Below are 72,089 nucleotides of genomic sequence, written 5' to 3' on the forward strand. Positions count from 1 at the left end.
ACAGAGATGTTCCTGGAGAAGAGAAGACTATGCACTTGCTATTTCAAATTTATCTGACTGAGCCCCAAAGCAAAACTAGTAGAAGAGAGAAGGTCATGAGATGCCCTGTAATGTCCCTTCCAACTCTACATACTGGTTTGGGTTGGTTGCTGTCCTGTGTTCTCAAAGAGGACCAAAATGACATCACCATGATAAAGTCAAGTTTCAATGTGTCCAACTGTGGCTGATCAGACCAATGTGAGCTTGGGATGTTCTACCATAGATTGGGCACAGCTAGTCCGTGTGAACATTTGGGGTGGATACTCCAAATCTGCACATCTTGCATTTCCTTTATGCTGTCTCAATTCTGCTGTGCTCATAGCACAGCTCTAATAATCAGAAGTGTTCCCAACAAGGTTGCCTTTAGAGAGAAATTCCCTTTCACTGTAAGTATTCAAGTGGAGGTGGAGCCTACTCAATATCAGGTAAACTGTTGAGATTATGAAACTCAAGAGAGGTAAAAACATTTTAGAAAACTGGTTATTTTTTGCCTACCTTTTCCTTGGACTTTGATTTGAATGAATGAAGCAATAAAGAAAAAAGGCATTTATTAAACATTTACTATACAACAGGTACTGAACTAAACAGCATCAGGATAGATAGCAAAATGACCAGGCTAGGTGGCTACATAGGATGTGAAGCATGGTACAGAGCCAATTAGATATGGCAGGTCATGTGGATAGACTGCTGGATTTATATTTACCCTCTCACCAATCAAGACATCTTATTTTCAGGGTGGGAGCTCCAAAACTAAATGGATTATCATCCTCAGTGATTGGGCACATGTTTTTTGGAGGTTTGGTCGGTAGGGCAGTGCTCTTCCCATGTGGAGAAAGGCAAGATAACAGTAACACTGGTAACAAGGTGGCCAGGGTGGATAGATAGCTGATGGGATTACTGTTTGTATGGAAGAAATGCCAAATGAGTCCCTGAAGAAAAGAACTGTGTAAAATTTGAAAAGACTGAAATTTGAATGATTAAAACCCAGACTCCTTTTCTTTGCCTCCCAAGTCAGAAAATCTTAGAAATTAGACAGACATTCTCTATAGGCAGATTGTGTTCAAGGAAGGATTGCTTCTAATTTTCAATACAACTTTGCCTCTGTTGATCATTAATAGCCTCCACGAGCTTCAGTTAAAGTAAGCATGACAGTGGTAATGAAGCTACGAGAGAGCAGAAAGGCATTCAGCTTCGAGGGAGCATTTACTGAGACAACATCCAGAGCTCCAGGAAGACTGCATTATCCTCTGGGCCTTAATATGCATATTTAATGGTTTGCGTATTTCAAAGGCCATTGTAGCACCACTCTGTTGTAAACAGAAGATTTCAAATGCATGCCTGGATAACCCTTCTTGTTTCAGAGTTTCTCAAAATAAGGGGGATTGGATACAAAACAGCAGAGTGCTTGCTCTGACCCTGGCATTTGATGGCATCCACATCACTGCTTATGACCTGACACAAATATGTTGAGTTTGGCAAGTGTTTTATACTGCCATTTATGGCCTGCCATGATTCTGGTCTGCTCATTTTTAGTAGCACAAATTGAAAGGTCACAGGATTCAAAATGAAACTTTTAAGGGGAGGAAAGTCTTATTTTTTAGGAATAAGTATTAGTAAGGATCAAAAATTAGGATTACTTATCAATTAGTAGTAATCAATAAGTATTCAGCCAGTAGATAGGTAGCATGAAGTAGTGGGTAGAGCATTGGACTTGGAATCAGGAAGGCCTGGGTTAAAATTCTGCTCCTCAGATGTGCTAGCTGTATGACCATGGGAAAATCACTTAATGTGTCTGAGCCTTCAGGAGTTATCCAAGGCTATCTATCAGGCTAAAGATGGAATCAGCCTTGGTAGAAGCAATGAATTTAGTTAATAGCCAAATGTGGTGACCTCACTGAGCATAATTTGAGTGAGGCAGCTTGGTATAGTAGAATGCTGGTTTGGAATCAAAAAACTTGTGTTCAAATGCAGTCTTTATCACTTACTGTCTATGGCACTCTCTTGTCAATACCTTTCAATCTCTCAATGCCTTAGTTTCTTTATCCAAAAATGAAGGGGAGGGTCTTGGTGAGCTTTTCAAGTCCCTATCAGTTTTAAATCAGTGATCTAGTATTTATAATGTGTCATATGTTTTCATTCAGTTGAGCAAACTATCTTCTTTGGCAGAAAGCTGTTTGCCTACCTAGAAAAATCGCCCTTCATTTTCTGCATTTTTTATTTCATTTTTAAAGAGTAATCATGAAGTAGCATAAAGAACACTGGATTTGGAGTCTGTCAACTTGATTCAAACCCCAGTTTTGTCATTTCATCATATAATACTTCAGGAAAGATTTCTTTATTTGGACGTCTTCCTGATTATAAATGTCTTCCCAAAATAGAGTACAACTTTCTAGTATTCCAGTTGATCTACAGAGCAGCAGGGCAGCTAGGTAGAGCAGTGGATAGAGCGCCAGTGCAGAAGTCAGGAGGACCTGAGTTCAAATCTCACCTCAGACACTTGACACTCACTGGCTGTGTGACCTTGGACAAGTCACTTAACCCCAATTGCTTCATCCTGGGTCATCTCCAGTCATCCTGATGAATATCTGGTCACTGGATTTAGATGTCTCTGGAAGAGAAGTGAGGCTGGTGACCTGTACAGCCCTCCCTCACTCAAGACAAAGTCAAGTGCAAGTCATGTCATCATTTCTCTGATGGCTTGGTCTTCTTTGGCAACAAAGGACGAACACACACAGGACAGTAAGCCCTCAAATTAAGATGATGATGATGATGATGATTATAGCATTTAGGTGGGACTTTAACATTTGCAAAGCACTTTACAATTGGTATTTCATTTGGTCCTCAAAACATCCTTATGAGGTAGGTGCTATCACAAACCCTATTTGACAAATGAGGAAATTGAGGCTGAAAGGAAATATGTGATTTCCCTCCCTCCCCCATAATCATTCTCTATTTAATTTTGACCTTGTATATAATTTTTAGAGTTGTTCAGTCAGTCTTGTTTGACTCTTCATGGCCCCATTTGGAGTTTACTTGCAAAGTGATTGGAGTGATTTGAGGTTTCCTTCTCCCGATCATTTTATAGATGAGGAAACTGAGGTGAAACAGTGTCAGGTGACTCACCCAGGGTCACACACCTAGTAAGTATCTAAGGCCAGATTTGAACACAGGAAGATAGTCTTTCTGATTTAAGACCCAGCACTCTACTGTGCCACCAAGCTGCCCATTTTAAAGTTGTAGTTGTTAGTTTTAAAAAAGAGTATAGGGGGGGTGGAGCCAAGATGACAGACTAGAAAGACACACTTACTGTAGGGGTCCTCCCCACAGTGCATAAAATACCTGTAGAGAGGGACTCTCAACAAATTTTGGAGCAGCAGAAGTGGAAAACAACAGAGTGGAGGAGATTTCCAGCCCACAGTGACCTGAAAGGCCCACGGAAAAGTCGGTTGTGCTGGACACAGAGTGGAGCGTGGAGCTCAGCCCAGCCTTGGCCAAGCGGCAGTGTGGCACAACGAGACTCTGGGAGGAGGATACCTCGGGGGTAGAATCTCCAGTCCCAGCAGTGGGTGCTCAGATCCCGTGGCCCACAGGTGCCAAAGGTCAGTGACAGGGTTTTATCAGCAGGCCAGGAAGAGAGAAGTGCCTTCCCATAGCTCCAGCAACAGGCAATAGCCACAGAGCATGCACAGTAGCCTGTAAGGAAGCTCCATTGTTGGAGTTAAAAACTCCTGGGGGCACCGAAGAGCTGAGTCTTACCTCAGCCCTGGGTGGAGGCCCTGTGAGAGCTGGTCTTTGTCTCAAACTGAATGGTGGCCCTGCCCATCCAGCTTATCTGAATATTAGCCCCCAGTGCTGACTTGGGAACTGGAGGCCAAGTGGCTGTGGAGAGGTATCTGCTAAGATTCTGGGCACAAAAATCCCTCTGTGCATCCAGACCAGTACTCGCTTGATTGTGCCACCTTGGAGGAACTGAGATCTCACAGATTCTCAGAGTATACCCTACTCTTGACAAAGGACCCAAAAGTCAAGTAACTGGTTGGGAAAATGCCCAAAAAAGGGAAAAAAAATAAGACTACAGAAGGTTACTTTCTTGGTGAACAGATATCTCCTCTCATCCTTTCAGAGAAGGAAGAACAATACTTACCATCAGGGAAAGACACAGAAATCAAGGCTTCTGTATCCCAAACATCCAAAATAAATATTCAATGGGCTCAGGCCATGGAAGAGCTCAAAAAGGATTTTGAAAATCAAGTTAGAGAGGTGGAGGAAAAACTGGGAAGAGAAATGAGAGACATACAAGTAAAGCATGAAAAGCAGGTCAACACCTTGCTAAAGGAGACCCAAAAAAGTGCTGAAGAAAATAACACCTTGAAAAATAGGCTAACTCAATTGGCAAAAGAGGTTCAAAAAGCCAATGAGGAGAAGAATGCTTTCAAAAGCAGAATTAGTCAAATGGAAAAGGAGGTCCAAAAGCTCACTGAAGAAAATAGTTCTTTCAAATTAGAATGGAACAGATGGAGGCTAATGACTTTATGAGAAACCAAGAAATCACAAAACAAAACCAAAAGAATGAAGAAATGGAAGATAATGTGAAATATCTCATTGGAAAAACAACTGACCTGGAAAATAGATCCAGGAGAGACAATTTAAAAATTATGGGCCTACCTGAAAGCCATGATCAAAAAAAGAGCCTAGACATCATCTTTCATGAAATTACCAAGGAAAACTACCCTGATATTCTAGAACCAGAGGGCAAAATAAATATTGAAAGAATCCACCAATCATCTCCTGAAAGAGATCCCAAAAGAGAAACTCCTAGGAACATTGTGGCCAAATTCCAGAGTTCCCAGGTCAAGGAGAGAATATTGCAAGCAGCTAGAAAGAAACAATTCAAGTATTGTGGAAATACAATCAGGATAACGCAAGATCTAGCATCTTCTACATTAAGGGATTGCAGGGCATGGGATATGACATTCCAGAAGTCAAAGGAACTAGGACTAAAACCAAGAATCACCTACCCAGCAAAACTGAGTATAATATTTCAGGGGAAAAAATGGTCTTTCAATGAAATGGAGGACTTTCAAGCATTCTTGATGAAAAGACCAGAGCTGAAAAGAAAATTTGACTTTCAAACACAAGAATGAAGAGAAGCATGAAAAGGTAAACAGCAAAAAGAAGTCATAAAGGACTTACTAAAGTTGAACTGTTTACATTCCTACATGGAAAGACAATATTTGTAACTTTTGAAACTTTTCAGTATCTGGGTAGTTGGTGGGATTACACACATACACACACACACACACACAGAGCACAGAGTGAGTTGAATAGGATGGGATCATGGTTTAAAAAATGAAATTAAGCAGTGAGAGAGAAATATATTGGGAGGAGAAAGGGAGAAATGGAATGGGGCAAATTATCTCTCATAAAAGAGCAAGCAAAAGACTTTTCAGTGGAGGGAAAAAGAGGGGAGGTGAGACAAAAACATGAAACTTACTCTCATCACATTCGACTAAAGGAAGGAATAAAATGCACACTCATTTTGGTATGAAAACCTATCTTACAATACAGGAAAGTGGGGGAGAAGGGGATAGGAGGAGTGGGGGGATGATGGAGGGGAGGGCAGTGGGAGGAGGGAGCAATTTGAGGTCAACACTCTTGGGGAGAGACAGGGTCCAAAGAGAGAACAGAAGTAATGGGGGGCAGGATAGGATGGAGGGAAATATAGCTAGTCTTACACAACATGACGATTATGGAAGTCATTTGCAAAACTACAGAGATATGGCCTATATTGAATTGCTTCCTTCCCAAAGGGAATGGGTGAGGAGGGAGGGATGAAGAGAAGTTGGGAGTCAAAGTTTTGGGAATAACTGTCGAGTATTGTTCTTACTAGTAGGAAATAAGAAATGCAGGTAATGGGGTATAGAAAGTTATCTTGCCCTACAGGACAAAAGAGAAGAAGGGGACAAGGAAAGGGAGGGATGTTAGAAGAGAGGGCAGATTGGTGATAGGGGCAATTGGAATGCTTGGTGTTTTGGGGTGGGGGGAGGGAAGAGATGGGGAGAAAATTTGGAGCCCAAAATTTTGTGAAAATGGATGTTAAAAATTAAATAAATAAATTTTTAAAAAAGAACTCCTTCACACTTCAAAAAAAAATTATAAAAAAGAGTATACCTATACATATCTATCTATCTTATAAAACAAAGTCAGGAATCATTATATGCAGTACTCCATATGCCATATTCCTAAAAAGAAATGTGAATATATACATTAAATTTTACTATAATCTACTATATATAGTGTCATAAAATAAATTATATAGGAGATTGAAATTATATTTTACATAAGTATGTGTTTATAGAATACCTGTTTTGTTATTAATATAGGGACCTCCTATTGTGGAAACTCCTCCTGCTGATATAAGACAACAGCTCATCCATGAATAAAAACAGGAAAAGAAATAAATACAATAAATAATAATGAGATAATAAATACATACAAACATAAAAATAGAAAGACTGGAGTTCCAATTCTAACTTGACACGTATTATTTGTGTGATGCTGATCAAGTCACTTAACCTCAATGTTCCCAAACAGTTATAGACAAGTTGTTAATCTATATCAATAGGGATTTCTACACCAGAGAAGTTCTCTTGCCACTGAAATCAGAGATATGGACTAAGAAAATTAAATATAACAATTATGCAGAAAGAAAGAATATGCAATAAAATATTAATAATAACCTCATTTTTTTCCTGTTTTCTTCTAATTCTATTTCCATCTGGGGATTTAATTAAATTTTGTTGGCTTCATTTTTATTCTTTTAAAATCCCATCAAAGTCCATGCGTCCATTTTGGACAAAATTGAGCTCTTTCACTCTAGTTTATTTCAGTATCTATTTCTTTTTATTCTTTGCATTTATGAATCATAGACTTTAAAGAGTTCTGGACTGAGCCTCAGGAGACCTGAGTTATCATTCTATTTCCATTATAATCTATGATACAAGTTCCTACAGTTCTTTGAATGTCAGTTTTCCCCTCTATGAAACAAAGGTGTTTGAAATTATCTCCAGAGTCACTTCCAGCTCTAGAATTCAGTTATTCTTTGATTTCTAAAAACATTTTGATCTGTGAATCTACTCTTGAAAGCAATTTGGATGTGCCTGAAGTTACTAAACATCCCTTATAATCCATCAGTATCACCACTAGATCTGTACTCCAAAGAAATCAAAGAAAAAGAACTCATACGTAAAATAATATGTTCGGGTCCTCTTTCTGCAATAGCAAAGAACAGGAACCTAAGTGTGTACACACTTATGGTGAAATGGGAGATTATGGTATGTGAATGTAGTGGGATACTATTGTACCATAAGTAATGATGAAAGGGATGGTTTCAGAGAAACTTGGGAAGACTTGTATGAACTGTTGCAGAGCGAAGTAAGCAAAATAAGGAGGATTATACAAGAACGAAAACACTGTAAAAGCAACTTCAGAAGTTTTAAGAACTTGGATCAATGAAATGTTCAGCCATGATTTTATAGGAACTATGATGAAACTTGCTACTTGCTTCCTGATAGAGAGGTGATGGACTCAGGGTACAAAAATGAGTAAGACGTATATTTTTTGAACATGAAAAATTGAATATGCATATCTGTTATGAGAGTTTTGTTTTTCTTTTTTTTTCTTTTGTTTGTTTTCATCAGTGGGAAGAAGTGTTTTTTTACTAATGTTTTTTAAAATAAAGAAGCCCTAGAAAGGACAAATGAAGGGCTAGCCTCTTTGTTCTCAGCTTTTATGCCTGACATCTTATGAAATTCATCTTGACTTAGCCCTCATATATTGTCATTTTTTTCTTTCTATTCCTGATTTACAGATAGGAAGACATTTTTATTATTAAACTCATATCTGAAACCAGTAGTTATTGTGAAGAAAGGTTTTGTGCTTTCAAACCAGATGATTACTCTTGATTACTGTGGGAGACTGCTGCATTCTCTGTTTTCATGTCCTATAGGTTCTGCAGAATCTTGAATCTAATGATAGGAAATGTGGCCTCATCTATAAAATGAATTCTTATTACATTGTTCAAAGCACCAAGCCTGAAGTTATTTTAATAATTCTGTATCCCAGAGAGTCTTCTACAACAGTTATCCAATGATGTGAACATATAGAATTTTAAAGTCTATTTCTCAGAAAAGTAATGTCAAATAACAAAGGTAAGATAATCCATTGTGTGAATCTTGATGAACACTGACATGGCTCTTAAAGGGTATAAAACTTCTAAAACACTAATTTAGATAAAAACTATCCCACTGCGTATGGTTTTATGTGACCAAATCTGAAGAAAAACATCCTTTAAAAATATTTTTTGAGAAACTTTGTTTTCTTTTCTCTTAAAAAAAATTTCCAAACTTTAGCTGGAGCTGATGCCCCAGATATAATTTGTTCACAAAATGATTGGCATATGATTACCTCAATTACATTTGACATGTATACCATATTCTGAAAGTACAAAAATAAAATTTCTCTCTCTTTAGACTACTTATAAATAAACTTGAAAAAGAAACTCTCTATGTAATTGCTATTGAATGCTTGGCAGGCATCCATATTCTGAAAAATAACAACAAAAATCCTCCCTTTAATTTTCCCCTGGTGCCCACTTCAACAAATAATGCCTGTGGTTTGCAAAATGTTTTTGCTTATAGCCTCTGGATTTCTGATGTTCCTTGTACACAGCAGTCTCTGCATTTGTCCTTAACTAGCTGATGTTACAAAGAAAAGTATCAAGGAAAATATTCTGGGAAATTAATGGGATAGTTTATCCTACTAAAACTAATACTTCATTTTTTTTGTATTCTATCAGTGAGGATTGGGGTATACTAGAAAGAAAAGTCAATTTATCCCTGTAAACATGAGGTATTATGTAAATGAAATATCATTATGATCATAGTTTAATCCATGTGCATGTGGTGGCCATTCACTATGTAGGACCCAGCACCTTTCACAAAGATATATGGATCCTTATTCATTCCCTGAGCTTGTTCACTCACTCCAACCTGCCTTTACCCTGGCAGGTCTAAACTTGCCAGACATTACATTCAAATTATTTCAGGGTCTTAGGGGTAACCCTGTTTGTGGGAACATACTTCCCTACTCACCACTCTAGGTCTTGAGTTCCTATGAGTGGGTTTCCATTTACACAAATCAGCAATTCATAATAGTAATACTTTTAGATCTTAAACACAGTTTACTTAGCAATAGTTGAAAGGAAAAAAAATCACATCAGAGGTACGTAACACATTAGTGCAAATTAGAAATAACAAACACATTCTAATCCTAAACAAAAACCTAGGTCATGCTAGCTCATTAATGTGTTAGGAAGAGTGGGCACATACTTACAGGTACTGGGAAGTGAAGCACATGAGAGAGGAAAACTCATGTGGTTAAAATAACTCTCACCTCTGCCCTGCTGGGTTTGATTTCATTGGTCCACTCAGGAACATCTGTCTGCATCATACAGTGCTGCTTCTTTTTTAGCTGCTCTTCTGCTGACCATTGTCATTCTTCAGCTGGACAGATTCTCTTCTAGTCCTAAACCAATAAAGCATTTATAAACTCTTTCAACTTAAAGTCACCCTTAAAAGAATATTGGAAAAATGTTACATTATGAAATTGCCTAGTGAGTTCCTTTTTAAAAGAACTACAAAACTTGTCAGCTTGACTCTCTCTCAGTAAGAGAGAGCATTTCATTCACCATGGTTCTGCATTGTCAAGTCAGATTGTAGCAAACACAGTTTACAGGAGAACAGCTTAGATTGACATTCTGACCAAGGAAAACAAACCTGGGGAGAAGTGAGGTAAGAGAAGGGAAGGAAAAAGGCATGTATTAAATTACACTATGTGCTAGGTAATGTGTTAAGTGCTTTATAAATTATACCTCATTTGATTCTCACAACCCTATGAGAGAGGTACAATATAATTTTTAAATATTATTCTTTATCGTATAAGGGTTGAGGAAACAGAGACAGAGAGTAAGTGACTTACTTGCTCAGGGTCACACAGCCAGTAAGTGTCTGAGGCCAGATTTTAATTCAGGTCTCTGACTCCAGGTCCAGCATTCTATGGGGCCAAAGTAGGCTGAGGAGGAAAGAAGGCAGTAAAAAGCAGCAGATCCTTAAGCCTGTCACAGAACTAAAGCTATCTTCTGAAGAGCTTAAAGCTTTATTCAGTGAAACAGGGACTAGCAGCCAGAGCCTTCTTGTCATTGATTTTGGATCCCCCGTTAAACTTTCCTCCACCCCTCCAGGTGTTTCATTCTCTTTATTAAATGTACAGTCCCAATGGCTTAAATGAGAAACTCCTGATTTTCACCTTTCACTTATGCAGTGACAACTCACTAAATTTCTTCTATGAAATTCTTATTAATTTTTAAAGAGTTTGGATTTTCCCATTTTTTAAAAGTCTAAAACAGTTATAAGCAAATAAAGGACCATAACGTCTTAAAGTTTCAAACAGAAATTGGTTCTCAAACCGGTGTCCTTAAAACTGTTTTACTTTATATTCACATTACTGTCTTAAATAAAGAAGTTATCTGCTAGTTTAAAACATCAAGTCATTAATGTATAAATGAGGTGCTATCCTACATCCTTTAAAGGTGACTTGTGCTTTTATAGTTATGTTAATATTCATTTTCTGTCCGGAACTACTCAAATTCTATCTGAAAACTTTATCCTTATACATTTTCGCAGTTTTTATTAAACCAACGTCACTTTACTATTTCTTTCAGGTATCAAAATGTTCATCAATGAAAGAAGTAACGTATTAATCCTTTAACATTTGATCTTTTTTTCCTTATACCAAAGCTCTTTTATTTTCCCATTCATACTTCAAAACCACTCTGTCTCATCCTAGAACTTTTCTCAGAACCTGGAACATCCTACTACCCCAGTATTCTTCTCAACCTGGAAAATTCCTTTGTAATACCCTTCACCAGGCTGGCCTTCCCTTCTTAATCCTTTTCCTGGCTTCTCAACTTCAAAACCATGTCTTTTATTAGAATGTAAGATCTTGGAGGCCAGGATAACACTTAGCACAGTGCCTGGCAGCACTTAATAAATGACTGTTTCCAATCTTCCTTCATGCCTTGTTCCTTTCCTTCCTTCTTTCTTCTACTAAATTGCTTCATTAAAAGGGTCATATTAAAAAAAAAAACCTATATGTTACAGTAGAATCATAGATTTAGGGTTAAAGCAAGAAGAGAATTTTATAGGCTATGTAGTCCAATTCCTTAATTTTACAAATGAGGATATTAAGGCTCAGAGAGGTTAAGAAACTTGCTCATGGTCATACAGGTAGCAAGCATCAGAACTGAGACTTGAGCCCAAGTCTTGCTGACTCCAGATCCAGTACTCTCTCCACGTTTGCTACTTAATGTTATCCTGTCTATACCTTCAAACAGACGGAGGTTTCGGCCAATAAAAAAGCAACTGAAACATCAAATAACTTTCCAGCTGGTCCTAGCATTTCTGGAGACTATCCAAAGTACTATTTCTACTCATGCCATATATCCAGAAACGGAAACATTTGTCTGGTTTGATTTTTCTTCATTTGGGTACTACATAAATATAAAGTCCTATTCTTAGTTATAAAAAAAAAATCAATGGCAAAAGTATGGAATGAAGGGCATGTGACTTGACAAGTGTTCACATAAAAAGGATCTGAGGATTTTGATGGATAAAAAACTCAACATTGGTCAATAGTATGGAAGAATCTCCAGAAAAGCTAAAATGAATTAAATGAATTAAAATGAATTAAAATTAAAGCCCTGCATAAATACTATCTAGAACAAGGATGGTGATAAGCTCCCTTGGTTAGATCACATCTACCATATCATAGAGACTTTTAAGTTACCACTTGTATGCCCATTAGGCAGATCATCGACAAAGTAGTATGATTTCTCAGAAGAGGGAACAGGCAAAGGAAGGACTGGAGACCTTGCCTCATAAAGGTAGATTATAACTGGAGATGTTCAGCATAGAGAAAAGAAGTCTCAAAGGACAAAGTATCTGCCCTCCAGGATCTGGCAAGTTATCATATGTGAGATTCTAGATTTGTCTGCTTGTTCCAGAGGTCAGAAGTAGAACAAAAAGTAGATGTAATAGAGAGGAAAATTTAGGTTCAGCGTAAGGCAAAAGTGCTTTTCAAAGTACGGGGTGTCCCCAATGGCTGTTAAAACTGCCCTGAGATTTTTGGTACAGACTTTAAGTGGATTGTAGATAATCTTTTGTCAAGAATGTTATAGAAGGAGTATGATCAGATATGGGTTTGATTAGAAGGTCTCTGAAAATTTGATTTTTCAACACTAAGGCTCTGTGAAGATTAGCCTGTCTTCTGTGGAGAAAATCATTGTGTAAGTGAGTTCAATCATTTGAGTTTATGAGTAGACAGCTTAAGTAGGCCAGTTGTTTTTGGTTTTTTTTAAGTCAATTAAAGAGGGTGATAATGCTGACTTTTCTACATAAGAGAAAATGTCTCCAACAACTGCCTACCATTATTCAGTTATATAATGCACACATTGATTTTCCCTAAGTCACTTCTGGTTCACTTTCCTGGAGGCTTATGTATTAGAAACACAACATAGGAACAGGAGGTAGTAAGTATTTGAAAATGGTAAAATATTTGGCAATATTTCCTTTAAAAATGTATTTTATGTTACCATGTAATTATGCTTGTATTACCATAAATATTTATATTTTCAAGGTATTTTTACACCCAAACAATGTTTTCAAGCACTCATAACGACAGAATCAAATTCTGTAAGTATTATTTGGGTTTTTTTCTGCATAAAAGCAGTTTGTGTCATCAAATTTAAGATTTGGGGATCTAGAGTTGGAAAAGGTCATCAATGCCCTCATGTTACAGAAGGAAAAACTGAGGCCCAGGAAGAGAGAATGACTTGCACTAAGTCCAACACAGTATTCATGTAGCAGAGAACAAATTCAAACCCAGATATTCAATTCCTAATTCAATGCTCTTTCTACTATTTCAAATGAGACAATAGTTGTAAAGCACTTAGTACAGTGCCTGGAACATAATAGGTGCCTAATGCTTATTCCTCCCCCAACACACACACACACACACACACACACACACACACACACACACACACACACACACACACACCCTGTCTAATTTTTTCATTTATTTAGAGTCATCTACATCTAATAACTCCAAACATGGGATTCTGAGACATGGGTTACAGGGTAGGTTTTGCCCAGAACAAACCCTGGGTCTCATTTTCATCAGCTATAAAGTAAGGGTCCCAAACTAAGATGTTTTTGAACATTCCTGCTAACTGATGGTTCTAAAAGAACTAGGAAGACCTTTCTCATTATCATTCCTAAATAAAAATTAATTAAAAAAGCAGGTTTTTCTTAAAGTCTACCTTCTATTTTACATTATTTCTGCTTTTTTTCTTTTCTCTTTCTAAGAGGTTTGTGTCTCACAACAGTGCCAACACATACAATGTAGATACTATACTTCAAGGATATACCAGAAAATAAAATTTATTTGCTTGTTGGTGTTTTATGAGATAAACTTGATGCTAATTCTTTTAAAATACTTTAAAATGGAGGGGGGGGCAGAGCCAAGATGGCAGAGTAGAAAGACACACATATGCTAGCTCTGAACCCATAGCCCATAAAATATCTGTAAAAAAGAACTCCCAACAAATTCTGGAGCAGCAGAAGCCACAGAACAATGGAGCAGACGAGATTTCTGTTCCAGAGAGCCCTGGAAACCTGACGCAAAAGGTCTGTTGCCCTGCGGACCCGAGCCAAGCCCAGCCCTGCCTTGGCCACAGGGCAGCAAGAGGAACAGATCTGAATGGGCTTCAGGGATGGAATCTCCAGTGGCCACACAGGTCCCTCCACCCATGGGCCCCAAATGTTGGTGAGAGGGTCTTCTCAGCTTGCCAGGAGGGGAGTAGGGTGCCCCCATAACTCAGGCCCCCTTGGGAGGCAGCAGCAGAGGCAGGAGCAGACTGGGGCTTGCCAAGCAGGTGGGAGCTGGGATCCATTGTTGAAGGTCTCTGCATAAACCCCCTGAGGGAACTGAGTGCTGTGTGGCAGCCCTGCCCCCACCTGAGCACCTGAACTTAATCTCACACTGAATAGCAGCCCTGCCCGCACCAAAAGCCCTGAGGTTGGGAAGCAGCATTTGAATCTCAGACCCCAAACACTGGCTGGGCTGATCTGGAGGCAAGGTGGGTGTAGAAAGAAAACTGAGAAGTCAAGTCACTGGCTGGGAAAATGCCCAGAAAAGGGAAAAAAAATAAGACTATAGAAGGTTATTTTCTTGGTGAACAGGTATTTCCTCCCTTCCTTTCTGATGAGGAAGAACAATGCTTACCATCAGGGAAAGACACAGCAGTCAAGGCTTCTGTATCCCAGCCCACCCAATGGGCTCAGGCCATGGAAGAGCTCAAAAAGGATTTTGAAAATCAGGTTAGAGAGGTGGAGGAAAAACTGGGAAGAGAAATGAGAGACATGCAGGTAAAGCATGAAAAGCAGGTAAACACCCTGCTAAAGGAGACCCAAAAAAATGCTGAGGAAAATAACACCTTGAAAAATAGGCTAACTCAATTGGCAAAAGAGGTTCAAAAAGCCAATGAGGAGACGAATGCTTTCAAAAGCAGAATTAGCCAAATGGAAAAGGAGGTTCAAAATCTCAATGAAGAAAATAGTTCTTTCAAAATTAGAATGGAACAGATGGAGGCCAACGACTTTATGAGAAATCAAGAAATCACAAAACAAAACCAAAAGAATGAAAAAATGGAAGATAATGTGAAATATCTCATTGGAAAAACAACTGACCTGGAAAATAGATCCAGGACAGACAATTTAAAAATTATGGGCCTACCTGAAAGCCATGATCAAAAAAAGAGCCTAGACATCATCTTTCATGAAATCATCAAACTGCCTTGAGATTCTAGAACCAGAGGGCAAAATAAGTATGCAAGGAATCCACAGATCACTGCCTGAAAGAGATCCAAAAAGAGAAACTCCTAGGAACAATGTGGCCAAATTCCAGAGTTCCCAGGTCAAGGAGAAAATATTGCAAGCAGCTAGAAAGAAACAATTCAAGTATTGTGGATATACAATCAGGATAATGCAAGATCTGGCAGCTTCTACATTAAGGGATTGAAGGGAGTGGAATATCATATTCCAGAAGTCAAAGGAACTAGGACTAAAACCAAGAATCACCTACCCAGCAAAACTGAGTATAATACTTCAGGGGAAAAATTTGTCTTTCAATGAAATAGAGGACTTTCAAGCATTCTTGATGAAAAGACCAGAGCTGAAGAGAAAATTTGACTTTCAAACGCAAGAATGAAGAGAAGCATGAAAAGGTAAACAGCAAAGAGAAGTCATAAGGGACTTACTAAAGTTGAACTGTTACCTTCCCACATGGAAAGACAATATTTTTAACTCTTGAAACTTTTCATTATCTGGGTACTGGGTGGGATTACACACATATGCATGTACATGCACACACATACACGCATAGAGACAGTACACAGAGTGAATTGAAGAGGATGGGATCATATCTTAAAAAAATGAAATCAAGCAGTGAGAGAGAAATATATTGGGAGGACAAAGGGAGAAATGGAATGGGGCAAATTATCTCTCATAAAAGAGGCAAGCAAAAGACTTATTAGTGGGGGGGAAAAGAGCGGAGGTGAGAGAAAAACATGAAGTTTACTCTCATCACATTCCACTAAAGGGAGGAATAAAATGCTCACTCATTTTGGTATGAAAACCTATCTTGCAATACAGGAAAGTGGGGGATAAGGGGATAAGCAGGGTGGGTGGGGGATGATGGAAGGGAGGGCATGGGGAGGAGGGAGCAATTTGAGGTCAATACTCATGGGGAGGGACAGGATCAAAAGAGAGAATAGAAGTAATGGGGAACAGGATAGGATGGAGGGAAATATAGTTAGTCATACAACAGGACTATTATGGAAGTCATTTGCAAAACTACACAGATATGGCCTATATTGAGTTGCTTGCCTTCCAAAGGGAAGAGGTGGGGAGGGAAGGAGGAAGAGAAGTTGGAACTCAAAGTTTTAAGAACAACTGTAGAGTACTGTTCTTGCTACTAGGAAATAAGAAATACAGGTAAAGGGGTATAGAAAATTATTTGGCCCTACAGGACAAAAGAGAAGATGGAGACAAGGGCAGAGAGGGATGATAGAAAAGAGAGCAGATTGGTGATAGGGGCAATTAGAATGCTCAGTGTTTTGGGGTGGGGGGAGGGAAGAGATGGGGAGAAAATTTGGAGCCCAAAATTTTGTGAAAATGAACGTTCAAAGTTAAAATATATATATATATATATATATATATATATATAAAACATATGTGTGAGATTTTGAACTGTTCCTTCAGTAAGAATCATTGGAACCCCACCTTTAAAATAAAAACCATCCTTTTGAATAGAGCATCTTCTTAAATGAAGGGAGAGGAGTTCCAGTAAAATTGTTTGCTTGTTTGTTTGTACTATGCTTTCATTTCCAAGATACTAGAGGTTTGAGAAGATTCCAAGTGTTAGTGTCTGTTTCATGTTGGCCTCTACTACTAAATATGAGATTGACTTCAGAAGGCATTTAATTCAATGTAGCAAGGAATTATTAAATGCCATGTATGTGAAAGGTGTTGGGGCTGCAAACACAAAAATAGGAGAAATAGTTATTACTCATTCTATTTTGAGGTACACTAGTGTAAGTAAATAAGTAAAAACAAGATAAAATTTGAGGAAGTCAAGAGCACAAGAGTGGAATCAAGAAAAGAATTAACACTATTATTGGTCCCTAAACTATTGATCTCTTACTCTGTAGTTTTGTGTACACTCAGATCATTGTTCACATATTCATTCAATCAACATTTGCTAATGTTGCCTTAGGCACTGTGCTAAGTTGTTGTACATCCTTCATTTTGGAAGAGGACAAATGATGTTATGGGGTGACATCTTGACTTGCTCATGGATTGCTTTTTGGTCATCAATCTCACTCTTCCAAAGTCATCAAAGTCCAGTGATAAGCAAAAAGTTAGGATGACTGGTGATAGCCTAGGATTCATTGAATGACCTTGGTGTCTTCAATGTTTGACTAAATTTTAAAATGTTCCACATTGTGTCAATTGTTAGGAATGCAAAATAGGTATGGTCTACCATCTGTGGCTACTATATTTCCTCTTGATAAAATTTAAATTCCTCAGTTTGATATTTGAATCCTTTAAGAATCTGTCTCTAGTCTCCCCATCCAAACTTATTTTATATTATTTCCCTTCATCTACCTTACCTTCCAGTAAAACTTGCCTCAGTACAGGCTATGCCCCATGCCTAGAAAGGATGCCCATTTTCCCTCTGTCAAATCCTTAGCTTTTTTCAGGGATTAATTCAGGTTACACCTCCTACAGGGAGCTTTTCCTTTTCACCATACTTGTTTATTCTCTTTCCTTCCTCAAAACATCTTCCTGTTTAACATGGGAAGACTTGCATGAACTGATGCAAAGTGAAATGGACAGAACCAGGAGAACAATTTATATAGTAACAACAATATTGTAAAGATAAATAACTTCACCAGACTTAGGAACTCTGATCAATAAAATGATCAGTCACAAATCTGAAGGACTCATGATGAAACATGAGGAATTTTCATGCTGATTTCCCAATAATGATGGAGTCATAAGTCCAGAACAGCAACAAAAATGCAGTAACACAGATTAATGAACTGTTAGGGTGCCAAATGAAATAAAATTTTGAAAGGCATTGAAAATGTCCATTACTTTACCTAATAGTTAACAGTGAGTCTATGTTTCCTTAATAATCTGTTCTTCTATCAATGAATGATTAGCCAGTGAAAACTTCATCCATCATAATTCTAGGCATTTGAAATCTTAGACTAGAAAGGTTTGTTTTTCCTATATTTGACAAAAATTGGCTTGATCTTAGGAGTGTAGGAATGCAACACCCCCCAAAAAGGAGGAGTGTTTTTAAATGCTTTGTTTATATGATACTAACTTCCCAAAGACATTGCATTCTAAATAAAAGTTTTGTAGGCAATTCTCACAGAGAGCCTAGATTTAGAGAAAAATAGCCATGATTGCTTTATTACATACTGAAAACTGGGCTGGTTTATATGTAACTTTTAAAAAAATCTCTTGTTAAGGACTTTCAGTACACTTAAGTGGACAGAGAAGTTGCACAGATTTTGAAAAGCCCTATAAAGTCTTATCAGTTCTTTCCTTCCTCTTTACTCCCCTTCCTAATGAAAACATCTACCATATAGATGTATACGCTAAAGCTTTTAGGAGAGTTTACATTGAATTGGGGAATGTGATCTCTATAATCATTTCATTGTTATACTTGCATGACAGATTACGAGGATATTCATAGTCCAAATGAACTTTCAAAATACTTTTAATGCTGAATGTCCCGGTTGCATTTGGCTGGTAAGACATGAGACCAATACACCAAGATTATAAAGCTATAAATAATAATCACCACCAGTTTTCAAAGAACTTTGTAGCATTTCGAATTAAGGGGTATTCCATCCTTTGAAAGCTTTCATTTGAACATTGTCCAAGAAGTTATGGAAAATAAATATGGAAGAAAGAGTTGGAAGAGTCTTTGGAGATAATCCAGTCCAGACCTAGAGAGGAAATGATTTGCCCAAATATATACCAGTAGCAGAGTCAGTATTTGAACTCAAGTCCTTGGATTGTAGACAACAACCATGTTCAATCCATTGAACATGGATTTATCTTCATTTCAAGGATGAAGACAAAGAGGCCACTCCACAGTGATTTGTTCAGAGTCATACAATTCAGAGGATGAACATAGGATGGAATCCCTAGCACTTCTATTCTAATGCTTCATACTGAAGCATAATGAATACATGTATATATTTTGGTTGAAATTACTCATATAAGTGTAGATGCATAAGGAAGGAGGAGTGAAGCTTGGGTCCAGGTCACTGAACTGATACCCTACAAAATGTGGAAGTCACTGACGTTCTTTTTAGTCCTTTGGTGAGAGGGAGTAAGTTCCTTTTCTGCCCTCTCCTGCTTCTTCTTCCCAATCCAATAAAGTTAGTAAGTGCCTACTAGACATCAAAGTACTGAGGGTACAATTAAAGACAGTCCCTGCTTTCAAAGAGCTTACAATCTAAACGGGGAGATAACACACATAAAAAGGAAGGAATGGGGGTGGTGGAGACCAGGGGGTACCTGAAGTAGGGTAGCTTGTTCTGTGAAGTTGAAACCAGGTGGAAGTGGAAGAAACTGAGAGAGGTCCATTTCTGTCCTCTATAAAGGAAGGCATTTGAGAAGGGTTTGATTCTCCTCTCTCTAGACCTCAAATCAAAGGGAAAAGGAGGTTGAGGGAGGTCATGTCAATCAAGGCTTGAGTTGGCAGCATGGTGGTGAGTTTAGAAGTGATCTTAACCCCAGCAGCATCCCTCTGCAGTGTCCTTCTCAGTGGTCTTGAGTATTTGTCTCTGCTTGATACTCTATCCTTTAATTGAGAGTCCCATTTCTGACACTTGTCTGAGGTACTTTGATGGTAACTGCACAGAGAGCAAAAAATCCTAGTTATGACGGAGCTGTACCTGGCCTTTTATTATTGCAAGGTGGGGAGGCATGGGACTTTCTAAGTAACTAGATACTTTCCCTTGCTGCACCACCCCCACCTCCAAATTTTAAACCTGGGGTATTATTTAAAACATTTTTTATTGTTGTTTTCATTTTTCCTCCATTTTCATACATTTCAAAAGATTTCATTTGAAGTCTAAGGAAGTATGCATTAGGACAGAATGAGAAATCTGAGGAGATTAGGGAAGCATTTCAAATAACATGTAGCAAAACTCCTATGAATGTTTCACTGGTAGAATGTAATATATCAGCTCATTAAAAATAAGAAAAAACACAAGCCCTTCAGCTTAGAGAATTTGAATTAACCAGAACAGATCCTCATGGAGTTTTTTATTTAAGTGTCAAAAAGTGATAACTTCAGCTGAATCAGTTGAGGTGAACTTAGTACTTAGACCCTGGCAGGGTTCAGACTCACATACAAGCAAAGAGCAGCCTCTGCTTCTGTGACAACCATTTATCTGGAGAATGTGGGGAGGTGCTTTTTTATTCATGGGATTACAAGAGAATCAATTTGTCATTTGTAGAGTAGAGGCCGTTTCAGTTTGAATAAGGAGGTTCCCAAGAGGAGGAAAAATGGAGATTTTGTGTAAACACCCCTGGGATAGAGTAAACAGAGGTGATGATGTTTTATATCCCAAAGACACCAGGGAAGAACTTAGGGCTTTGATGTTTTCTGAAGAAAAAGGCTCAAGCACGTTGCTGCTGCTAGTCTGTAGTGTGAACTCAGAGGGTGTTTTCAAGGTCTTACTAATATATTTGATTATCGGATACATATGTATAAATAGCCAGGGCCAAAAGGTACTTAAAGTTACTGTCCAGAAATTTTGCCTGCCTTCCACATTACGTTCACTTGCATTCTTTTCACTTGCCTGCACTTTCATTCGTAGGAGACTTTGCAAAGAGGAAAAGAAAGATCATTTTTTCATTGGTCACAAAACCTTTAGGTTGTTTGGGAAGGCTGGTTGACTGGGCATTCACAAGGCCAGATTCATGGCCCACAGGAGCATTACTCCTACCAGGGAATACAGTGCCAGCCGGAAGCAGTAATAATTTGTCTGTTGACAAGTACCTCATCATTTAAGGTAATTGGTTTGCCCTTTAGCCAACTGGCTTATGATTTGAGTTTGCTCTTTCATTTGCAGGCAGCACTTTTAATGAGAAATAACTTTCTCCACTTATATTTTCCAGGGTGAGGGAACCTTTCGTTTGCCTGAGTGTAGATATTGTTACAGTTTTCTCTCTTAGCCTCTGCCTCCCAGTCAGGACTTTGATCATCTCACATCTGGAATATTTCAAGTTTAGTGGTTTTGGAATTCATGCCTCTGGAGGGTCAGTCCAACAGCCTGCTGTCAACATAGTGTTCTCTTGTTACTTTGGTCCACTGACATATGTTCTTATATTTAAAGGTTCTTATTACTGTCATCTTTTTCTTCCCTGGATGTATGGTCTAAATATGAGATCCTTGTGAATATAGAGTGTTCCATTCTTTGTATTTGTATCTCCAGGGCTTGGGGCTATCTCCAGTCAGCCTGATGTATATCTTGCTGCAGAACTCAGAAGGCTCTGGAGGAGAAAGGGAGACTGGCGACTGCACAGACCTCCCTCACTTAAATTCAATTCACTTGCAAGTCATGGCATCACCTTCCTGATGTCATGGTCCTCTTCAAGAACAAAGGACAAACATCTGCAGGGTTTAGCCTTAGAAGGTGCTTAATAAATTTTTGTTGACTGATTGATCTAATAATTGCCTTTATCTCTATTTTGAAAGAAAAGCTAAAGTAAAAAGATACAAAAGTATCCAACAAATTCATAATCTTAAAGTCATTCTGTACCTAGCAAAGTGACTTTGACTTCAATCATTGGTACATCTCAGGGTTCTGTCCTAGATCCTCTTCTGTTCTTTCTCTACACTCTGTCTTAGTTATCTTATTAGCAGATATGCAGCAGCATTGGCTCAATGGTTTCTGAGCCAATCAGGAGTCATATCAGTGTAATGGGACTGTCCAGCAGGAAAACTATCCCAAGCTTGAGTTGAAATGAAGTTATCATTATAAATTTTCATCTTTTGCTCACAGGGTGGTCACACTCTTTTTGGACCTGACTTCGGCTTCCTGGGTTCCTACTACTACTTTCGGATTTCTGTGGTGTATGTGATAGCAGTGGAAAGTTGCAGAATCTCTGGGATGGTCTGAGCAATATAGTCTTCCCTCTCCCCGGATCATCCTCGTGCAGAACATTGTGATCTTCAGAGTGCTGCAGCTTTGCGGTATCCCTGGAGCATGCCAGTCAAAATGTTTCTGTCTCTCAGCCCTGCTTCCATAGTAATAGGGCTGCAGATTTCCAAACCTCTTCACCCTTCTCCATCAGAACACTGTGTCTTTCCAGATCCCTGGGAACAAAACACTACAAGCTTCAGGTATCCCTCAAATTTCTCTGGTAAAAGTGCTGGTAGGCTTCTGATCTGTTTACCTAAACTTCTACTGGGTTCCTTGGTAAGACCCCTCTCAGTGCTGGCAGGCTCTTGGATATTTTGAGGGGGCCAAGTCTGAACTAGATGAAGAAGATTACTTTGGATTTCTTGATTATCATTCAATCTGAAATCCTTTTGAGATCTTTGCTGGAGTTTTTAAGGAGAGCTTGACTCCTTTAAAATCTTTCATGTCATCATCTTAAATGGCAGTCCCCTTTCATTTTAAAAATAAAAGCACATAGGCTCATGGGGGTCTAGTGATTTGACTAAGGTCTCATAGCTCTTAAATGGCAGAGCAGGACTTCAGAGTCATATCATGTGACTCTACCATCCTGTGTTTTTTTTTTCTACTGTACTACATTTATTAATTACTGCCATTAACAACCCAAAACCCAAACCATTATTCATATTAGGAGGGGATCAATGGCAAGAGGAAGCCAGCCAGAATAATATAGAGTGGGGACTCTGTGTGTCCAGAAACCCATGTGGGAGCTATGAAGACTTAGAAAGAACCTTGAATCACTGGCCAGTAAGTCTTGTGATACAATGATTAGGTTAGTCTTCCAACTATGGTGATGAAATTCCTCTTATGAATTTAAGCAAAAGACAGAGCAGCAAAGGGCTGAAGACTGGCCCTGCCCGAAATTGTCATAATGATCAGCTTGGCATGAAGGACAACATAGTAAGTGGTTCTTCTTTGGGCTGTGTTACCACTAAAAGGCAAGATACATCGGGACAAATCAGAAATACCAATCTCATCCCTGCTAGAAGAATTTTATTCCAGATGGCATTGACTTTTGAAATAGACAAACCTACTTAAGTGTACATAAATGGATGGAAAACATAATCACTTTAGTTTTGATTTGAAGTGAAGAAGAAATCTTTTCACTGACCACTGAGCAGGAAAACCTCATATCTCAGTGGATCTTTAAAGGGAATGATCTGCTTTAGGTTATTCTCTTTTGTTTTCCTGAGGTCCCTGAGAGGGAGAAAAGCAAGCCAGAGGATGAGAAATGGGAGCCTAATTCCTCTATAGAGCCCAGGGTCATTTTCTCCCAGGCTCCAGTTAACTGCACATACCTGGGTTGAGTGCATAGAGAATCCTTAGTAAAAAAAGGGATCAGCACTGCTGGCTGTGAAGCACTTTTCTGGTGCTTGAGGGGCTAATTTCAATGAAACTCTAATGCTAATTCCTCCTCAGAGACCTAAACATATTCTGGACTCACCTGAATTTGTATTCTTTCTATGTGAAATTGTCCTGTTGTTGAGAGAGTTTTGACTTTCTTTCAGATTTCCCAGTGCATTGGCAGGTATCTGTGGGGAAAAAATGGGTTACTCTACATTTTGGAGGAAATATTTATCAGAATCTCTCCCTTGATGGTCCTTTGAATTGTCAGAGAATTCGTTGTAAAAAAAAAAAATGGGTGCCCTATGTACTGAAGGGACTAGAAGAATTTGTAGTTGAACAGTTTCATTTCTCATCTGATGGTAAGGAGATGATTTCTAGTCAACCTCATGTGCCTAATTCCTATGAGGAGAGTCTCACCTGTTCAAGGAACTCATTTGATTCTAGTTTCCCTCTGTGGGAAAGTTTGGCTTTTCTTTTCTTTCCATTTATTCTCTATTTCTCTCGTTTTTAGCTTTTTGTTTTTCTAATTTCCATTTTTCCCTATTTGTTCTAGTTGTGAAATAGGCACTTAATTAGTATGAGGAAAGCAATAATCTCTGATCAATTTTATGAAGTGTCCATTGTTTAATTTGCATTGCTCTGTATTTGGAATGATTGTGATCTTGAGGCCCATCAACTATGATAGATCTGGGCCCTTACTAAGGACTGTTAAGTTTGAGATTACATAAGGACTATACTGAATAGATTTCTTGGACTCTTTACATAATATTTTGGAAAATATTAAGGACTGTGTCTTAGGTCAAAAGCCTTTGAGACTTGTTAGTGCAAGGTTTTAGGGAAGAGAGGAGGAATTTCAGGGGTAGGAGGTTATTACTTGAAATACCAATATTTGAACCCATACCAGGGCCCCACAGGGCCCCTTCCCAGAATTAAAAATATAAGTAATTGTGTTAAAAGTACTCTAGATGATTTGCTGAGGACAACAGATATTTAACCAGAGGAGGAAAATAAGCATGAATAGGGCATGCTGATTCCAGTCAACAGTGGGTATGAGGTTAGTCCTTGAATTTTTGGGAATGGCAAAGACCTAGGCTGTTTCTGGTCATGTGTGAGTCAGGGCTGATGGATTTTTGTGCTTTGAGAAGATGAAGCCATCTTTTCAATAGTTGTTAAGCAAAAAGAGTCTATGATTCAGAGAGTCATTAAAAGGAATGATCCAACCTCACTTGCTCTCTTTACCTCTTATCTGCATGTGAGTACCATTCATACCTCTTGCTGGAGGAATGGGATTGGAGCTGGAATCCTTTTCATCTTGTGACTGCTTCCATATGGCGGACAGAGAAAGGTGACTCAGCTATGAACTTGAGCCTGGGCCCCTACTTTTTCCACTTGATATTTCCTTTCCCAAGTAGGTGACCAAAACACAATCTTAAAATGGATTTATCTAGGACTGGAAATAACTAAGAGACCCAAAAGTCCTCAGAAAGGTAGGTAGTAATAATGGGGTTTACTGATAGCATGGCATGTTATCATATTGGAGAAGATGAGCGCTGACCAGACAAAGAAGTGCAGGTTCTGGCCTGGCTGAACTGTAGACAACAGCTTTGAGGGGATGATACTGAGCCAAGGCAGTATGGAACAATACCTATTCTGCAGGCCCACAAATTACTTTATGTTCTAATGCTATTTAAATATCAGCTTCTTAGGAGAGAAAAATTGTAGTTATAAGTTAAATTACTGACTCCTATTTTCAATCTTTCTGTCAATACAGTGGGGGAGAGGGAAGAAAAAAGGAAAATTTCCATGATGATTTTATTATATATTTAAAAGGAATAGTAAGTAGTACATAATAGATTTGCAGTTTCATGTTCAATCATCTTTTTTTATTATACTATGTTATGGAAATGCTTGTTTTATTTCATAAAGTAAATATAAAATACTTGGTAATGTTTTCTATTCAGCATTTCTTTGGTATTTAAAAAAACTCATGCCTCATGACTGAGTTATATTGCATACTGAGTAAGTACTTTTTTACTCCCCTCTTTAGGGACTCTCTAGACATGAGCCAAATGTCTAGCCTTAAACAATGTCTTCTCTGGACCACCAGGGTATGAGACAAAATGAGTCAATGGGAAAAGGGAGCTGATAGAGGCAACCTCCCCCCACCCCAGCCCAGGGCTGAACATAATCTAACCACATGTGTGAGCACAATAAGAAAGGCCCCGAAGTAGAGGAAAGAGAGGGGTGAGTGCCTCCAGTCCTTTGGACTCAGCATTAGTTAGTCATACTGCAGATATTCTAAATTCACTTAATCAGAAATTGAAAAACCAAAGTCAAAGGTTAAGGTGCCAGGAGGACTCAAGCAGCACAAAGAATAAAATAAACAATTTAACATCAATCAAAAGCTTGACTGGAGAGGCTGGAGAGGTCAAGAATTCAAAAGCAATAGAAAATCTTTGTGATGAAAAATGTAGAAAATGTTTTGTTTTCTACATAGTCACAAGAAATCTGACTCAGCAAAAATATAAGCTGTATCAAATAGGAGATAGAAAGCATTTAAACTTTTAAAAGAATAAATGAAAGAAGAATTAGGTCAAAGGAAGGACTCTGCATAACTGGAAAGTGATGGGGATAGATAAGACCCATAATTATAAAATTGATCAGAATGGTTCATAAGTAGCTAGCAAAGTATTTTACAAACTTCCTGACCCCAACAGGAAAAAGACTGATACTAGTTTTTCTTCTTTATTTCTTTTTAAAATAAATCTTTTTTAACCAATCAATAAATGATCAAAGGATATGAATACAAAGTTTTCTAAGGAAGAAAAAACTGAGCAACCAGTAGCTATTTGAAAACATATTCCAAATCACTAACAGGTTAAAGAAATATACATTAAAGAATCTCTGAAATTCTACCTCATACCCATAAAATTGATAAAGTTGACAAAAAACAAAAATTATAAATGTTGAAGAATAAGTTGTTGGGGAAAAGTAAATAAGTAGGAAAGCAAGTACATTAATGCAATGTTGAGGGAGCTGTGAATTGGTTCAGCCATTCGGGAAAACAATGGCATGTATCCTTTGAGCCAGTGATACCACTACTAGATCTATACTCCATAGTGATCAAAGGAAGAGGAAAAGGATCCAAATGTACAAAAATTGTTTTTAGTAGTGCAAAAAAGAGAAACCAGCCAGGAAATTGATGAGATATTTTTCAAATTAAGGAATGACTAAACAAATTTTGGTATAAGTGTGATAAAACATTATAAGAGATATTATAAAAATTATGAAAGTGATAGTTTCAGAGAAGTCTTGGAAGACTTGTATGAATTGATGCAGAATGAAGTGAGAAGAGTAAAGAAAATGATTTATAGGGTAGCAACAAAATTGTAAAGATAAACAACTTTGAGAAAATTAATAATTCTGAACAACACAATGACCAATCACTATTCCAGAAGACCCATGAAAAACTATGCTACTCACATTCTGATAGAAAGGTGGTGGAATCAGAGTACAAATTGAGGCTTATTTCTTGGACTTAACCAATGAGGATTTGTTGTGGTTGACTCTGCATATCTGTTGCAACAGTTTTCCTGTCTTTTTTTCTTCAGTGAGTGGGAGGAAGTAGGAAGGAAAGCAATTAGATTTTTGTTAATTGAATGAATGTATCACCCACATTTCTCAATATATTCTTCCCTCTCCAAGAATGCTATTCCTTCAAACAAACATGCTAAAAAAGTCTCATATAATATTTAGTGTTCCACACCCATAGTTCCTCTCCTCTAAAGAGAAGCAATCTTCTAATTTGTCTTCTTTGAGGCTAAACTTGGTCATTATAGTTTTGCAGTATTAAGTCTTTTTTTTGTTAAATGTATTCAGGTATCTATTTTTAATTGTCAACAGTCACTTTTATAAGATTTTGAGTTCTAAATTTTCCCAGTTCCTCTCCTCCCTCTTCCCTAAGACAGCATGCAGTCTGATATAGGCTATAAATACACAATCATATTAAACGTACTTCCACTTTAATCATGTTATAAAAGAAGAATCAGAACAAAGGGGGAAACCCATGAGAAAGAAAAGAAAAAGAGAAAATAGCATGCTTCAATCTTCATTCAGACTTCATAGTTCTTTCTCTGGATGTGGATAGCTTTTTCCATCATGAGTCTTAGAATTGTTTTAGATCATGGCATTGCTGAGAAGAGCTAAGTCTATCAAAGTTGGTCATCATCCAGTGTTGCAGCATTCAATCTTAATTGTTTTATTGTTCTTTTAATTTACTGTAGTCATTATAGACACACACACACGAGTAGAGAAAAATATATGTATACATGTATGTATTTATATATGTCTATATGTGTGTATATATATCTAATTTCTTGGTTCTACTTTTCATTATTTCATGTCTTTCAGTATGTTTTTGCTATTCATTACATTTTTACAGTAATATTTCATTTACTTTAAAGTAAATCAACTTATTTATCCTTTCCTCAAATATCTGGGCATCTATTTTATTAGCAATTCAATGCTTCTACAAAAAGTCCTTCTATAAAAATTTTGGAGAATATGGAACCTTTTTTTGCCATTCATCGCCTTGGGATACATACCTAAACAGTGGACTCTGAGTCAAGAGTTGTTGCCTTTTTAGTCACTCTCCTTATATAATCCTAAATTACTTTCTAGAATGATGAGACCAATGATTCACAGCTCCACCAATAATGCACTAGTGTGCTTGTCTTCCCTAAAACCCTTCACTATTAAGTATCACGATATTTTGTCATTTTTTCCAATTTGCTGGGAGTTAAGTGAAACCTCAGAATTGTTTTGATTTATACTTCTGCTACAGTTGATTTGGAACATTCTTATAGTGTGATTCAGCTTTTGAAAAGTGTTTATTCATTTTTTTATTATATTGATCTTTTTTTGGGGAGGGAGAGGGGGGAGGCTTTTGATTGCAAATTTCTGTTAGCTGCCTGTGCAATTTGGATGTCAGACTTTTATCAAATATATTTGATATAAAATTTGTGAATCAACTTTCTCTCCTAATCCTGGTTGCTTTGATTTTGTTCATGCAAAAGCTTTTAAATTGCATGTAATCAGAAGTATCTATGGTAGTTTTTAAATTACAAATATACCTTGTTAGGTTAAGAGTTCACCTCAATTGTGAAAGGTACCGGGCCTGGTTCTCTCCTAATTTTTTTTTTTAGGGTATGAATAAATAAACGAAAGAAAAACATTTATCATTATGCATCAAGTACTTTTCTAAGACTGGGGATATGGATACAAAAAAATCCCCCAACAAAACAAAAACACCCTTGCCCTCAAGAAACAACTTCTAATTGGCAAAAGTAAAATTATAGGAAAGAAAGTTATAATCTCAGAAGTCAAAGCTAATGACTGGAACAATAGGGTGATCACCCTAAGACAAGTCTAGAAAGATGAACACTTACTCAACTTAAAGGAGAAAGAGGACAGCTAAACCCTCTTAGGGCACATGATACATGTCATAGTATTCCAAATATAATTTTGGAATAAACAGATGTCACTTCACTGAATAATAATCAAGCCTGATAACTAGTACACTAAATTTGTCTAATTAAAAAAAGTGGTTTTACTCCTAGATGGATCCCACAAAACAGTTACCATATATGGATGAAATAAAAAAGCTCTCCATGGACAGCATCTGCAGGAACTAAGTTTATGATATGTCAAAAAAAATAAACATCAAATAAATGGCTGGGTCGTGTGGTTTTGTTTGTGCAAATTGATTTATGATGTTGACTAAGATCAAGGTCATTGTTGCCAGAAACTATAGAAGGCTTTAAAGGTTCCTGAAGTTAGTGTTCTATTAGATTATGCAAGGAAATAGTAAAAAGCAATGCCACATATCACTGTATATTACAAAAAATTAATACTTATTAAATACATAGCAAGTTCTTGCCTTGTATCTAGAATTATACATCAAGAACACACTTTGCCATCTTCCCCCAGACTGACAAGTGACAAGTAACCATACTGCAAATATAGTTCTCAAAATATTTTGGGGAAAAAAGAATAAATTGTGTAGAACTAGAGACTGGACTATTTTCTACAATAGCCTGGATATAACATTGATACATAAAAACTTAATAATAATATTTTTAACAGATGTTGGCATACCAAATACTTATAATATCTAAATTATTTGGAATTTAAAATGCTTTCAAAATATAGAGAACAGAGTAGATGAAAAGTATGTGGAAAGAGGATGAGGTACAAATCATTCATCTTATACCATCTGTTATTGGATTTATAATCAGGATACTTGACAGACAAGAGGCATAATGTGGATAGTGCTGGACTTGGAGTCAGGAAGATCTGAATTTAATACTAGTGTCAGACATTTGCCAACTGTGTGACCCTGGGCAAGTAAGTCACTTAACCTCAGTTGCCTCAGCTTCCTTATCTATAAAAATGAGCTAGAGAAGGAAATGGCAAACCACTTCAATATCTTTGCCAAGAAAATCCCCAAATGGGTCATGAAGAGTCAGACATGACTAAAAGAAAACACAACTAAACAAAAAATGAGGATGTTTGTTCTAAGACTATAGCAGATGAGTTTACACCAACACTTTTATTTAGTTACGAAAAACAATTTCATCCATCTGTGTAGGAGTCCATAGAATATTATATATAAAGGAATCATGGCAGGATAAAGACTTGTCCCAGGACTATACTAATCTTATTGATAAAGGTGAAAATATCCTTGAGAATTCAACAAATAAACTCTACTAGAACTGGAGTATTATAACATAACCACGAGACATAACATGGATGCATAAAAATGATTTGAATAGATGTCATCATACTAAGTACCATGCTGTGGCACCTAGGTCAGCAAGGTTTGAGTTTGAATGTTACCTTACACACTTTCTAACTGTGTGACAGCAGTCATGTGACTTAATCTCTTTTTGTCTTAGTGTCCTCACTGTAAAATGAGAATAACACTTCTCACAGGGTCGTTGTGATTATCAAATGAGATATCAAATGAGATATCAAATGATATCAAATGAGATAATATCTACAAAGCATGTTGTAACCTTAAAAGTGCTTTGTAAATGTTATGACTATTATTATTAGCTAAACCAAATGGAAGGCTTTCCAAATATCTAGAGACCTAATGAAAGAAATCACAGAAAATAACTTTTTCCAAAATCTTCATTTCAAAAGGTCTCCCACGCCAGCCATTTCTTCATTTCTCTCTAGTCTGTAGTTCTTGGACTGGACTGAGCATGCCCCATACCTTCTCCCCCCAATCCCCTTTTGTGTGTTGACCTTCTTCCATTAGATTATAAGGTCCTTGAGGTCAGGGAATGTCTTTTTATTTCTTACTTGTATCCCCAGTGCTTAGCAAGATTTGACACAAAGCAGGCTTCTAATAAATGTTTGTTGACTGACTTACTGATTGACTATCATGAATAAATTGATGAATGAAAAAATGGATAAAAATAATATTTAAATGCTAATTATGCTAAGAACTATGGATATGAAGAAAACTGAGGTAGTCCCTGATCTCAGGGAAGATACATTATAATATATATTATTGTATGTATATATACATACATACATGGTCACTTGGAAAGGATGTGATCAAAGCAACAGGGTTATTGATTGACGTACCCTTACCAAAAGCAATGGCAGCATTATATATGTGTGTATATGTATATATATATATATATACATATATACACATATATAATTTTATTACAGTCGTTAAAGCAAAAGGTAGAAGGGAAATGTGTTCACATGGAGAATTGCCCAGGATTACCCACATAGTAAGTGTCAGTGCCCAAATGTGAAGCTAGATCTCTTTGACTTTTTTTTATTATACCCCACTGTCTCTCACCATGCACCCTCTTGAAGATATAAAGGATATAAAAAAGTCTGTTCTTAAATATTTTTAGTGCACATACTTCAGCAAACCAGCAAATTATATGTTCTAAATTTTCCCCTTTGGGTTCCAAGGGTCATAAAACAGATGCAAGAAAAACTTACCTCTATGTCCCTGGTTGAGTCTTTTCTCAAATTAGGACCAAGCTAATTTTGAGTTCAGAAAACCAAATAATAATAAAGAAAACCCAGATAAATTTAAACTGGAGACCTGAGTAGAGTAATATGATATTACAGGACATGCTTTTGATCCTAGAATTATATTTTTGATGATTTCTTCTCTCCTTTCTTTCTGTCCCCCAAACTGGAACTACAGATAACTAATAGAATATTTTCCCCCATTTGTCACTTTCCTACTTACCCCCTTACCCTACTAACAGAGGCACTGGCTGCTAGAAATGCTGTCATTTAATGCCAACAGTACTTAAATCAGGGTTTTCTGAAGTAATGTTCAGTCACTGTGTGATATGCTCAGGAAAAGCCTTTCGCCAAGAGGTTATGATGAAATTGGACCATCTTTTTATGAAGCAATAAATGTGGATGTCATCAGCAGAGCCAGAGTCATATAAATCAGACATTGTCAAATTCACATTGTACTTTGCTGAGAGAAAAAAATAGAATGTAGTTATTTGAGTGCCAAAGTAAGCCACATCTAAGTTACTTTAATGGGGACAGTGCCATTTTTTCCCCTGATTACTTATAATGCTATGAAATCATAAGATCATAAGATCATACATTTATAGCTGAAAGGGACCTTTGAGGTCCAATCCTAGGTCCCAGATATTATTCTTTCTTTTAACTTTATCTATGAGCTCTGTGATCTAGGAAGCAGAACTATAAAGAAGAAAAGGACTTGAATTTGGAATCAGATAAAGCCTGGGTTTGTATCCTAGTTCTGACATTTACTCATCACTTGACCTCTCAAATTCTCAGTTTACTCTAGTAATAATAATACCTACCTCATGGAGTTTTGGGAAGGTAATTCCTTGGCAAAAAAGAAGAAAGAAAGGAAACAAACATTTATTAGCCGCCTACTATGTGGTATGCAATATGTTAAGCACTTTATAAATATCTCATCTCAACCTCACACCTTGGTAAGGTAGGTGCCATTTTATTCCCATTTTACAGTTGAGGAAACTGAGTCACACAGAGCTTCATTGATTTGCCCAGATTTACACAGCAAGTCAATATCTGAAGTCAAATTTGAACAAAGATCTTCTTGGCTCTAAAACACTTTCTTAAAAATGTGAGTTATTACAATTTTTAACTGTGTGACTGTACTCTGTATATTTTACCTCTCTCAGTCATATTGAGATACATTGGAAGCTTTCCCAACAAATACATTTAGTAAAGGAAGGATGCCTACTTTCTCCACTCTTATTTGAAATGGATCTAGAAACGCTAGCAAGAGCAATAAGAAGACAGAGAATTAAATGTATAAAGTAGACAAAGAGTAGATGAAAACTTCTAGAGATCACACTATCTACTTGAAAGGATATATGAATTTAAGTTATTGTTGCTATACAATTTAGTCTCAACATTAACATCTAGATACTCAAGAGTGCAAACATGGAGTCATTCGTAATTCCATAGAGGAACTTTCCTAATTCTTCTGGTTGGTAGCAGTCCATTGATCTTCAAATTAACTAGAAATTATTGTATTGATTGTTGTCCATGCTCTAAGAGGACCAAAATGACATCACTATGTTGGGGTCAGGGTACAGTGTGTCAGAACTGTGGCTGATCAGAACAATACAAGCTCAGGATGCTCCACCATAGGTTGGGATAGAAATAATCCATATGACTTTGTAGACAGTAAGTTTCTTGAGGGCACCACAATGTTTTTGTTTTGACCCTTAATCTATCCAATGCCTGATAAATAATAGAAGCTTAACTGCTTATTGAATTGTTGAATTAAATGGAAATTAATTAAACTGAACTGGCAACTAAGTGGATGGGAGAAAGCAAGAGAAAGGGAAAAAGTCAAAGACTGCTCTGAGGTTGTAAGCCTGGGAGACTGGAGAGCAGAAGTGTCCTCAATAGAAAAAGGGAATCTTATAGAAGGAGAAGTCTTGAAAAGAAGATGATGAGCTCTGTTTTGGACACACTGAATTTGAGACTCTACTAGATCTCAAAGGTCCCATCAAAGCTCTAAACTCAATGATCCTAAGCATGAGGAATTCATTAATCTATAGAAGATCAGTCATGCGCTGAGCTTCTTGCTTCCATCAGCCATTGCCCTTTCCCTGAGGAACGTTCACTGAGCAAACAGCTTCTCATAGTCTTACCTGAAAGTTCAACTAACCAACTGTGTAAACAAAGATGATTTTATACTTGCTCTGGCAATTTTTCAGGGCCCTAAGACTAACTTACCTTAGTGATTTCACAGGTATTCCCCAAAGAACAATGGAAAGAAATTCTCTGACTGAAGTGCATTCCTTTCAAAAAGACCCTGTTTCAAAAGTACAATTCTTCCAATACCTATGAAGGGCAATTTAGCCTTTGAGAGCTCAGAGGCTGCACCCTGATTTGTGCTCAGGAGGGAATGGCCATTTGGAAGCTAGCAGCAGCAATATATTCTCAAACAGTCTTTTTCCAATTACTTATTTGATGTGCAACTATTTCACAGACTTCACTTTCATTGTTTTTTTTTTTCTCCTTGGCTTGCCATTTCCTAATACCTAAGAGCCAATCCTTTACTACCCTTGCAATATTCCTAAAGCTCCAGTTTTCATTTCTTTCTCCCTTTCTTCAATAACCCATGACCTCAAACCACAGCATTTAACTCAACAAACATTTCTTGAGCTCTTACAATTTTCTAGGCACTGACACTCGAATGAGCAAAGAAGCCTCGGACACCATTGGCATGTTCTCCAGAGCCTTGCATGTGAAGTCCACTCTTAAGAGTCAATTCAATTCACTTATTGAGAGCCCACTATATGCCAGTCACTTTTCTAGGTAGTAGTGATATAAAGACAAAACCCAAAATTGTTCCTGCCCTTGAGAACCTTTTATTAAATGCATGAATGAAAATGCATTTGTCATTATGTGTCAAACATTGGGTCATGGTGAGACATTCTTGGCAATCAAAGAATTTGCATCTTAATAGGGAAAACAATAAATAGCAGGGGTGTGCTGGCTGGAGATAGAGTTCTGTTCTGAAGAAACAGGGATTAGGAGAACAGAACCACAGAGAAGTCAAATACATTAAACTTCCTGAAATATGAGATGGAAAGGGTCATGGGGGAGGGGAGAGAGACTACTGTATGGTACGGTAGAGAGCACACTGGCTCTAGTAGATCAAATCCTGTCTTTGAGACTACCTGAAGGACCTTAGACAAGTAACTTAATCTCTCTGGGAATCAATTTCCTCATATGTAACATGAGGAGATGAGACTAGATGGATTCTGAAGTACCTTCCAAAGCTCTATGAGCCTATAATCTTAAGTGTGTGTGTCATAAACACATAAAGACTCTCTATATACATGCATATGTGTGTGTGTATATATTATATATGTTTTATATATATGATACTGTAGGGAAGCAGCATATGCACAAATAATCATGTATGCAATATGTAAAGAGTAAATTTAAAGTAACTTCATTGAGGGCAGTTCCTTATGGATTAGGTAAATACAGGAAAGTCTCCTGTAGGATGTTGTATCTGAGCTGTGTTGCCACAGGACAGAAAGAAGGATAGAGAATACATTTCCAGTTTGAGCAAAAGGCCCAAAGGGAGAGAAGTAGTAAAGGGTACATTGAGTGCAAAGAAGAAGGAGGCAAACCCTGACTGATTTCTCCCTTCTTGGAGAAAGGAAATAGCTAAGTGACTCAGGGTATAGAGCATGGGACATGGAGTCTTGAGTTCAAATCTGGATTAGATACGTACTAGCTGTATGACCATGGGCAAGTCACTTAACCTCTGCTTGTCTCAGTTTCCTCATCTGTAAAATGGGGATAATAATAGCACCTCCCTCACAGAGTTGTTGTGAGAATCAGATGAGATAATATTTGTAACGAACTTTGTAAAATGTAAAGCCCTATGTAAATGCTAGCTATTATTATTGGAATTCCTGTAGGACATAGGACATCATAAATCTGAGCACTAGAAGAAGCCGTAGAGATCATTTAGCCATCTATGCAACCCCTGGATTATTGTAAAGTCTGAAGGAAATGTCTGAAAATTATTTGATAAATTTTAAAGGGCTACATACATGCCTGTTCTAATCCAATGAGCATCTATTAAATGTAAATAACTGCTCTTGTGGCTATAGATACAAAAATAATAAGTAGTCTGTCTTAAAAGACTTTATATTCTATTGGGGAGATAATATATTAGCAAAAATGTGTATACATGCATATACATAACTTTTAAAATTATTTTTATTTTTTACTATTTGGAGTGACTTGTGCCCAGACAGAAGTGATAGACCTAAGGTCAAATAGCTATTAACAGAGCTCAGTCTTGAACCCAGGTCTTTTGACTCTAAATCACATACTCTTTCAATCAGACCATACTTCTTCTCTTACTACCCCATGATTTAGAAAATTATTCATTTTTATGAGTAATATTTTGTCTCCTTAGCAAGACTGCAAACTGTGAAGGTCGAGGTTGTATAATATACTACTTTTTAATCCCCTTCAGTGACATGAGCTTTACTTATTAAAACAAAAACCACTTACATCATTACTAATGTAGTTTTGCTTAGCAGCTTCTTGCCACCTTTTCTATTGGATTTTATAGTGGCTTACAAGATCCTTACTCTTTCAGTGGTAATCTCAAGACAGTTTTTGCTGGGTATGGTCATTCTTAGTTACCTGTGATAAATCACTGTATACTTCCAAGGGTTACTCATAGACTCTGTAGAGGAGCTGCTAGATGGTACAGTGGATAGAGTGATGGACCTAGAGTCAAAAAGATCTGAGTTCAAATGTGGCCTCAGATACTTACTAGCTATGTGACTCTGGGCAAGTCACTTAAGTCCTCTTGTCTCAATTTCTTCATTTAAAAAATGAGATGGAGAAGGAAATGGCAAACCACTCTAGTCATCTTTACAAAGAAAACCCAAATGGGGTCACAAAGAGTCAGAAATGATTGAAACAGCTGAACAACAATAACTTACTCAGTGATAAAGAATCTTGGGATGTGAAGATGATGGAGTAGAAGGATGGTCCTGTAGAAGCTCCCCCCCCCCATAGACCATAAAATATCTGTAAAAAATGAATCTAACAAAATTCTAGAGCAGCATAAGCCACAAAACAAAAGAGCAAAAGAGATTTCTAGCCTGAGACAGCCTGGAAGGACAACAGGAAAGGTCTATTGCACCAGACATGGAGTGGAGCACAGCCTAGCTTTCGCCATGCAGTGCAGCACATACAGGACCATTGCAGGCTGGGGCATGGAATCCCAGGTAGCAGCTGCAGTTCCCAGATTGCTCAACCCACAAATGCTAAAGACAGCTTCAAAGGTCAGTGAGAAAGCTCTTTCAACTGGAGGAGAAGGGAAGGTGGTCCAGCCCTGCCCACAGAAGCAACTGCAGTGGCATCATCCATTTTTGGAGCCCTTGGCTTAAAGACCCTGGGGGAATTGAGCCTCTGATCTGGATATCAGCCTTGAGTGGTGGCCCTGGGGTGAGGAGTGCTGGCTGGCATGGTGGAGCTGGTGGAGGCTCTGAAGAGGGAATTCTGCTCACAGGTTCTGGGCAGAAAAGTTTGCAGAACTCCTAGACCAGTGCTGAGGCCAGAAGAAGAGTAAACTCCTCTCTGTTGATTGTGCTACCTTGGAGGAACTGAGAACTTACAGGTCCCCAGAGTGTACTCTCCTCTTGACAAAGGACTCAAAAGTCAAGTAACAGGCTGGGAAAATGCCCCCAAAAAGGGAAAAAAAATAAGACTATAGAAGGTTACTTTCTTAGTGAACAGGCATTTTCTTCCATCCTTTTGGATGAGGAAAAACAATGTATACCATCAGAGGAAGAAAGTCAAGGCTTCTGCATCCAAAACCTCCAAAATAAATATGCAATGGTCTCAGGCCATGAAAGAGCTCAAAAAAGATTTTCAAAATCAAGTAAGAGAGGTGGAAGAACAATTGGGAAGAGAAATGAGAACAATGCAAGAAAATCATGAAAAGCAAGTCAATGGCTTGCTAAAGGAGACGCAAAAAATGCTGAAGAAAATAACATCTTTAAAAATAGGCTAACTCAATTGGCAAAAGAGGTCCAAAGAGCCAATGAGGAGAAGAATCCTTTAAAAAGAAGAATTAGCCAAATGGAAAAGGTGGTTCAAAAGCTCACTGAAGAAAACAGTTCTTTAAAAATTAGAATGGAGCATATGGAAGCTAATGACTTTATGAAATACCAAGAAATTAAAAACAAAACCAAAAGAATGAAAAAATACAAAATAATGTGAAATATCTCACTGGAAAAACAACTGACCTGGAAAATAGATTCAGGAGAGACAATTTAAAAATTATGGGACCACTTGAAAACCATGATGAAAAATAAAGAGCCTAGACATTGTCTTTCATGAAATTATCAAGGAAAACTGCCCTGATATTCTAGAACCAGAGGGAAAAATAAATATTGTAAGAATCCACTGATCACCTCCTGAAGGAGATCTGAAAATAGAAACTTCTCAGAATATTATAGCCAAATTCCAGAGTTCCCAGGTCAAAGAGAAAATACTGCAAGCAGCTAAAAAGAAACGATTCGAGTATTGTGGAAATACAATCAGGAAAACACAAGACTTAGCAGCTTCTACATTAAGGGATTGAAGGACTTGGAATATGATATTCCAGAAGTCAAAGGAACTAGGATTCAAACTGAGAATCACCTACCCAGAAACACTGAGTGTAATACTTCAAGGGAAAAAAATGGTCATTCAATGAAATAGAGGACTCTCAAACATTCTTGATGAAAAGACCAGAGCTGACCAGAAAATTTGACTTTCATACACAAGAATCGAGATGCATGAAAATGTAAATAGGAAAAAAAATCATAAAGGACTTAACTAAAGTTGAACTGTTTACATTTCTACATGGAAAGATAATATTTGTAACTCTTGAAACTTTTCTCAATATTTGGGTAGTTGGAGAAATTATACACACACACACACATACACACACATAGATGTATAGACAGAGGGCACTGGGTGAGTTGAATAGGAAGGGATGATATCTAAAAAAATAAAATTAAGGAGTGAGAGAGGAAGATATTAGGAGGAGAAATGGAGAAATGGAATGGGGCCAATTATCTCTTATAAAAGAGGCAAGAAAAAACTTTTTCAATGGAGGGGAAAAGGGGGGAAATGAGAGTGAAAAAGTGAAGCTTACTCTCACCATATTTGGCTTAAGGAGGGAATAATATGCACGCTCAATTTGATATGAAAATCTATCTTACACTACAGTAAAGTAGGGGAGAAAGGGATAAGTGTGGTGTGCTGGGGATGGCTGAAGGGAGGGCAAATGGGAAGAGGGAGTAATTAGAAGTAAACACTTTTGGAGAGGGACAAGGTCAAAGGAGAGAATAGAATAAATGGGGGACAGCATGGGATGAAGGGAAATATAATCTTTCACAACATGACTATTATGGAAGTCTTTTGCATAATTACACATGTATGGCCTATATTGAATTGTTTCCCTTCTCAGTGGGGATGGGTGGGGAGGGAGGAAGAGAGAGAAGTTGGAGTTCAAAGTTTTAGGAACAAATGTTGAGAATTGTTTTTGCATGCAACTAGGAAACAAGAAATACAGGTAGTGGGGTATAGAGATCTATCTTGCAGTACAAGAAAAGAGAGAAAATGGGGATAAGGGAAAGGAGGAGTATGATAGAAGGGAAGGCAGACTGGGGGAGGAGGTAATCAGAATCCACAGTATTCTTTGGGGGTGAGAGGAGAGATGGGGAGAAAATTTGGAACTCAAAATTTTGTGGAAATGAATGTTGAAAACTAAAAATAAATAAATAAACATAAAAAAAGAATCTTGGGATGCACTGACTCACAAGTCAAGGTTTCAAATTCTGTTTCTGAAAATTCTTGCCTATGTGATCTTAATCAAGCAAGTCATTTAAACTCCTTGAACTCAGCTTCCTCAACTTTAAAATGAGGGAGTTTCAAATCTCAGTGAAAACACTGCTCTCTGCAAGAAAACTTTTCTGGTGGTCCCCTTTTAGGATTTTAGTACCTTCTAAGATTGTCTCCAATCTATCCTGTATATATCTTATACATTATTGTTTGCATGTTGTCTCTTTCATTAGATTGAGCTACTTAAGGGCAGAAGCTTTTCACATTTCTTTGTATTCTCAGCCTAGTGCCTGATAGATATAGCAGGCCCTACTAAATGCTTGTTGGCTTGACTTGTCATGGCCTGTCCCTTTTGGCTCTGCATCTATGACCTTATACCTCTACTTATCCATTGTGATTTCAAATAAAACCTGGCAATAAAAGAGGCAGAAAGGCATAGAAGATAGAAAATTCAGTTGGCCTCAGAGACATAAAGATGTAATTCTGGAAAATACCGGTAGTGTTGACCTCAGACAAGTCACTTAACTTCTAAATGATCCAAGGAAATGTAAGAATATAAATTGTAGAATGGATGCAAAATTGCATTTGTACAGGGAATTTCATCACTAAGCATTTCCTGTACTAATAAAGTAATAGATCAGCTTCAGAGAGACAGATAGACAGTCAGACAGAGAGAGGTGAGAAGAGGGAGAGAGAGACAGAGAGACACAGGAGAGGGGTGTAGGGGAAGACACAAAAATAGAAACACTGACACAGAAAATAATGTTTGAATCACTGAATAGGATGAGTTCCTTCAGCTTAATCAGTGTGGAGAGATAGTACTTCAAATTCAGGATAACAGGCACTAGGTGGCACTGCTGAGTTACTAGCATGGGCTTCTTCAGAAATGACAAAATGAGCCTCAGGTCTTAAAAAAAAACTAAAACAAATTGCCTTTACTTTCTATTTTGGGGGATAGGAGGAGGGAGGAAAAGGGGGGAAGAGGTTGGGGGTCCCAAGGAGAGGAGAGGTGTGATACCCTTCCAGTGTGATTTCTTTTTTGTTTCTTTTGGTTTTGGGGTTTTTTTTAGATTAAAGGAGACATCCCTTGACTCACTTCTTAAACAAGATTAACCACTGAAAGGTCATTGCCTCACTCGTCAAGACTTTAGCTTAACAAAGCCAAGTCTTCCCCTGCCTCTTGGGCCATCTCCAGTTGTCCTGATGTGTGTCTGGCCTCTGAGCCCACGTAGCTCTGGAGGAGAAAGTGAGGCTGGTGACCTTTACCCTCCCTCACTTAAACCCAATTCAATTGCAAATCATGTCATCATTTTCCTTTTCCAGAACAAAGGACAAGCTATACAACCACAACCACAACCATTTTTATGCTTTACCAGATCCTTGACCCTTACTGGGGAATGATAGACTTGTCAAGCTTCAGATTTGCCTTAGAACATATAGGATGGTGGGTTTTCTAGGTGAACAGCCAAGGCCAGTTAATCAACAAGCATTACTATAAAATGAGATACAGCACTGTGTTGAGGCTTGGCTTAAGGATACAAGAAAAAGAGGTAAAAGCTATCTCTGTTCAGGAGGAATTTGCATTCTAATGGAGAATACTCTAGCTTCTAGGGGAAATGGGGTGGGACCAGAAAAGGTCTCCTGCTGAAGATGATTTTTGAACTGAATCTCAAAGGAAGCCAGGTATTCTAAAAGGTGGAGACAAAAGGAAAGAACATTCCAGGCATAGGAACAACTATTGCAAAGGCATTGGTTACCCCTTCTACCAGTGTGATTGCCCCAGCTAAGGATGACTGTCCTAGGGACCCATGCTATCCTTCTTCACTGGGCATGTCCATTCATTAAATTCCTACTGCTCACAGAAAGAAAACCTTGGTTTCCTCCACTCAGCTCTTAGCGACTCGTTTCAATAACCAAGGGACTTTTCTTTCAAAGGATCTGGTGTCTTGTGGTCCTACCCTATCACCACTGTATTGCCACCAGATACCAGAATTCCTGGAGAAGAATATGGCACACCACTCCAGTATTTTTGCCAAAAGAACCCCTTAGACAGTGCATGAGATGGTCATTGGATCACAAAGAGTTGGGCACAACTGAATACATGAACAATAACAAAACCAGAATTCCAATTCATAGCTCTGCTTCATCTTTTGTCCTTAGCCTTAAAGGTAGGGGTCCTTGGCACTCTTCTCTTCCATTTCTATGTTCTTTCCTTTGGCCCCATCCACTCTATGAATTTAATTATCACAAATATGTATTTCTAGCTTTAATGGATTCCCCAGTCTCGATTTCTACATTTACAACTGCTTGCTATGTATTTTCAGCTTAATATCTTTCTGGTACTACAAAATTTACCAAAACTAAAAATAAAGGCATTATCTTATTCTTAAGCCTCCTCAAGAAATTTTTCCTTTCCTCCAACTTTTCTGCCTGGGTCTTTAGTACTACCACCCTCCAAGTCACATAGGTTCAAAATCTTATAATCATCTTTAAGTCTTACAGAGGTAGCATGATAGGAGGGAGGTAAAGCACATTGAATTTAAAATCTGAGAGCGTAAAACAAATCTTTCTCTAACTCCTCAGGCTTCTATCTCTTCACTTAAATGAGAGGTGTGGACTAAATGGCCTTTCAGATCCTTTCCAGCCCTATATGTATAATTCTTTCCTTTATTCTCTACATATAATCAGTTGCTAATTTTAGTCAATTCTATCTCCATCATTCTCACCTAGAGTATTGTAAATAACCTTTCAAGTGGTCTCCTTAGCTCCAATTTAACTTCTCTCCAACCTATTCTGATGAAATTACATATTCTCATGTAAATATATCACATGAGATCAGAGATACTTGAAGTAAACACACTCATACACACATTTCTTTTATCAAAATTCATTTAATTCACTTATGTGAAAGGCATTATAAAATCACTTTTTTTGTCGTTAGAATTAAGAAGTCATCTCTTCTAGCAATAGCTAAGTGTAGTGATACCAGTCTAAGAATCTATAATTCACTATATATTTTAAATAGATTAAACACAATTCTGTCCCAAAGCCTACTAATAGAGATATAACCCTTTGGAGTTGTTGAAAAATACTTTTGTTCTGAAGAGGAAAAAGAACAAGCTCCAGAGACATTTAGAAATCACCTTGTTGTCTACAAAAGAAGGTCAGCATAGTACAGTGAAAAAACCATTTGATTTATAGTCAGAGGAGTCGATTTCAAATCCTGCCCCCGTGACTTGGCACCTCTGTGATCCTGGGCAAGTCACTTAATTTCTCTTGGGTCATATTTCTTCACCTATCAAATGAAGTAGTTGGATGAAATGGCCTTGAAGTTTCCTTTCAATTCTAAATCTCTGGTCTTATTAAAATAGTTTTGTTTTCAATCAAGCAACATTTGTTTAGGTGGCTACTATGTGCAAGGTACTGTGCCAACACAGTTACTAAGAAAAATAAAATTAATAACCATGTTCATTACAAAACAAAATATTTTCTACCTGATAAATACAGTATGACTATGTTTTCACATGAGAAGAAGAAATGTAGTGGTATAATGGAAATTAGTTTCATGGTTTGTTAGCCCACTAAAAAAGCCCCTCCTGATAGTATCAATTGCTGCATTTCTGAAATATAGCAGGGTTAGTTCCAAATTTGAATTCATCTGACCAGGGAATTATAATATTAATTCATTTCAACCAATTTCTTAATGACTTGATTGGTGATAGTGGTGTGTGTGTGTTTGTTTTTTACACTGAATTTGAAAACTCTTCTAATTTGAGGATGAGATTTTCAGCTTTTGCCTGCCCTGGGGGATGTGAAGTTATATCAGATGCTCAAGTTTTATGGGCTGCAGTTTTTCAAGGTAGTCCCTAGATGTCAGTAAATGCCACAAGTAACTAAGAAGCGAAATGATGCTTCCACCAGTTCTGTCCTTTACATAAATGAATTTTATCTTTTTTTCCGGGGAGAAGAGGATCTAAGAAAGCTTATTTGGAGAGTACAGGTTACAACTTGAATCAGAATTTACATTTTTATATCTCTTGAGATAAGAAATGCATTGTTCCATTCATTTACAATAGAAAACAGAACTGTGCATCTGGGAAGGCATTTTAATAAGTAGGATTGCCCAAGTGGCAATAACAATGGCAGGATGTCTGACATTCTATCTGAGTTATGCTTTTTTAAATAGAATATTTAAGAAGGAAAGTCATAACCAAATGTCCACAAAGAAACGCTTTAAATATCCTAATATTTCTAACTGTGTGTTGCAATGACAGAGAATATTCTTAGAGCTGAAGGGCTCTCTTCAGTTCAAACCCCTTTGGGGAAGCTGAGTGGCTGGCTCATCTCCATAGCTAGCAAGGGGTAACATTGGGGTTCGAACTAGGATCCTCTGAGACAAAATCTAGCGCTCATTCTACACACTATCACCTTGCTTCTCAGGTTATCCTGGCGTGGAATGAAACAAATGAAAGTGAAAGGAAATCATGCTAATGGCTATCAAGATACAAAAGGAAATTGATGCCTCCTCTGTGGGGGCAGTGAGCGATGGGAGTTTGCTTTAATTGTGTTCAGTGGCACTCAAGGCACTCAAGGACAGAAATGCTGATTGCTTATTTCTGAAGGCTGTTGCAAAAGCAGTGCAGCATAGGACAAATTTGCTTTTATTCAGGGTAAGAGAGAGGTAATTTTTTTCCTGCAAATGACCAGCACCCTAAGGCACCCCCTTTTAATTTATTAATATCTTTGTTTTTGGCATGGGGTCCCCAAATGTTTAGAAACTTCTGATGGAGAAATTTCCTCCTTCGATGGATAGTGATTATAGTTCAGAATCCTAGAGAGTTGCCTAGAGACACAGAGAATTAAATAGTTTGATCATGGTCACATAAACCAGTATATGTCAGTTAGGACTTGAAGTCAGGTGTTTTTCTTTTTAACTCTCGTCAGTGGATTAGTTAGGGTGCTGGGCCTGGAGTCAGGAAGACTCATCTTCTGAGTTCCAAACTGACTTCAGATATTTACTAGCTATGTGACCCAGGGCAAGCCACTTTAACCCTGTTTGCCTCAGTTTCTTCATCTATAAAATGAGCTGGAGAAGGAAATGTCAAATCACTCCAGCAGTTCTGCCAAAAAAAACCCAAATGGGGTCAACGAGAGTTGGAGATGACTGAACAACAAACAGTTGTTTACTCTATACAGAGCTGCTTCTCTTGGAATTCTTATCCAATCTAAAAGGTCCAACTCAAACGCCGTCTTCTTCAGGAAATCTTTACTAACCCCTCCTCCCACCCCTAGTATGCTTGCACCCAGAATTTTGCTTGCTTGTTGCTTCGTTATTATTTTTGACAACTTAGCTTCACACTTTTCTAATGCGCTGATCTCAGGGCTATGTGTATTCTAACAATGCTTGTTTTTACCCGGCTTCTAGAGACCGAGCTCCCTGAGGGCGGGGGCTAATATTTTGTATTTTCATCAACATTAAATGTTTTGCATGCACTAGGTATTTAAAGAGCTTTCATTGACTGATACAATAGAAATTTTTTTTGACCTCTTTCTGCTTGCCTGATCATATTAAAAACTAGTTGACCCAGAAGCAAAATACACTTAAAAGTCATGAGGAGTAATATGTAAGGTTTAGGAACAGGAACAGATTTCTTTTGTGAAGGGTGAGGGGAAGGGTAGTTGTAGTAGGATCTGAAAAACCAGGCTGGGGTAGCTGTTGGCTGCTAACTGAGGTTCGCATTCAAGAAATTTGCATATAAATGTAGCTTCAGGATCATTGCAGCTCTTTGGAAACTATTTCTTTGGAAATATTGTTAACTGGACCCAAGTCCATCTGTCTCATTAGGTCTGAGGTAACAGTGAGACTAAAACTTCTGGTAGAGCAATTCCACTGACATTGAGAATAAACCTTATTTGCAGCTCAGGGTTAGGGTCAGCCCTGGGACCTGTGGTCATAGGGGTTGCTGGCTGGGGTAGGAACCAATTACAGTGTATGACCATTCTCAGGGGTTCCCACCTCCAAGTCTCTACATCATTATCCTGGCTTTATGGATGCTCGGAACTGTGAGACCCACAATTCAAAATTAGGCCAACACCTCCATTAAAATCCCAAGTCCCTGAAGGGGAGGGTCTTACGCAGAATTGCTTGAAAGAAATCTGACTAAAGGAATTCATTAGAGAATAGCTTTGGAAGGAACCTTATGTCCCAGTGCCTAATCCCTTAATTTTACCAATAAGGAAAATGAGTGCGAGGTAGGGATCATACAATCACAGCTCAACCTTAAAAGGATTTAGTCCAGCTTCTTCCATGAGGAGACATGTAAAACAAAGAGAAGTTGCAGAGTCAGAAGACTTGGGACAGATACTGCCTCTGTCACTGCTTGCTAAATCTTGGGCAAATCCGTGAAGTCCCAGCTTCCTCATGTATAAAATGAGAAAGATGGATTAGATAGGGGAGGTAGTATTTACTAAACTCTTCTTTGTGTGTGCCTACTAGGTGCCAAGTGTTTTACAAATAATATCTCAATAGAGCCTCACAAAAAAATCCAATGAGTTACTTGCTATTACAATTTTGCAGCTGAGAAAACTGAGGGAGACAGTGGTTAAGTGACTTGCTCTGGGTCACATAGCTAATAAGTGTCAGACTACATTTGAACTCAGGTCTTCCTGACTCTGTACCCTGCCCTTTTCCCACTGTGCCACTTAGCTGTCTAGTATGGAAATCATTCATTCCAAACCTAAATCTACAGTCTTATGATCCTAAGCTGAGGCCCAGAGAAGTTAAATAAATGACTTGACCAAGACCATGGAGAGAATACATGAGATTTAAACCCATGCCCCCCCATTTTCAAAACTGGTGCTCCTTCCATTACATTTCCCAATAAGCTAAGATAGCTGCAATGAGTTAACACACTCAGTATTATTTGCCTAATCAGCAAAGGCTCTCATATCTCATTAGGAATGAATCTCCAATACTGTAAATTTAAGCAAGTAAAAATCCTGGGGAGCATCTATTTCTGACCAGCCCTCTCAAATCACAGCATCTAGTTGACCTTTAGGTAAGTCAGACATGTTTCCAAACAGTGGTAGAAAAAGAGAGCCAAAGGAAAAACTTAAGGGGCTAATAATGGCTGTCAGATGTCTAATGGGAATGTGAGCTCTTCCATTGGAATTTGAACTCCAACAGGGATTATTTCTTGCTTTACTTTGTGTCCCCGGTGCTTGGCACAATGCTTGGCACATAGTAAGGTCTTAATAAATATTGTGGACTTGACTTACTACCCAAGGAGCTATTAGTTGGGCCTGTTTTATTGTTTTTGTTTTTAGCCACTTCCACACCCCTAGGTGGCAGTCATTCAACAAAGAAGGACAATTCTGTAAAGGCAGGAGTCCTGTGCTCTATGAGAAAATGCCACTATTTTTATTCCTAAAATGCTTTTTTATGTGATTTGGATAAATAAGCATTTATAGGAGAATAAAACACCCCCAAGTGATTTAACTAAACTCTCCAAACTGATTTTACAGAGAAAATAGCTTCCTTTAAGCTATATACAAGTTACGTTGCTTTTCCACCCTATCGTCTCAATCTCATTGAAACCCTAACTATATTTCTACATCTTTTGAGAATTAAATGGGTTTATTCACTCCATCTCAGGTGAGAGACTTCAAGCCCTTAATCTGCTTTCCCATTTGAATCCTGTTGAACTTCAACTGAATGACATGCTGAAAATCTCTCTAGAAACAGGGAGTGTTGATGACGCATTCCCAGTCTCTGAACAGTTTTATGCATTTCCATAAACTCTCACTACCCTCTTGTTAACCAAGATTTTCTTTCTTCTCTGGTCAATTATTCTGCAGGGCAATGCAAAAGATACTACAACCACAGGGCCTCCATTTGCAATTCTCCTGCCATATTAAGAGTCACCTTTAGTCACAGTTATGCCCATCCTCCAATCTCAGACAGACCCTTGTACTTGCGGTGACATTGGCTATCAGTCAAAGCCTCAGCAATAACAAGGATGCTGGGATATGAATACATGAAGAGCAAAGGGAACCTTATCTTTTTAGCTTTCTGACAAATATCCCCAATTCTATCTTTATCCAATGTACTGAGAATAATAGGCACCAGGAACAAAGCACATGAATCCTTCCCTGAAGGCATTATTGGGTGTTCTGCATGGGCTGGAAGGAGCTATAGAATCTCACACAACATTCATTATTAAGAGCATTAAAGCATGCAGAAGTTGCATGAGGTTTTCTGATGAAACACTTGACATTTTTCATCAGTTCCTATTAGTTCACATGAGTTACTCTTTATTCTCCTTCCAGTGGCAACAAAGCTCTATGTGGTTAATAAAGGATGATGATCTAAATTATCCAGACAGGTAAAAACTCAGCTCAGAATGATTGGAGGGGACTGGGGAGAAATGAGAAGGAGAAAGGTAATATTATAGTGCAATGACCGTATATTTCCAACTCTGCAACTAAAGATTGTACTAACTGATTGCTCTTTAGAGAAGAGTATTATATTAGTCTTAGACTTTGCAACTTACCATACACTAGTTCTATGCCTATAAAAATAGGGCCCAAGGCTAGAAAGGATCTTAGAGACTGAGTTTAACCACATAATTTACAGATGGGGAAACTGAGGGTGAGAGTAGTGAAGTGACTTCCCCAAAGCAAAAAAAATTTAGTAAAGGGACAAAATTTGGGATTCAAACCAAATCCTCTGACTCTAGATCCAGGCTCTTACCTCTAAACCCTCTTTCTACATAAATGAATAGCCCATTAACTTTATGTACCATATCTTGTTCAGCCCCCAAATGATAGATATCACCTCAAATTCCCATTCTTTATCACTTAAATATGAGTTATTAATATTTTTGTAAATCCTTGGGTGGGAGGCAGGTAGGTTCAAAATTTTTGCATTTGTAACTGAAGGTAAGTCAGTATTATATTATTCTGTAGGGTACACTTAGGTAGTTAGCTAATAGAAGATGCTTCCCATCTCTCTCTTCAGAAGGTCATATTTCCAGGTATGAACGAAAGAATATTCACTACAGAGAGAATGTTATATGGCAGACTAATTTTAAGACTAGAAGACAAGTTCAAATTATTCGCATTACCTGTGTGATTTGAGGCAAGTCACTTCATCTCATTGTCTTTCAACATGGTTGGAGGGAAACTTGTTCATCTGAGGAAGAAGCCTTAAGGATGGGGAGGAATAGGTGGCAAGCATGGGAAGAAAGCCAGGGCATCAGATCTGTGTAGATATTGTATCTGATCTCTAAGAGTTTAAATTCCTTAAAAGCAACCTCTCAACAATTTAAATTCTTTGAAGGTAAGAACTGCTTTGTTTTTTGTTTTTATATCCAAAGACACTTAAACATAGTAGGCACTTCAGTGCTACTTATTATTCTGAACTGTGCTGCTGAACTTCAGAGCATTATACAAATGTGAGCTATTCTAATTGTGGGAGAAAATTTGTCTTTGGCATGAGCATGTGATATATCAGTGTTTAAATCACTGGAGTCAAGGGGCTAAGAAAGCAAGTCATTGTTAAATGTGGAAGGCTGCTTGATCGGGAGGCAGAGACAGGAAGGAGAAGAAACACTTAGGAGAAATGTTAGAAAAGAGAGAGAGGAGGAAGCAATACTCTAGTTCTTCTTGGTTTTTAATTTTATGCTTATTTTCCTCCTTCCATGTTCCCCATCTACCCTTCTCCCTCTTTTTCCCCTACCTTGCTCTCTTGTGGTTAAGGTTTTGGGGCTTCCTCCTATTTTAGGCTTTGTAGAGTCTATTAATTTACTAGACCGTGGTGGACAGAGAAGTAGAGGCAGAAAGTAAAGTTACCCCACACATTGAGTCCTGCCATTGACAGGACTCAGAATGAGATGAGAAGTCAAAGACTATGGCCAAGTCATGTGGAATCTCTCCAGTGTGTAGTTGGAGCCATTCCTTTTGCTGAGAAGAGAACTGGAGAAACTCCTTATTTCTTTTCTCTAGCATTGCTCTAACAGGCACTGAGCCTGTATCCATAAACCTGGTCTTTTAGAAGTTTTACCATTTGTTTCTGTTTTACCATTTCTTTTGAAAGATTAAGATTACATGACTATTCATCATAGTACTGATTTATCTGTGTGTTCTGGGGGAGTGAGGGTTGTAAATAAAGTTAAATATGTTTGTAGGTGTAAAGCATATAAGGAAAAGAATTGAGATTTATACAATAATATGGCAGATAGGTGGCACAGAGGATAGTGTGTGAGACCAGGCCTGGAGCCAGGAAGATCTGAGTCTAAATCTGGCCTCAGACACTTACTAGCTGTGTGACTCTGGGAAAGTCTGTTTGCCTTAGTTTCCTTTATTTTTAAAAAAGAACTAGAGAAGGAAATAGCATAGTACCTTTGCCAAGAAAAGCCCCTAAAGGAGTCATGAAGTTGGACACAATTGAAAACAACAACAAAAACAACAATACAGTAGTGTGGTATGTGTGTGTGTGTGTGTGTGTGTGTGTGTGTGTATGTATGCGCACATGCAAGTAAGTTTGAAAGAGAGAGAGAGAGAGAGAGAGAGACTTTCTGACTAATCTCTAGAATGTTCCAGCTGAGGGTTTGAAATAAACCAAAAATTTTTAATGATTTAGGCTTTTATAGCTTCTCTAAAGAAGAGTGAATAAGTATAATCTGGACCATTATGGACATGAATGAGTCAAATAATTTCCTGGAAAATGCTTCCAGTAGACATGATGGCATCTCAGGTAATTTTCCTCTTTCTCATTGTTCTTTCCAGGGACTGGTTTAAAAGGAAGCCCATACCTCCAGGACCCAAAATATTGAGTTAAAATTCCCATCTCAGTCACTATGCGGGTAATGAGAAGCAAGTCATTTATTCTCTCTGGGATTTATTTTCCTTTTCTGTAGATTTGGTCTACAGACTTAATCTCTAAGTTTCTTTTGGTCTACAGACTTAGTCTCTAAGTTTCTTTTAAGAGCTAAAAATGTATTTTTCTTTGATCTTATCTTTTCAGACTATACAAAACACCATACTAAGTAGAGGGAACACAAATAGTAAAAAAAAAAAAAAAAAAAAAAAGTGAGTTGTACAGACATCCTCAAGCTAATAGTGAGAAACAATACAAAAAGGAGAATTTTAACTGCAAATAGTATCAAAAGGTCCAGTAGCCCCTAAGGTTCAGTAGCAAAGTGGAAGTAGTTGGCAAGTGATATCTCTCCAAGAATGGTTTCCTTGGGCAGTGACTATAAGTATTGGGTTAGGAACATAGACAATCTTTTGCTATTGCTGAGATTCCTGGGTTTACTATCCTTTCAGTGGCAGTTGGCTGGCATGTTGACAGTTATGAATGGATGAATCCTTCTCCATAGAAGTCAGAAGGTCTAAGAGGAAAATCAAAAGTGAGCAGTGTCATGGAACTCAAGGCAACCAAGTATCATGAAAGAAGGACTGTGAGTGTCAAAATGTATAGAGAAGTCAAGGAATGAAGAGTGAGAAATAACCACTGGATTTAGCAGTTTAGAAATCATTGGTAACCTTGGAGAGAAAGGCTTCAGTCTAGGTTGGAGGTCAGAATACAAACATAGTTGAGAGTAGAGTAAGTAGTGAGGTAGTGATGGAAACAGGTATAGATGTATTCTTTCAAGAGTGAAAGAGAGAGAGGGGTGGAACCAAGACAATGGAGTAGAAAGATGGACCTGTTCTAGCTCTCCCCCTTTAGCTCATAAAATACTTGTAAAAAAAATGACCCTAAACAAATTCTAGCAGAAGCCACAAAATGACAGAGTGAAAGAGATTTCCAGTCCAAGGCAACCTGGAAGGCCAACAGGAAAGGTCTATCATACCAGGCTCAGAGCAGAGCACAGCCCAGCCTTGACTGTGTAGCACAGCAGGGACAGGACTGGCACAGTCTTCAGGAAGCAGAATCAATCCATAAATGCCAAAGAGAGCTTCAAATGTCAGTGAAAAAGCCCTTCCACCTGGGTGAGAAGGGAGCAGGGTCTGGCCCTAACCCTGGTCCTGGGACAGTGGCAGCCACTGCTGCAGTAGCTTCTAAAGACCCTGGGGGAATCGAGCAACAGATCTTGGTCTCAGTCCTGTGTGGTGGCCCTGGGGTGAAGAAGAGTGGTGGTATGGTGGAGTTAGTGGAGGCTTTGGAGAGGATCCTGGGCAGAAAAGTTTGTGGTTACTTTCAGACTAGAATGCAGGCCAGGAGAAGAGTACACTCCTCTTCCTTGATTGTGCTATCTTGGAGGAACTGAGAACTTACAGGTCCCTAAAGTACATCCTCAACTGGATAAAGGACTAAAAAGTCAAATAATAGGGTGGGGAAATGTCCAAAAAAGGGAAAAAAATAAGATTATAGAAGGTTACTTTCTTCCTGAAAAAGGTATTTTTTTCCATCCTTTCAGATGAGGAAGAACAAAGTATACCATCAGAGGAAGACATCAAAGATGTAAAAGTCTTTACATTTAAAACCTCAAAAAATATGCAATGGTCTCAGGCCATGGAAGAGCTCAAAAAGGATTTTGAAAATCAAGTAAGAGAGGTGGAGGAAAATTTTGGAAGTGAAATGAGAGTGATGCAAGAAGATCATGAAAAATGAGCCAACAGCTTGCTAAAGGAGACCCAAAGAAATGCTGAAGAAAATATCACCTTTAAAAATAGTCTTAACCCAAATGACAAAAGAGGTCCAAAAAGTCAATGTGGAGAAGAATGCTTTAAAAAGCAGAATTGGACAAATGGAAAAGGAGATTCAAAAGCTCACTGAAGAAAATCATTCCTTAAAAATTAGATTGGGGGCAAATGGAACCTAATGACATTATAAGAAATCAAGAAATTATAAAATAAAACCAAAAAAATGAAAACATAGAAGACAATGTGAAATATCTCATTGGAAAAACAACTGACCTGGCAAGAAGATCCAGGAGAGATAATTTTAAAATCATTGGTCTTTCTGAAAGCAATGATCAAAAAAAAGAGCCTAGACATCATCTTTCAAGAAATTATCAAGGAAAGGACTACAAAAATGTGCATACCCTTTGACACAGCAATATTGCTTCTAGAACTACACCCCCAAGAGATCATAAAAATGGGAAAGGGTCCCACATGTACAAAAAATATTTATAGCAGCACTCTTTGTGGTGGCCAAAAACTGGAAATCAAGGGGATGCCTATCAGTTGGGGAATGGCTGCATAAACTGTGGTATATGAATGCAATGGAATACTATTATGCTGTAAGAAATGATGAATAGGAAGACTTCAGAGAGGCCTGGAGAGACTTATATAAACTGATGCTGAGTGAAAGGAGCAGAACCAGGAGAACATTATATACAGCAACAACCACAGTGTGTGAAGATTTTTCCTGGTAGACTTAGAACTTCATTGCACTGCAAGGACTTAAAAAATTCCCAATGATCTCAAGGCAAAATGCTTTCCACATCCAGAGAAAGAACTATGGAATTTGATCACAGAATATAGCAGATCATTTTCTTTTGTATTACGTTTTGGTTTGTTTTATGATTTCTCCCATTCATTTTAATTCTTCTATGCAACATGACTAAGGTGAAAATGTATTTAATAGGAATGTATGTGTAGAACCTATATAAAATTGTATGCCAACCTGGGGAAGGAGGGTGGAGGTAAGGAAGAAGGAAGGGGAGGGAGGAGGAAAACATATGGAAGTGATTGTAGAACACTGAAAACAAATAAAATAATAATAATAAAAGAAAAAAATCAAGGAAACTGCCCTGATATTCCAGAACCAGAGGGTAAAATAGAAATGAAAACATCTCCCAAAAGAGATTCCAAAAGGAAAACTCCTAGGAATATTGTAGCCAAATTCCAGAGTTCCCAGGTCAAGGAGAAAATATTACAAGCAATTAGAAAGAAACAGTTTAAGTATTGTGGAAACACTAAATCAGGACAACACAGGATTTAGCAACTTCTACACTAAAGGATCAAAGGGCTTGAAATATGATATTCCAGTGGCCAAAGGAGCTAGCATTAAACCAAGAATCACCTACCCAGGAAAACTAAGTATTATACTTCAGGGAAAAAAATGAAATTTCAGTGAAATAGAGGACTTCCAAACATTCTTATTGAAAAGACCAGAGCTGAATAGAAAATTTGACTTTCAAATACAAGAGTCAAGAGAAACATGAAAAGATAAACACGAAAGAAAAGCCATAAGGGACTCATTAAAGTTGAATTGCTTATGTTCCTACATGGAAAGATAATATTTGTAATTCATGAGACCTTTCTCAGTATTAGGGTAGTTAGAGGGAGTATATACACACATACGTATGTAAGTATGTGTATATTTTATATATATATATATGTCAGTGTGTATATTATATATGTGTGTATATGTATACATATGTGTGTATGTATGCATGTATGTATTACACACATATACACACATATATCTACAGATATATGCACAGAGGGCACAGGATGAGCTGGATTTGAAGGGAGGATACCTAAAAAATAAAATCAAGTATTGAGAGGAATATACTGGGAGAAAGGGAGAAGTAGAATGTAGTAAATCAGCTCACATGAAAAAGGCAAGAAAGGCCTTTACAGTGGAGGGGAAGAAGGGGGAAGTGAGAGGCAATTAGTGAGCCTTACTCTAATCATATTTGGCTAACGAGGGAATAACACACATTTAATTGGGTATGGAAATCTATCTTACCCTGTGGGAAAGCGGTGGCAGGGTGGAAGGATAACAGAAAGGATGGCAGATTGGGGGAAGGGATGATTAGAAGCAAACACTATTGTGGGGGAGGTCAAGGGAGAGAATAGAATAAATGGAGGGCAGGGAAAAGAAATGTGGTTAGTCTTTCACAACATGACTGTTAAAGAAGTGTTTTACATGGCTACACATATATAATCTATATCGAATTGCTTCCTATCTTAATGAAGGTAGATAGGGAGGGAGGACGAGAATGTGGAACTCAAAGCTTTAAAAATTAATGTTTAAAATTGTTTTTACATGCAACTGGGTAATAAGTTGTACAGATAATGGGATATAGAAATCTATCTTGCCCTACAGGAAAATAGAGGGGAGAGGGATGAGAGAAAGGGGGTGGTAGAAGGGAAGGCAAACAGGAGAGAGATGGTTGGGGTGTGTGCTGTCCTGGGGTGTGGTAGGGGAGAGATGGGCAGAAAATTTGGAATTCAATATCTTGTGGAAGTGAATGTTGAAAATAAATAAATTATATTAAAAGAAAAAAACCCAAATGTGGTCTCAAAATGTCCAACACAACTGAAAAACAACAAAATGTGGCATAATGCACAGAGTACTCAACTTGTTATCAAATGGACCTGGGTTCAAATCCTGTCAGACATTTATCTTTTGTGGGACCCTGAGTATAAACAGCACAATGGGTAAGCCAGTTCATGTAGAATTGAGAAGACCTGAGTTCAAATCCCAAATCAGACACTTATTGGCTACGTCACTCTGGGGAAGTCATTTAAACTCTCTGTACCTCGGATTCCTCATGTTTAAAATAAGGAGACTGGGCTCAGTGCCCTGTAAGGTCTATTCTAGTTCTAAATCTATGATCCTAGGTGTGTCTCAGACAACTAATTACCTAGGAGTCATAGATAGACTACAATCTGTATCAGTAGAAGGAATCCCCACACCAGAAGTTCTTCAATGCTGAAGAAATCCCAGATCTTTCCCAAATTGAATTTTGCTAGATGGACCTTCTGGCAGCCTCTCACGCTTACACTTTTACAAAAACTCCTTCCTACTTTATATTCTGTTTTCCTAAAGTGAGGGGAATATCCTACCTCATAGGGCTGTTGTGAGGGTAACATGAGCTAATCCACATGAAAATGTGTAAAAAACACCTTATAATTTTCTGGAAACACAAAAATTATCATATGATTTCATGGATTTATCAGCCACTATTTTTGAGATTAAACCCAAGTGTCATTTTACCCCAAATACTTTAAGTCCCAGGGTGAGGTAGTCTCACAACTCCGATTCTGTCGTAATGTTTCTTTTATGTCCTGTTTAATGACTTGTCAATCAAAACTGGAAACACTTCCACCTTGGGAACTTGTCAGAACTTTGTGGGCTCTGGTATGGTAGACTGCACACTGCACCTTGCCTAGAGGACTTATGCAAGCTATTTCTGTACCTCTGCCAACTCTTATTATTCTGAAAGTGAAGGATTGAGTTGGGGCTCAAGGCAGTGTGCACTGTGATGCTAACAATACTAATACCTTCCATTTGGTTAACATTTTATGTTTTGAAAAGCACTTTCTAACACCTTATCTCATGCACAGAGTATTTCGGGCAGCTTTCCATATTTGACAGAGTATAAAACAAATAACAAAAATTGATTTATGAATGTCAGAACCAGAAGAGTACTTCAGAGGTAAACAAGACTCTCTCTGGGTTCAAATTCTGCCACACTTGGGCAAGTTTCCTCATCTGTAAAATGAAAGAATTAGACTAGATGACTCCTGAGATTGCTTCTATCTTTAGATTTATGATCGTTGTTCAGTTGTTTCAGTCATGCCCAACTCTTCAAGACCCCATCTGGGGTTTTCTTGGCAAAGCTACTGGAATGCTTTACTATTTCCTTCTCCAGCTCATTTTACAGATGAGGAACTGAGATAAACAGGGTTAAATGATTTGCCCAGGGTCACATATCTAGTAAGAGTTGGGCCTGGAGTCAGGAAGATTCATCCTTCTGAGTTCAAAACAGGCTTCAGACACTGGTTTAGAATACACAGCAGACCTAAGGACCTCAAAGCAAATTAGAGGAGAAGTGGGACAAGACAGTCAGTCTCCTGACTTATGAATCTACTTGATCTATATTAAGATGGGAATATGAAGACAGAAGTGAAACAGAACTCTTTTCTGAAGGGGCCTACATTCTATCTGGAAAACATATAAATGAATAGAGATACAACAGGAATTTCTGCAAAATGAACACGAAGCAGTCTTCAGGGGCAGAGTCCTGGGAACTGAAGCTAGTGCGTGAGTGGAATCTTGAAAGAAACAAAAGATTCCAAGAGGCAAATGTGAGGAAGGAGGGCATTCCATGTATGTGGGATAGCCAGTATAAAGGCACAGAGATTAGATGAAAGTATCGTTTAAAAAAATATTATTTTATTATTAAAGTACCAGTTTGTGGAAAGCAAGTGGGCCATTATGTCAAATGAGTAGCATATATAGAAGTAAGATATAAAAAAGATTGGAAAGGTGAAAAGGCTTTAAGTGAAAGACTGTGAAGTTTATTTTTTTTATTCTAGAGATAAAGAGCCATTTAAGTTTGTTGATCAATCAATCAGTCAATTAATAAGCATTTATTAAGGGCTTACTGGGCATCTCAGTGGCATAGTAGATAGGATGCTGATTCTGGAGTCAAGAAGAATCATCTTCCTGAGTTCAAATCTGGCCTTAGACTCGAACTAGCTGTGTGATTCTGAGAAAGTCACTTCAAATTGTTTACCTCAGTTTCCTCACCTGCAAATTGAGTTGGAGAAGGAAATGGAAAATCATTCCAGTATCTTTTCCAAGAAAACTCCAAATGGGGTCACACAGAGCTGGACGTAACTGAAAAATGACTAAAAAGTACTTTCTCGGTGCCAGTCACTGTGTTAAACACTAGGAATACAAAGGGACGGTGACATGGACGTACCTATGCTTTAGCAAAATTGTTTTGGCAGCTCCACATGAGGCTTGTCTAGCCTAGAATTCTATTCCATGTGAGGGCTTATTCATATAACAGGGTTTGGGGTCAGGTCTCTAAGTGGGGCAATAACTTTTCTTTTCCCAGTATGACTCCATAAACAGAAACTTTAAAAAAATATGACCCAAAAGGAAGAAGAGTCTCTAAAAATACACTTGGGATAATACAATTATTATTCCTAATGAAGAAGAAAAGGGAGAGATACTATCTTAGTGGCTGATAAAATTTACCATACTGTATATGTTTGTATTGATATGTGTGGTTCCAAATTGTAAGAATATATTTCTTAAGGAGTTTAATGTTCAAAGTGAGCTGAGCCTTAAGGAAAATAATAAAGATATTTCAAAATACTTTTCTTTTTTAGCTATGTTTACAACTAGATTGTTAATAGGGAAAGGCTAGGACCACTGAGAGGAAAAGATGCAGTACTATTCGCAGACAGCCATGTGAAGGCAGGACAATGAACTTCTGTTTATCCACCAGGAAGAATTATCTTCAAACTTGTAGCAAAACATGTAGGAGTAAAATGAGGTTGATAATAGAAGAAAAAGATCTCAACCTTTCCAAACTAATTACATACCAACCCAGAAAAAAAAGCAACATTCAAACAGGCAGTTTATCAGACAAGTTACCAGCAACTTAATGAATTCACAGGATGGTAAGCCTTTGTTTGGGCTTGTGATTGAGTTTACATAATTGTGAGGATTGGGGTTCAAAAAAGCCTCTTTGTATTGAATTTACAAAAGGGGTGGAGTCAATATGTCAGTCAAAATTAGCACCTTTTTCCCCCCAAGAGATCTAGACAAAGGGGTATAAAGATCAGATAATAGTACTTGGAAAGAGAACTTTGACCTTGGTGCCTATGAATTGACATGACTGCACAGGGACTGACCAGCCATTAACTTACCAGCCCCAGAAGTGGATACACATGGAGAGATGACAGCAAGAGTTCTCAGATACCAAGTTCCTAATCCTAGGCAACAAGGGACAAGGGCACTGGAATTTCTCCCATTAGAGTTATAAATTTGTCCAAGCATTTTGGAAAATAGTTTGAAATTAATTAAGAAAAATTCTAAAATTGTTCATACTCTTTGGCCCAGAAATCCTACTATTGGTTTTATAAATGTAAGTAAGTTATTGGCATCCTATCTATACGAAAGTTTGATAGCAACACTATTTGGGATATTAAATTAGAAGCAATTTGTTTGCTTGGTGACTGAGGAAAATTACTGAATGTATTGTTGATGGATATAATGGAGTGAGTGAATCATAAGGTGTGATTAACAAAAAGCATTAAAAAACACGAAAGCTTTGCATGAGATAATGTGGAGAAAAAGCAAAATCAAAAAATTATATGCACAGTTACTAAAACTATTAAGATGAAGAGAACTTTAAGAAAATGTCTCTAAAGAAGCATTAGGCAAAGTGGGTACTAAGTGGATTTTCAGCCTACAACAAACTAAAAATTATTGAAATGTTAAGTTGCATGTGCTATCAGCTCTGATCATTCTAATGTAGCTTTAGTTAATTACTTCTGGGAATTAGTCATAATGGGGGGCTGATAGGAGTATGCTGGCCAGTTCTTTGACATGTACCACAAGATTTATTGATAAAATTATCAAAATCATTTAAAAATTTTTTTTCAAATAATGTTTAAAAAGCATCAATGGGAAACAGGGTCTATTTAGTGTCCAGTATTAAGGTAGTTTACACTGAAGCAATGAGAGTATTCACCTCAAGAGGATACGGATAATAGTGCTGCATTGATCCTAGGGCTCACAGTAGCATCAGGTTCCTAGTACTGGGCTACCTGGTATCATGAAGCATTTGCAGGAACTGTAACCTGAACCACAAGGGAGGGATCTGAGGGTCTCAGTATGTGTCCCTATAAACGTTCCATTTTCCATCACTTATATTCTTTGTACTAAAGTTGCTGTAAGTTAATTTCTTTTGTGGGCTCTTAATGATGTTGAGCTAAGAACTTCCTTGAAGACAGAAAGTTGGACATTAGTACCAGTCCATGGATGGAAATGCTACCACTGAATGGAAGAGGACAAAGAAAGATACATGTGATAAAGCTATACATGGACTAGTGCTGCACTCCCAGTTTCTACCTTCAGGGATGCACTCAGTTCAATATCATTAAGAGTCCACCAAAAAAATGGTAATTCCATCAGTAATGAAGAGCTATATCTTCTCAATACTAATTTGTATAGGGTTCACAAAAACTGGGCCATAATGCATTAATGCATTTAAACTATCCTTATTCTGGGTCCTCACGATTAAAAGTTACAGTGCATTATAAATCATGTACCCTAGTTGGCTCTTTAGAATTCATGTCCTAGGTAGAACGACTAATGTCCAAAATACTTGTGAATGCACCTGGTTAAAACAAGTTCATATTATAACTGCTATTTTCATGGAGCTCTATGATTTACCAAGTATTTTACCTATCTAACATTAAAATCATTACTGAAGCATCGCACCTTTTCCTTCTCCTATAAGGAGCCCCTCCACTCTGGATCCACATATGCAGTTGGACAGAGAGTTTAGTTTTGGACTTCCTGATGCACCAGAAGAAAGGTTAGGCTATGTTTCTCACATTGTTCTGCTTGTTATATCACCACCCTGGAGCCTTGGAGAAAAATTATTCAAAGCTTAGGCTCAGCTCACATCTAGGGTCTCCTTTGAGGGGAGTAGGTGGAGTTCTGGGAAATAATGGGACGAGTACTTATTTCCTACAAATAAAAGACTCACAAGCATACATTGATAGAAAAGTTAGCAAGCATAAATTAATACTGTTATAGTCTTCTAAGAAACTGAGTTTAGTATCAGAATAGGAAGTGCTTTTCAGGACAACTGAATAGACATTTTTTATATCTCACCATTATTCTGCACTTTCCAAAAAACATTTTGTCTTCAGGAAAGCTATATCAGATTTAGTCTGATTATCTTTTTGATGATCATGTCCAATGCAGAAATTCCTTCTGCCACCAGTCAGGTCCTCCAAGTGAACCAGGATTTCTCAGGTTCTCATTTTCCCCCAAATAAGGACACATTCATCTTGAGACTGTTGTTCAGTCACTTATCATCTAGCAAAACCAACCAAGCAAATAAAAAACAAAAAAGAGGAAAGAAAGAGGAGGCAACCAGAAACTCAGACTCAAATTCTAACAGCTCAAGTAGCTAAATGGTCCATTCTATGATGGGATAAAAGAATATTGCTTATTCTCTATCCTTTAATGGAGTGTAGAAGTCATGACAGAATGCAAAGCCAACAAAGGAGAGACAAGGAGGTTGTATCACTCCCTTTTAAAGATACATTGAGGCGTTGATTCTTCTAGCTCAGCAACCTATAAGAGGATTGTTTTGTCTTCTCCAAAATTCCCAAGTCCTTTTAGTATTGAGTCATTCATGGTCAGACAAAGGAACTAGAGGTTTTGCAAATCTTAGAATGCCCAAGTGCTAAACCAATGCACAGGCAGGCTGGGAAGTTCTACATATATATGATACTCACAATAGTTGCATATGATAAATAGAATAAGTGTTATTAAATCCCTTTTAAAGATGAGGCATCTGAAAGGTGAAATAAGCTACTAAATGTCTCAGAGATAGTAAGCAGCACCTCTGGGATATGATCCAAGGTATTTTCAAGTCTCTCCAGCATTAGAATTATGTACAAGAAGTAAAGTGATTGTAGCTGTCTCCATAGTTTGAGACACCAAGAACCCTAATGAAATAACAACTAATGAACTAAAAGCTATTCCTAATCCTTAATGCACTCACTCTGGTCTCCTTCCCTACCAGCCTCCACATTCTTGAAGGGTGGCATAACTTATGCTTCTTCTATTACCTATAATTGTCAAAACATAGTATTGTGGAATTCCCTGTCCCTGGAGATATTTAAGCTGAGGCCAGATGATCTGTTGTAATAAAAATTCCTGAATTGAAAAGGAGCTTAACTTAGATGATGCCCAAGGATGATGCTGTATAAATGAAGCCAACATCACAGGAGAAGAGATACTAATGTATAAGAGAAGTATAAATTTAAAAATTCATAAAATGTTACATCAAATTGGCAAATTTAGCAAACAATGGGAAAATTCAAGGTAAGGAAACAGGCATACTAATTCATTGCTCAGGGTTCTGGCAATTTGCCCGTTCATTTTGGAAAGCAATTTAGAGTCAAGAAAAATACCAATTTAAGCTATATGCACTCTAAAGTCCTTCAAGGTCAGTGGGAAAGATGAAGATGACAGAAATTTGATTCTACTTTTCTTTCTCCTTAAGAAATTCCTTGCATAAGTCATCAATAACATATTTAGGTCATATTTTTTATTCATGAAACAGTTGATGCTTATCATAATCCAATAAGGTAGAGTGTAAGTTTATTATGAGTGAATTTATGGGTTCATTTACTTTTTAAATTATTCAACCATGCAATATTATTTTCACCTGAGGATCGGTAATCTTTTCCTCATAGTGTTTAATTCATCATGAACTGCCTGTATAATGTAGACTAACTGAATTTGCACAAATTCTATAAGAGTAAATCTAATTGAGCAAACACCCCCTAAGATTAACATCCTCTCTCTTGATTGAATGTCCTAAGTGCATGAAGCACACTACATGTGAAACACCAATTGGTATTAAATAGAGCTTAGTTCGGTGAGACTTTATTCATTTCTCCCACTGAATACAAATTGACTGCAAACCTGATTCTAGGAGCAATGATGCTTTAGGTAAAAAATAATACTTTTAAGACATGAGGAGGAAGAGGAGGATGATAGCTGACATTTCACATGAATAAAAATTTTATATATTTCAGAATTTTCTAGGGGCTGTGAGTGTCTGCTCATTAAGATCCCTTGTCTCTTACCCCTGTTCATGTGGAGAGCCCTTTTGTTTCTCTCTCCCATTAAATTCCTGTTACCAGGAACTTTGTGCTAATGTTAATTTTGTGAACTATGAGTATTCCATCACATAGGTGCTGTTGGATTACAGGATTATAAAGTACCATAGGAAGGCTGGTTATAAATAACCAAAGTTTAATTGAAACTGTGTGGCATGGACTTTAAGAGAGGTAGACCATGTCAGAGTTAAATCAGTAGAGGTGGGGCTTATTAGAACCTGGAGTATTTTAATACTGGAAGGATCATAACTTTCAAGGGGTAACATATTCTTTCTCTAGAGTATTCATGTCAAACTTCAATTGAGGTTAGAAGCTCAGTCTCACTTCTACATTTGGGTTTTTAAACAGAAACTTAAGATGATAAAACAGAGGATCAGCACTATTTATACACTAGAAATATAGGCTTGAGTGTTCCTGAATGGTCTTGTCATCAGAAACTTCTCTGTGAAGGAAAATGGATTTGATCTTGGGAGGAAGGATGAAATAGGAGAAACAGCAGTGATATTGGATCATGGGACTAACAAAATGAAGGACATTTTCTCTGTAGTTCATGACTCCTCAAACCTCTCCAAAGTAAGAACTGTGTCCAAGAAGCAGTGTTTGAATTGCTCTCCACAGTCTAAGATACCAAGAGCCCTAATGAAGTTACAAATCAATGAACTATTAACAGAGTAGGCTAATAATCTCTAATCCCTACTACATTCACTCAAGACCCCTGCCTCTAGTATCCTCTACATTCGAAAAGTATGGCACAATCAAATCTAGAGACGTGTGTTCTGGGATCCACATAGTAATTCCCCTGCTGCTTCAGTGTCTACTAGCTAATTGTTATTCCCTCACATTCCCATACCTTTCTGAGGCAAAAAGTAACAGACCTCTGATTGAGAGGGGCTGAGCCAAGACAGTGGAGTAGAAAGACAGACATAACCCATAAAATACCTGTAAAAATGACTCTAAACAAATTTTAGAGCAGCAGAAACCACAAAATGACAGAGTGAAACAGATTTCCAAGCCAAGACAGCCTGGAAGACTGACAAGAAGGGTCTATCGCACCAGGCTTAGAGTGTCAAAGACAGCTTCAAAGGTCAGTAAGAAAGTTCTTTTACCTGGATGAGAGGGGAGTATGGTTTGACCTTATCCCTGACTCCAGGGCAGCAGCAGCCACTGCAACAGCACCAACCACTTTTGGAGCTCTTGGCCTAAAGGCCCTGGGGGAGTCGAGTAGCTGATCTGGTCTCAGTCCAGAGAGGTGAACCTAGGGTGAGGAGGAGCACTGGCATGGTGGAGCTGGTGGTGGCTGTGGAGAGGGAACCCTATTCACACTTCCAGGGCATAAAAGAGTCCTTGCGGTTGCTCACAGACACAAGTACAGGCCAGGAGAGGAGTAAATTCTTCTCCCTTGATTGTGCCACCTTGGAGGAACCAAGAACTTACAGGTCCTAGAGATATCACAGAGAACAGCTGCAGAAAACATCTGAAGCCTAGGGTAGCATACCCTACACTTGATTAAAGACTCAAAAGTCAGGTAACTAGCTGGAGAAATGCTCCAAAAAGGGGAAAAAATAAGACTACAGAGGGTTACTTTCTTCCTGAAAAAAGTATTTTCTTCCATCCTTTCAGATGAGGAAGAACAAAGCATACCATCACAGGAAGACATCAGAGTCAAGATTTCTGCATCCAAAAACCTCCAGAAAAAATAAGCAGTGATCTCAGGCCATGAAAGAACTCTAAAAGAATTTTGAAAACCAAGTAAGAGAGGTGGAGGAAAAATTGGGAAGAGAAATGAGAGTGATGCAAGAAAATCATGAAAAAATGAGTCAACATCCTGCTAAAGGAGACACAAAGAAATGCTGAAGAAAATAACACATTTAAAAATAGACTAACCCAAATGTCAAAAAGGTCCAAAAAGCCAATGAGGAGAAAAAAGCTTTAAAAAGTAGAATTGGTCACATAGAAAAGGAGGTTCAAAAGTTCACTGAAGAAAATGGTTCTTAAAAATTAGAATGGTGCAGATGAAAGCTGATGACTTTATGAGAAACCAAGAAATTATAAAATAAAACCAAAAGAATGAAAAAATAGAAGACAATGTGAAATATCTCATTGGAAAAACAACTGACTTGGAAAATAGATCCAGGGGAGATAATTTAAAAATTATTGGTCGACCCGAAAACCATGATTAAAAAAAAGAGCCTAGACATCATCTTCCAAGAAATTATCAAAGAGAACTGCCTTGATATTCTAGAACCAGAGGTTAAAATAGAAATGGAAAGAATTCACCAATCACTTCTTGAAAGAGATATGAAAAAGAAAACTCCTAGGAATATGGTGGCCAGATTCTAGACTTCCCAGATCAAGGAGAAAATATTACAAGCATCAAGAAAGAAAAAATTCAAGTATTGTGGAAATACAATCAGAATAACACAAGATTTGGCAGCTTCTACACTAAGGGATCCAAGGACTTGGAATATGATATTCCAGAGGTCAAAGGATATAGGATTAAAACCAAGAATCACCTACCCAGCAAAACTAAATATAATACTTTGAAGGAAAAAATGAAATTTCAGTGAAATAGAGGACTTCTAAGCATTCTTGTTTAAAAGACTAGTGCTGAATAGAAAATCTGACCTTCAAATACAAGAATCAAGAGAAACATGAAAAGGTAAACAGGAAAGAGAAGCCTTAAAGAACTCATTAACATTGAACTGTTTACATTCCTACATGGACAGATGCTATTTGTAACTCATGAGACCTTTTTCAGTATTAATGTAGTTAGACAGAATATATATGTAGGCATGTATGGGTATGTATGTATGTAAGTGTGTATTATATATGTGTAGGTATATATATGTACATACGCACACATACACACCTGTATGTGTGTATATACATAGACAGATAGGTAGGTAGATAGACAGACATAGATAGATAGACAGACAGACAGATAGATAGATCGATAGATAGATAGACAGATAGACAAAGGGCACAGGGTGAGTTGAATATGAAGGGAGAACACCTAAAAAAATAAAATTTACTGTTGAATGGAATGGACTAGGGGTAAGAGAAAGGGAGAGGTAGAATGTAGCAAATCATCTCACATAAAAGAGAAAAGAAAGAGTTTTTACAATGGAGGGGAACAGGGGAGAGATGAAAGGAAATAAGTGAGCCTTACTCTCATGGAATCTGGCTTAAGGAAGAATAACACACACTCAATTGGATATAGAAATCTATATTACCCTGTAACAAAGCAAGGAAGAAGGGAATATGAGAAGGAAGATAATAGAAGGGACAGCAAGGAAAGTGATAATCAGAAGCAAACACTATTGTGGACAGGTCAAGGGAGAGAATGGAATAAATTGAGGGCAGGGTAGGACAGAGGGAAATGTAGTCTTTAACAACATAACTATTATGGAAGTGCTTTGCATTGTTACACATGCATGACCTATATTGAATTGCTTGTTTTCTCAATCAGGATGGGTGAGGAGGGAGGGAGAGAATATGGAACTCAAAGCTTTAATAATGAATGTTAAAAATTGTTTCAACATGCAACTGTAAATTAATATATACGGGCAATGAAATATAGAAATCTATTTTGCCCTACAGGAAAATAGAGGGGAAGGGGGATGGAAGAAGGGTAGGTATTAGAAGGCTGGACAGACTGGAGGAAGGGGTCTATGGGGTGCATGATGTCCTGGGGTAGGAGGTGGGGATAGATGGGGAGAAAATTTTGAATTCAAATTCCTGTGGAAGTCAATGTTGAGAAATGAAAAATAAATAAATTATTTAAAAAAAGCAGCAGACCTTAACTCTGCCTAGTCTCTCACTCTGTGTAGGAAGAAAGAAGTATAGCAGAAGAGTACTCTGATTTGTATGGCAGCATGTCTGCCGTGCTGCAGCAGTTATCAGCAAGAGGACTGAGGAATAGAGGAAACAGAAGCAGTGAACCAGAACATGTGTGTTTCCACCAGACCTGAAGGAAAGGAAACTGACATCCATCTGAGGCTGACTCTACCCTAGAAATCATTTGGGAGCAGAGACTGAGAAGGAAAGGGAAATTCCTCAGTGTAAAAAGAGGTTGAGACTCCTTTGAGATCCAGCCCCTGGGAAAATCTATGATCAAAAGGGAAGGAGTCAGAAAGTAAGTGATAGGGAAATACAAGGGAAAAAATACGGAAGCTACTAAAGATCCCAGCAGGAAAAATATTCAGATAAAACCCTTGACTATAAGCTGTTAAGCTAACAGGGGAGATATTAATAATAGAAGGGAAGGAGGCCTTTAGATCATCTAAATGAGTCCATCTTTGAATGAATGGTCCAAGAAAAGAAAAGTGAAACAACATCTGAAGAAGCAGAGGACCCTGTGGATTTCTAAGATAGCATCAAACCACAGCAGGATGTTCCTAAATGGTTGAAAAAAGAAATAAGAATTAGGAAAGGAAAATTTATGGCCTGCAAAGCAGAAATGATCAGCAGAAAAAAAAACAACTTGAAACCATCATTGCAAATCTGTCTAAAGAAACAAGAGAGAACTGACTAGGAATGAAAATTTACAGAAATGAAGGAGATTTGTGAGGGAGAGAGATAAAAAGCTATAATATTAAGAGAAAACATGATCTCCCTGAAAAGCAAAACATGTTGTTTCCATAAGAAAAAAAAAATGTATAGATACAAGTTAAGGACTATAGATCTCAGAAGAACACAATGAGTCAAAAAATTTAAACATCACAATGCAAGGAGTAATACAAGAAAAACCCCCAGAATCTCAGAAAACAGAAAATAAATGACATTTAACAGAATCCACATATTCCCTCTTAGAAAAAAAGTAACAACCCTATGCTACAAAATCCAAAGTTTTTGTTGATGTTCTTCAGTCATGCCTAACTCTTTGTGACCCCATTTGGAGATTTTTTGGCAAAGATATTGGAAATGATTTGCCATTTACTTCTCCAGTTCATTTTGCAGATGAGGAACTGAGGCAAATAGGATTAAGTGACTTGCCCAGGGTCACACAGCTACTAAATGTCTGAAGCTGGATATGAACTTATGGAGATGAGTCTTCCTGATTACAAGTTCAGTGATCTATCCACTATGCTAACAATTCTAATGAAAAACTAAATTCTGCAAGTGACCACAAGACCCTAAAATATAAAGGAAATAAAACTCAAATAAAACAAGACTATTCTGGTGCCCACCAAAAACTACAGAAAGGAACAGAAAATGTCTTTTAAAGAGCAAAGGGGCTCAAAATACACCACAAGGTGAAATACCCTGCCAACTTGAGCCTAATCATCAGTGGAAATAAAGATGGATGTTCGATAAAAGAGAGACATTTGAAGTATCCCTAAAGAAAACCAGATATGAGAAGATTATTTGCTTTTCATAAATTCCAAATAACAGAAACATAAGATAGGAAAATAAATACAGCAACCAAAAAAGGAACAAGTAAAGAAATAGTACACTTGGGAGACAGATGTAGGGGTGGGGGTGGGTGGGAAACACAACCAGAAAGAGAAAGATATTTGGAGTTAAAAATGAAACTACAATATAACAACACAGGGACCAGTAAGAAATTTCTTTACAAAAGAACACAAAATAATGAGTGAACTTAATTTCAAAAATTGTTGATGAAGAAATAGGTCTGAAACATTATGGATTAAACCTCACAATATCTCACTTACATGGGAAATGTGTGTGTATGTGCATACATGTATAGTTTTATTCTGTTCTATTTTATTTTTGGAACTAAATTACAGAATGAAAAAGATGACAAAGGGTGAAGGGGATGCAGAAAGAAGAGAAAGGTGAATGTATGATTTATTTCAATCAAGTCAATGGCAAATAATGAAGGGAAAATAACTCCCACAGTCTCACAGGACAAAGATGACCTTTAGTAAAATGAGTAAGGTAGTAAAATGAGGGGTTGAAAAGAGGGAAAAAGGGGGAAAATATTTACCCCCAGAAAAAACATTCCAATGTAGGGGAGGAAGAGATATTCTGTAATGACAGATGAAGGCCTTGCAATGATTATAATCTGTAGGGATTTGGTACTGGGAGAGACAGTTACCTCTGAGAGAATGTCATGCCTCCATGGGCAACATCCTGACTCAGGTGAAGGGGAATTATAGTTTCTGGGAGTAACTGACCTCTAAAAGGGTGAGAAGGTCTCAGCAGTGTTAGCAGTTTAACAACTGACTCTCTGGGCAGGGGTAGGGGAGAGACATAAAACAACATTTTAAATTTAATTTGCATTACTAGAATTTTTTCATCACTTTCTTAAGACTGTGTGTTCTGTCACTTTCCAGTCATGTCTGACTCTTCATGACCCCATTTGGGGTTTTCTTAGTAAAGATACCAGAGTGGTTTGCTATTTTCTTCTCCATTTCATTTCACACATGAAGAAACTGAGGCAAACAGGATTAAATGATTTTCCCCAAGTCACACAGGTAATAAGTGTCAAAAATCAGATATGAATTCATGATTCCAAGCCTGGTGTTCTGACCACTGAACCAACTAACTGCCTCTTTCTTAAGATGAGACAATCAATAAAACAATAAATCAAGTCCTGATTTGTAATGTTTGCTGATTTCCAAGGTGTAAATGCTCACACTGAAATTTCCATAATCTTCTCTCCTGAATGGATAAGAACTAGGTTCATGTCATCCAGCATACTCCTGAACAGCATGGACCCAGAGAGGAAATTTGATGACTAATAGGGGAAAATGACCATGAGAAAGGTAGGAGCAGTAATTCATTGCACAATTATATACAGAGGAAAATTTCTGCCATAGAGCAATACCCCTATCATTGCTTTCTTCTCTAGGAACTGTTATCTTTAAGAGCAAGGCAAATTAGGGGAGAAAATGAAGGAGGAAGCAGGATCTACAAAGCAACAACAGAAATTAATAGAAGAGGGAACTCAAAATGTGTGCCTTAGAAGCTTTAATTCCATGAAGAATAGAGTCTAATGAAGGAATAAATAGATATAAACACTATGAGTCAAACAGAAGTCTAGAATAGATAGAAACCAAAGGGGAATAATGAAGGGAATGAGAGAAAGAAATCCTATTTTAGTAAAAAAACAAGTTCTGAGAATGAAAAAAAATTCTAACAAAATAAGTTCAACATTGAAGAGAGGAAAGACGTTATTAGTTGACTACTTAACAGAGAGAGAGAGAGAGAGAGAGAGAGAGAGAGAGAGAGAGAGAGAGAGACAGAGAGAGAGAGAGACAGAGACAGAGACAGAGAGACAGAGAGAGACAGAGAGACAGAGAGACAGAGGAGTTAGATAAGTAGTTAATGGAAGAAAGAAAAGAGAATTAATTAAGTAAAACCCCAAAATTTATGAAAAGCATGACAAATTGAAGTAGGGAGCTTGACGGAAATAAAGTTGTCTTAAAGGAGATTAAACAAAAATAACTGAAGAGACAAAGTTCTGTCATTACAGAAGAAAAGAGTACGATCTAATATTTTTGAAAAGCATATTATTAGAGACAAATGGAATAAAATATAAACATAACTCTCATACTTTAAATGTTAATGTATTAAATAATCCAATAAAACAAAACAAAAAAGTGACAGATTGAATAAGAAAAAAGCCCTACAATCTGTTCCTTACAAGAAACACACCTTTAAAAAGCTATATATGAAATAAAAATGAGGCATGGGAACAAAACTGAGTATATATAATGAATACAAAAAATTAGAAGGTGTGATCATGCAATAATACATAACAAAAAATGATTATAACATCAAAAGAGAAAGGAACATCCATTAATGTGAAAGGAAAACTCATTAAGCTGAAAGGAACCATGGATAAAAAATTAATTTCAATATTTAGCTATTTATTCTAAATGTCTTAGCATCTAATTATGAAAGAAAAATTAACTGAATTAAAAGAAATAGACAGTACTATATCAGTGACAAGGAATTTTGATTTCCCTATCGGTTTTGGTCACATCTAAAAGACAGATAAACAAAGGGAGACTAAAGAATTTTAAAAGTTTGTGGAAAAACTAGAGCTACAACATATGTGGTGTCTCCTAAAAATATTGGTAGTTTACAACCTGGAGGCAGCATTTTACACCTATAAAACTGGCTAAAATGATGAAGGGGAAAGCAACAAGTGGTGGAGAACAGGTGGAAAAATTGGAATGTTAATTCATCGTTTGATGGAATTGGTGGATACAATCATTTTAGAGAGCAATCTGGAATTATGCTCAAGAGTTATTAAACTGTCAATACTATTTGACCAAGCAATACCACTACTAAAGTGGTTAGGAAAAGAGAAAGAACCTATATTTTCTAAAATATTTATTGCAGCTCTCTTTGAGGTGACAAAAAATTGGAAATTGCAGGGACGCTTATCAATTGGGGAATGACTGAAGAAGTTGTGGGATAGTATTGTGATGGCACCCTGCTGTGCTGTAAGAAATGATGAGCTCAATGATTTTAGAAAAAACATGGATAGACTTGCACAAAATAATAAAGAGTGAAATTTGCAGAAGCAAGAAAATGCACACAATAACAGCAATATTGTTTTAAGAACAACTTTGAGCAATTAAGTCATTTTGATTATTATAAACACTCAGATTAACTAGAAAGGCCATATGAAGGAAGATGCTACCTGAATCCAGAAAAGGAACTGATGAATAGAAATATGTATAGAATTATTTTACACATATATGCATATTTGTGTCTAATATTAACCATCTCTAAGTCAATGGGGGGACAAAATAAGGGAAAAAAAGAAATTTACATTATAAGCTTATTATATATTTAAGGGGAATAACAAGATGTATATAATAGATTTGCAGTTTCATGTGAAATTATCTTTTTTTATTATACTGTATTATGAAAATGCTTGTTTTATTCCCTAAATTAAAAATAAAAAGACAGAAATTCTAAACCCATTCATTACAGACCACAAAAAAATATGAAGTATAATCAATTCAGGAAGCACAAATAAAAGACACAAATAATAAAACTCTAAATCATGAATGAATAAAAAAACAAATTATAGGAACAATAATTATATGAAAGAGACTTATAATGATGAGACAACATACCAAAATTTAGAGGATGCAGCTATAGGAGTCCTCAAGGAAAAATCATATTTCTAAATATACATTAACAAAATAGAAAGGGAGAGGATTAATTAACTGAATGCAAATTTTAAAATCAGAAAGTCAATAAACCTAAAATAAAAACAAAGAGTAGATATTAATAATTAGAAGTAAAAAAACTGGAAATCAAAGATGATAGATATGATAAATAAAACTAAAAGTTAGTTATTTGAAAAGATCAACAAATGTGATAACCATCTATACTATGTGATTTTTTAAAAAAGAGGACACACATAAACAAGGTGAAATCACAACAAAACCAGAAGAAATTTTTAAAAATACTGTTAGAGTCTATTATACATAGTTATTTGCTAACAAAACTGAGAACATAAAAAGGTATAACTTCAAAAAAATATGAAATACTCAAACTAAGAGAAGATCAAGTTGATATCTTGAGTAATCTGACCTCACAGAAAGAAATAGTACTCTTCTAGTGAGGGAAATAGCAGAAATGTTGGCAAGGAGTGGGAGAAACTCCTGGTCAACATGGATTTCCTGGAGATTTCCATAAAACTTTTAAAGAACAATTAATACCAATGTTACACAAATTATTCTCAAAAATTGAGAAAGTATTTTTCCTTTTCGTGGGATAATTATAGTCCTAATATCTAATCCAGGTAAAGAAATAATACAGAATGAGAACTATAAATTAATATTATTACTGGATATCAATTCAAATTTATTAAGTAAAATCTTGTCCAATAGACTACAGAAATTCATCCAAGAAATTATTCATTATGACCAAGTTATATTTGTACTAGGAATGCCACGGTGGTTCAACATTAGGAAAAAGTCAACATAAGTGTGAATAAGAACAGCAAAGAACATTAAGTGTGTAAACTCTGAGTTCAACAGTTTGTATGGAGTTAGAAAAACCGTAACATATATTTCCCAATTCCATTAGTTTTGTTGAGTATTGATTCTCCCTTTACCTTACAAAATGCAACAATTTAAAAATTGAAATTACTTGAGAGCAACTACAAATATAATTTAAAATCTTCAACAATTAAACTCAAATTGAATTGTCTTAAATTTTATTCTTGCTTTTA

The sequence above is a fragment of the Notamacropus eugenii genome, chromosome 1 (genome assembly GCF_028372415.1).
Source record: "Notamacropus eugenii isolate mMacEug1 chromosome 1, mMacEug1.pri_v2, whole genome shotgun sequence".
Taxonomy (NCBI): Eukaryota; Metazoa; Chordata; class Mammalia; order Diprotodontia; family Macropodidae; genus Notamacropus; species Notamacropus eugenii.